The 72,089-nt window shown below is 41.1% G+C and overlaps 2 protein-coding genes across 2 annotated transcripts; both read right to left on the reverse strand.

The window, feature by feature from the left end:
- Positions 1 to 667: 667 nt before the first annotated feature.
- On the reverse strand, positions 668 to 10,172 carry LOC149300243 (transmembrane 4 L6 family member 4-like). The gene is made up of 5 exons (XM_089485449.1): positions 9,999 to 10,172; positions 8,614 to 8,703; positions 7,092 to 7,228; positions 2,948 to 3,128; positions 668 to 685 (listed from the first exon to the last, which is right to left on the reverse strand). Exons 1-5 carry the CDS (start codon positions 10,170 to 10,172, stop codon positions 668 to 670), a joined length of 600 nt encoding a protein of 199 aa, XP_089341575.1.
- Positions 10,173 to 17,275: 7,103 nt separating this feature from the next.
- LOC149300244 (transmembrane 4 L6 family member 4-like) lies at positions 17,276 to 21,263 on the reverse strand. Its single transcript, XM_089485446.1, has 5 exons — positions 21,090 to 21,263; positions 19,738 to 19,827; positions 18,918 to 19,057; positions 17,805 to 17,994; positions 17,276 to 17,293 (listed from the first exon to the last, which is right to left on the reverse strand). Exons 1-5 carry the CDS (start codon positions 21,261 to 21,263, stop codon positions 17,276 to 17,278), a joined length of 612 nt encoding a protein of 203 aa, XP_089341572.1.
- Between the last annotated feature and the right edge of the window lie 50,826 nt (positions 21,264 to 72,089).

Below are 72,089 nucleotides of genomic sequence, written 5' to 3' on the forward strand. Positions count from 1 at the left end.
TACCATTTAAAATTTAAACCCTAAACTATAAAAATTACAGAACATACAGTGATGCGTTGGATTATGTTTCTAAAGGCTTTAGCTGGAGTAGTCTGGGGCTAAATGTAATGCTGCCCAAACCAGTAGTATGAGTGCTGTGATGTCCAGCATGGCAGGGTTGACTGGTGGGCAGGATGGAAATTACATAATTGATGCAATATATTGAATCATATGGGAGTTAATGGGAAACGGGCTGTACACAAATGTGGCCACATATATCCCACTGAATGCAAAAATAAAAGAAAAACTAAAATATAAATTACCCAAACTTCACAAAAATGCTTTTCGGTTGAATTAAATAATATTTAGCGGCAATGGATTTAGTAAACATGACATATGATCATCAATAGTTAATGCATGAAAGACAAGGAAGCAATAATGCCTTCTGTCAATAATGGGCGTATATTGTGGGCATATTACAATACAGCAAAGTATTTTCAATATGAGATGTCGTATTTGCTTATGTTTGTTAGAAGCTTTAGTCAGAGCTTAAGAAGAAAAGCCCTTCATCCTCAGTCTTCTTCCTTGAGTTGGGTTGACTATATCTTAGGTACTACTGTCCAGCACAGACATCTTTTTCATACAGAAGAGCGGGGTGGATTTTTGTACCTAGTTGATCGCATAGTGGTTAGACAGGTCCATCACCCTGAGAGAAAGAGGGAAAAAAGTAATTATTAATAATGAAAAGAAAAACTGTCTGCGCTTCTTTTTTTTGGTAGCAGTATAAACTGCTTTGTGTGCCCACTATGTAGGAGGTGAGCGTAGGTTCTCACCCTATTGAGAGTGTGCCTTGACGTGGCGGGTGAGCTTAATTATGCTTTGGCCAATTCATATAACCAAAACCTCTCATTTATATTATGTTTATATATTTGTTGCCAACTTTATTAGGGTGAGAAGCGCAGACAGTTTTTGTTTTTTGTATACATTGTACAGCCAATACACTGTTTTTGCAGCATGCTTACACCTGTTTGGTAGGCCTCGTATTATACATTTGTATTATTTGAGCCTGTGACTAGCTTAGCGCACCGACATTTTTTCTTTTCCCTGTTTGCATATATTTGAGGTTGTTGGCTCCTCATTAGTCTGGTTGCAGCTTGCTGTCCAGGGGTTAATAGGGAGGAGGTTTAATTGCACCTCCCCCAACACATTAATAAGGTTTTGGTAGCAGTATAAACTGCTTTGTGTGCCCACTATGTAGGAGGTGAGCGTAGGTTCTCACCCTATTGAGAGTGTGCCTTGACGTGGCGGGTGAGCTTAATTATGCTTTGGGCAATTCATATAACCAAAACCTCTCATTTATATTATGTTTATATATTTGTTGCCAACTTTATTAGGGTAAGAAGCGCAGACAGTTTTTGTTTTTTGTTTTTTGTTTTTTGTATACATTGTTTTTTGTATACATTGTACAGCCAATACACTGTTTTTGCAGCATGCTTACACCTGTTTGGTAGGCCTCGTATTATACATTTGTATTATTTGAGCCTGTGACTAGCTTAGCGCACCGACATTTTTTCTTTTCCCTGTTTGCATATATTTGAGGTTGTTGGCTCCTCATTAGTCTGGTTGCAGCTTGCTGTCCAGGGGTTAATAGGGAGGAGGTTTAATTGCACCTCCCCCAACACATTAATAAGGTTTTGGTAGCAGTATAAACTGCTTTGTGTGCCCACTATGTAGGAGGTGAGCGTAGGTTCTCACCCTATTGAGAGTGTGCCTTGACGTGGCGGGTGAGCTTAATTATGCTTTGGGCAATTCATATAACCAAAACCTCTCATTTATATTATGTTTATATATTTGTTGCCAACTTTATTAGGGTAAGAAGCGCAGACAGTTTTTGTTTTTTGTTTTTTGTTTTTTGTTTTTTGTTTTTTGTATACATTGTTTTTTGTATACATTGTACAGCCAATACACTGTTTTTGCAGCATGCTTACACCTGTTTGGTAGGCCTCGTATTATACATTTGTATTATTTGAGCCTGTGACTAGCTTAGCGCACCGACATTTTTTCTTTTCCCTGTTTGCATATATTTGAGGTTGTTGGCTCCTCATTAGTCTGGTTGCAGCTTGCTGTCCAGGGGTTAATAGGGAGGAGGTTTAATTGCACCTCCCCCAACACATTAATAAGGTTTTGGTAGCAGTATAAACTGCTTTGTGTGCCCACTATGTAGGAGGTGAGCATAGGTTCTCACCCTATTGAGAGTGTGCCTTGACATGGCGGGTGAGCTTAATTATGCTTTGGCCAATTCATATAACCAAAACCTCTCATTTATATTATGTTTATATATTTGTTGCCAACTTTATTAGGGTAAGAAGCGCAGACAGTTTTTGTTTTTTATAATTATTAATAATGAATAACCTAGCGAGGCAGTGATACATCAAGTTGTAAATTTAAGGACAATGTATAATAAAGTTCAGATCATTATAAAATCAGTTTATTTTATTCGCCTCTCTGTTCAGCAAAAAACTTTTTTGGGCACCTAAATGTTTCCCCTTCTCCTATTTTTCCTCATTCCCCATAACTTCTCATTTGCTAGCGGTACATGTACAGTATGTGATGTACTAAAGGGAGGAGAGCTATTTTCCTCTTAATAGCTTCTTCCTGTCCCAAAATGGTGTTTTAAAACTTTTGTAAATTTTTGGCATTACACTATAAGCCAATTGGATCTTACTCTATTATCATTATTATTATTATCTTTTATTTATATAGCGCCAACAGTTTATGCAGCGCTTCATACAATACATATATTCAAGGGGTATGACAAGACAAGAATTGAGAGACTAAGACAGACCGATTCATTAGGTGGAGAGAGCCCTGCTCGCAAGCTTACAGTGAATATCAAACATACACATTATTTGTTTGTCGTGTGACATGCTCCTACCAGTAGAAGAGATTGTTCCAATTGTCAACTTACCCCGCAGCATTTGCAACCAACACACAGCATCCCAATGAGCCCATTGATGGCTTGAACAGCACAGAGAACACCTTGTACTGCACTCATTATCAGGAGCAAGGAGAAGAGCGTCAGATTCCAAGGGACCACATCAGCAGGTTCTTCGCACCTGCTCCATATACTTGGATGCCCTAGGTAATCGCTTAAAAAAATTTAAATGCATGATTATAGTCTTTGGTATTTATTTTATAATTTTGCCTAATTGTTTAGGTAAGGTTATGGCATTATTGTTTCCAAGAAGAAAAACTATATGGAAAAAAATACATCATGGAAGATAAGGGGGGGGGGGGTATTTTCCGGGTTGGATAATACAGCCATGTAATAGGTTCTTATATTTATATAGATATCTGCTGGATTTACAGGAACTACAATTTGACAGATAAGATAGACTTTTATGCTAGTAGATAACAATAGACTACCTACATACCACCAAACCTTTAATTTAAAGATACTCCAGTATTATTTAAATAACTCAAATAATGCAAAATACATAAGTAATTGTGCATGCAACCATAATCTATCTAAAACACAACACAGAATGTAAATAAACGCCATAAAGGACACTACACATGACAAGAATGCTTTCTTGGAATTACTCTTTACAACCACTGACTAATGTTTGGTCTAGAAAGGTTAACTCAGCCATTAGAGCTAATTATTAATTTTATCAAAAGCAGAAGGTACTGTGACAATAGAAGCAGTGTATAACCATACATCCAGTCACACACACACTGTGGCACACACTTCCCACTCTTTCATAGCTGAGTAGGTACAGCGAGATTTGTAGCCTCTCAAACAGATTTCATAGATTTAGGACAAAATAGGAATAAATAAAACAAATATGCCATATTAAACCATTTGAGTGCCAGGGGTAAGGCCACACTTTTTCCTTAAGAGGCTTGGCCAACTTTAGTAGTTTTGCTATAGATGCCTCTTAAGGATGCACTGAAACATCAACACCTCTCCGATGCTTGTAGAAGTCCAGTTGTGCTCCTCGTTATTTCTCTCTCTCATATTTATACGGTCCAGTTCTTATGCTCAAGTGCTAATTGTAGGTGCTTTCGGCAGTGGACACGATTCAGCCTGGGCACCCTGACTGGTCTGGGGCTACGCAGCCCCATACGCAACAAACTGCGATGCACTTTGTGTTCTGACACCTTTCTATCAGAACCAGCATTAACTTTTTTTTTAGCAATTTGAGCTACAATAGCTTGTCTGTTGGATTTGACCACATGGGCCAGCCTTCACTCCCCACGAGCATCAATGAGCCTTCGCTGCCCATGACCCTGTCGCCGGTTCAACACATTTCCTTCCTTGGACCACTTTTGATAGGTACTGACCACTGCAGACCAGAAACACACTACAAGAGCTGCAGTTTGGAGATGCTCTGACTGTCTGACTGTTGTCTAGCCATCATAATTTAGCCCTTGTCAAAGTCACTCAGATCCTTACGCTTGGCTATTTTTTCTGCTTCTAACACATCAATTTTGAGGACGAAATGTTCACTTGCTGCCTAATATATCCCACCCACTGACAGGTGACAAGATTATCAGTGTAATGTTATGAAGAAGTAATTGTTGAGATCCTCTGCTATAGTTATAGAACTAATGGAAAAATTGTGGGGGGGGGCATGATCTCCATAAAGGTGGGCACCTACGGTTAGTGAACTCGTGGAAATATGCAGGATCAAGGAGCATACTCCAACCCCTCTTGGGTATAAGATCCATGGGGTGCAAAATTCTACTTTTTAATATTTTTTAAATATGGCTAAAATTTTTGCCCCAAGCTGTACAAGCTACTTTAAAAAGCCTAGTCACTGACATAATGCTATTCGCTTCCCTTGACACTTCCTCTGTATATATAACACCCACCTTTTTGATTATATTGTATATCACTACATACTGTAATGTTTATTATCAACAGGTGTGTCATAATATGTGGTTGAATGCCAGAGAAAAAATGGTATCAATAGGGTTAAAATAATGGCTTTGATTGTTATTTTAGTGTATAAATTAGTATGTTGGAGATGTACTCTGGTTACTGTGCTGCTGTCAGACACCTGTTATTGATTTGCTCCTGTTGACTTTTATTAATATAACTGTGCCCTATTTTATTACATTCATCTAGTTTTGTGCTGTTATCTCCTTTAAATATTTACTTTTTTATTCATTTTATAGATTGTTTCTGAAGAATATTTGAAAATAATGACTTTAGTTTAATTACTTTAGTTCTCTGTCTTGCACAAAATCATAAGAACCTACTAGCTATAATTACATCACACCATTAACACACTGTTTGGGAGAGCAAGGCGGTAACAAGGTAGCCACATAGACATTTTACAGTGTTGGCTACTGTGTAATAGAATTACCTATTGCTCCTTGCCCACAAACTGCCTCTTCCCCTACCCCCAGCCCCTTAGATTGCATGAGACGGGTTTAGCTGAGCACTCCCATGTGCATGCATGAAGCGCTTTCCTGACGCTTATTGACTGCTTAACTATATGTGAATGTGCTGACACTCTAATATATATATATATATATATATATATATATATATATATATATATATAAAAACATTTAAATACAAGAACAGAAAAAAATATATTTCTTTTTTTGTTTCATTAGTGAGAGGTATATAAAACAAAAATTACAGAAAACTATTGCACTACGCTATATATTGTGTTTATTGAAACTTTCTGAGGAAATTATGTACTTAGTCTTATAGGGGGTTGGTTAATGTACGTGTGGATCAGCATGTTCACATTTCAACTTCCTGCCATTTAGGAAAGGCCATTTTGATTCAGTTCAATTTAACTCCCCATTGGCCTGACATGTTGAGTTATATTCAGTAATCAGTGGGTTTGTCATTCTACCTTCCTGACTAATGCCCAACCACAGTGAGATTCTTATCGATGATGAGCAGTGTTGGCCCCGTATAATACATGAAACGGCTTTCAAAACCCACCCTAAATATTAATTATGCATTAAGGAGAGGCATGCCATAAAATGTCCTTCATTTTAATGTTCACCACTTGTATTGTATGCAGGGCCGGACTGGGGATGAAAAGCAGGACCTGGCACTTTAAGGCCAGCAGCCATCTGATGACATAAGTGCATCTGAGGGCTTGATATGCGCAACAAGCACACTTCTTCTTTATGATTACATAAAGTACCCCCTGGGCTTATCCAGCCACTGACTGAATGGCACACCTGATCGGAAGAGTGTGTGGTCCTGTCGTCAACCAGTGTGTCAGATGGTTCTGGACCTGATTCTGAGGGAGCTCCGACTGTCTATTAACAGCCCAGTGGGGAGAAAGCATCAGCATTTAAATGCTTTAATAGAAGTTCAGGCATTTTTGTCACAGCTCACAGGGCAGGAAACATCGGCCTCACTTGGGTTTTGCTGCTGACCCTATGCTGCTGATCACATAAGGTATGATCAGCACACAGTTAGACAACGAAAAAAAGAGAGAAATAAAGTGGTTTTTAAAATTTGAAATGGGTATTTAATGCAGAACCAGTTGGTTATTTAGTCTGCCTATCCACTATCTGGTTTGCTCACTATTCTGAAGATAAAATGCATATCTTGCAAATAAGTTCTTAATTTTGTAGGATGGGCTCAACCTTCATCTGACGAAATGCTGAGCATGCTGAAAAAAAATGTGTGCATTTGTGTCCTTTGGTCAGATAAAAGGGCAATACTCGCTGTGTGTCAGTAGCCTGTGCATAGCTCTACTGCGCAGAGGTGTTGTCCACCGTAGGGTCATTCACACAGTGGCCTTGTGGACATCAGTTTAAATACTTGTTTCACTGAGTGCCTGTTTGTGAAGTTTACATCAGTTGCCTTAAGCATAACCCAAGGTGTTCTCCCCAATGTAACCTGTCACCTATAAATTTGGTAGTGAATTGGCAAGCACAATACATTGATGATATTTTTTACACTATAATATGCCACTATGCCATTTTATGATGACATGTTCATTTGAAGCTTGTCAAAAAATTATAGCTGTGCCTTAAAGCTTTTCAAATCTGTTTAAAAGTACACCTTCAATCAAAGCTATAGTAAGCAGAAACATCCACATATATACTAAAAAAAAAAATCTTACCCATCATTAAAGGCGTATGTCCAGTTTCCATTTCCCACATCGCATTTTGGTCCCTTGTGTATACCAACAATTGATATTATGAAGCTGTAACCAGCGCCAACGAATCCAATGGCAGCGAATAATATAGAAGAAAACATCTGTAAGGAATTTGAAGAATTGTAAGAAAGAGGAAAAAACTTCCTCCTGTAACAATATGAAAATTAAGATTTAAGTGTTTCAGACACATGTCTAGGACATCATAGAATTAAAGGGGAAACATGGATTTAAGGTTAACTTTTGAAGCAAACACGTCTATGTTACATTGTGGTACAATTTATTCATGCAAACCATTATTTTTTTTAATATACCAGGACACAGAGAGTCATGGCCATCTAAAATCGTATGAATTTTATGCATTATATATTATTGAAAGAATTTCCCTGGAATAACCCACATGTTTGTTTTTAACCATAAATGCTTCTTTGGAACCAAACACAAATAAACTGAATTTGAATAGATTTACTTAAGATGTGGACATTCTACTTCGAGGTTATTGGTAATGATGGAACTGGTAGGAGGTAAGCACTCTCAGTATAGCTGATATTAAATATTGATACATATTCCGCCTCTTCCAATCAGTAAACCAGAAAGAGAAAACAAGGCTGAGCAACTGATACTTCATCAATTTTCAGGCATTGAAACAAGATGGCAAAAAAAGTCTGTACTAGCAATTCCCAAGCATATAAGCAGCTGGAATATTGTAGCATGCAAGTACGAGTAAGAGAAAGGAGAAGGAAGTGAGTGAGTGAGTGAGTGTGGCAGGATGGAGGGAGACGATGAGGGAGTTGATAAGGTAGTTAGGAGAAGGAGTTAGTATGTATGCAAGCATGCATGTTTCTGAATGTGAATCAATACTATTATTTATTTATTGTTTTATATAGTGCCATCATATTCTGTAGCGCTGTACAATGGGTATTATGGACTATGCCTCCAGTCTTCTCTATAATTGAAATTACCTAAAAATCTGTCATAGATCTATCTGTTATCAATCTACCTGTTATCTATTTATGTATTATATCTGAAGTGTACAAAATGTCTATTAGAATTGGGCAACATCCTAAAAAAAATGTTTAACACAAAAATCAGGCTTTTCCGGGATGCAATGGCAACAAAAGTAGGCCTTAATAGATACTTTCCACGCATTTTTGGTGTTGAGCAATATTTGTTGCCTTAACAAACTTATGTAGGTTATAACGTGAAAAAACAAACAAAAATTACTTATTGTAGCTGACAATTTATTACCTATAAAAAGTAAAAAAAAGAGGAAATTAAATCAAATAATCAATTAATATTCAATATTGACTCACATCAACAATGTTTTCAGAACCTGTCTTTCCAGCTGATTTTGTAATTGTGATTAGGATTTTATATTTTTTTGTATACATTATTTGCTTTGAAACAATGACGCGTTATAATTCATATATTCCATAATGATATTATGGAATTGTATAGACGGGCTTCTCTCGGAATACATTTCACTTACAGCAAACCTTTTTCCACAGTTCTCATTGCCACAACATCCACAACAGTCATTGTTCTTCAGACCAAGGAAGACCAGGGCTGGAAATACCATCTGCGAGAGAACATGTACAAACATTATAATAGACGGAATCTGTTTTTACTTAACAAATATTTCTCTATTAAAAACCTCTGAGATGGTTATAAATTACATCCATGGAACAAAATATAATGAATCTCCATAAAATTGATTTTTTTTGTTGGTTTACATATAATACATTTAAAAACAAAATGCAAAAACATGTCATATGTCAAATCATAATTTACACTTTGCTATGTTTATTATCAATGCAAAAAATATGAATTAATATTTGGAAATTTTAAAGTTTCATATTTTTTTTATCCATAACAAACACAGTAAGTCACTTAATAGAAAAGTATGACATATATATATATATATATATATATATATATATATATATATATATATATATATATTCATGATTTAGCATCCCTGATGCAGTGGGAATGAATATGAATGTGTAAAATTGTGAAACTTTGTAAAGTTGTCAATTCACTTCTAAAAAAAATTCTAATATCACTTTGTGGGCTTAATACGAAAAACATTCAAGAAAATGGAAAGAAGGAACCACATTTTGAAATATAGAATTCTATTTTGTACTATACCATTGATTCCTTAGTTATTGTAGGGATCATCTTCCTTCAGTGACAGAATTTAAAAATGTATATTCACATCAATCTACACCCGCTAGTTTAGGTGTTTTCGCCAACAAGACTTTTTAGAATGGAACATTCAACTTGTTTTAGACACAATGACATGTGAGCTTTCTATGCATCCTTCTGTAATTATATTATCTGTCTATATAAAAGTACCCATGTGTCTAGGCGAACACACAAACTAATTATTCTCCCTAATAACAATAATTACAAACTTAAAAATCTAATCTGCATCATGATTTTATTTTTATAGTATCCAATTCCCTTTTCAATAACAAATGAGGAATGCATACTAATTGTTCTTCCTATAATAAAATACACAATCCTATAAAAAAAATCTAACAAATGGAATCATGATCTTTTTCAGGGGAAACCATTTAGGTAGGAAAAGATCCTGTGATCTATTACAGTTTCTACTATGATTTGGATTAATCAGTATTGGTAAGTACTCCCCTTAAAGTATGAATTATAGCTAATTTAACTTAATATTTTAATCTTAAAAAAATACTTCTCAATGCAAGTATCTGTATAAATTATAAATGATAAAAAAAATCTGTATTGTATCATTTCATAATATAATTCAAAATGTTGCAATAAAATAATGGGAGCGATATTGTGATCCCTCATTACATACAGATTTTAATGTTTCCATGACTTAAACCGTACACTTACCAGAACCCCAGAACCCAAGATTCCTCCAAAGTACCAGACTTCATCTGAAATGTGTCCATTTTCTGAAGCAACCTTCCCACCAGGGAAAAAGAGCAAGATATTGGCCAGTATGCAAAGAATAGCCAGGGGGATTAGGGCAATGCCCAAGCATTTTGAACAGCCCCCAGAACACATATTTCAAGATGAAAAATATACTGGCCCTAATGGAGAGAAGGTTATCGAACTCTAATAACCAGGAGTGTCTCGGGTGAAATAATCCAATATTAAATAGTCCCCTGTAGATGCAGTGCGTTACTGGACAAGAGGAAATGCTTCTCTGACTGTGCTTACAAAGTCACCTGCCAATTTATATGCCCACAGTTGGTGGAAGCCCCATTCTAGCATATTAGGTAAAGAGCAATCATTTTGTCATGACAACTAATAACCCCTGTTAATATTCTACTTAAATGGACAGGGCACTGTCATTGATTTGCCTTAGGCTATTCCAGTAGCAGATGATAACACCTCCCTGGTCTGTGCCCTAAAAAATTGTCAGTTATGACCTTTCTATGTTGTCCATTTACTTAATTAATAATTAACTTTTGAATTGAATATACACCTTTTTTAAATACTGTATATAACTATTAGAAATGTTAAAAAACTTTTGTTTAAGAAAATGCATTCTAGAAGATAAGATAGGATTCCTATAGGAATTCAGCACCCCATGTACTTTAAACATCTGTTTTAAATGATTTTTGTGATAAAACAAAGTTATAAACGTAGGAGGCCAAACTTTTTATAGCGATGCTTTATTTTTAGAAATGCTGGAGAGATCCTTACGAAACATATAGAGATTCACTTATTCTGAATTACAAGATAAAATAGATAAAAGGGATGAAATGGAATGGCGATGAAGGTAAAATGGGTAGGGAAGATGGCATTCCAGGGAGACAGTCAAAAACTTTATAAGGTTTCTAGAAAGAAGGCTGATTGTATCCCAAACTTGCATCAATAAGACTTGATGACATAAGCCTATATTACTATTGAATTTCATACTAGAGGTAGGCTTGGGTAGCTGAGCGACAGAACAGGGGTTCTTGGCCACATAAAGATAAATAAAGTAAAAAACTGGGAGAAGGATCTTGAGCTGGACTATTTTTGATATGTCGTTCTCTACTCTTTACTCTTGCACGACTCAAGCCAATGCTAGGCTGCCCAGCTATGTGTCATGCTTAGATTTTATCTTACTTTTAACTTTTAAGACAAAAAGCTAGTATTATATAAGTACAAAATAAGTACAAAATAACAAATCTTTATGTTAAGTTGTTCTTAAATCTTCCCTTAGTGTACGGCTTGTTCTATACCAATCAAATACAGTTATCCTGGCTGATACCTAATGTAATGTATAACTTTATGGAGTTTGGAGTTTGGAGCAGTAACTAAACTTGCTTTCTCTATTAGTAAATTTGTAAACAATTTTCATTGTTTTGGCTTGAAAGGCTTACATTAAAGTTCATTTGGTAGATTTAAAGATGTACAAAGGTAGCAGAACAACCAAAGTTTTTATCAGCGCCAACAATATTTATAATATTGTTATATATAAACTGAACCCATTTCTTTCCCAAATCATTCATTTTAAAGTTTACTATATAATATATATATATATATATATATATATATGTCCATTAAATTGTATCTATAGATTAAGTTAACCAGATAGCAAAATTCACATAAATCAGAATGGCTAGAAAGCCCATAAAAAGGAACATAAAAAGTATACAGTTATCAGTTTTGGAGTCCCCCTTAGCCAATGTCGGGATCAGGTGGGGAAACCCGGTATGCAGGACTGGGACCAACAGGCAGGGCTAGGAAGCCAAAGGTCAGGAATGGAGCGAAAAGCGTAGTCGGTAAATGTAGCCAAGGGTCAGGAATGGAGAGAGCAGCGTAGTCGCTAAATGTAGCCAAGGGTCAGAAACGGAGAGAGCAGCGTAGTCGGTAAACGGTAGCCAAGGGTCAGCAACAGGAATCATAAACAAGAAAATGCACACTACAGCTCTAAATGGCACAATAACCGAGCATTGAGTGAAACTCAGTGCTGGTTTTTAAATCCACCACCAGGGGTCGCCCCGCCCCCTGTACGTGGCGTTGTTAATGCGCGTTCCCCGCCTTCATTACTCATGGATGAACAAAGAGAGGTGGGGGCACGAGCGCGTGCTCTTAGATACAGCCGCGAAGGCGGCAGATGAGCAGGAGCATGGATGGCAGCAGCGTGGGAGCTAGTACCCGCGGTCGGCGGGTACTCGGGTGAGTGACTCCGTTGGAGTTGGAGATGTAGACCCCGACGCGGACCCTGACAGCCAATCCCTACAGCTAACTGCTGAACATTATTTCTTATATATATGAGAATTTATTGCGTCAATACTAAATATTTAAATTATTACTTTGCTGTTTGTCTAAACTTGTATGTGTGTATGTTTTTTTGTACGTAATAAAAAAATAAATAAAAAAATCCAGTTATCACACAAATCCTATATAAAGTCCTTCTCACTCTAGACACCCTCATGGCTATCTCTGGAATGTCAAGTAAAATACATACAAAGATTTCAGGTAGTAGCCAAAAATCAGAACAGCCCAGGAGGCAGTTACTCCCTTCCCCCTTTACAGCCCTCCTCCTGATTGCGGTAAAAAGGGATCCTACCAGTGACTTGTATGGGGGGAAGTGACCAGGGAGATTAGCTAGGAGATATTTACGAAGACGAACACAAAGATTCTTCATGTTGTACTTCTTCATCTTCGTGTACGTTTGTAGGGAACCCAGATATGGTCCATTCTTTTGGCTGTGGAAACCAACAGCAGTACATCAACACCTGGTAGTACAGATGAACCACCTGCTAGCAACAGGCCCCCACTGAGACTGGCTAACACAATGAAGGACAGTGCTGATCATGAAAGACACCCTCCAACTACTGGGAAATAATCTTCCTACCCATAACAGGAAAAGTCCTGATCAGGCATAGCCACCAAGCTACATGATCACATGGGCCAGTACATGAGCACAGCTCAGAAGGACATTAGGAACATCACCAGTTGCTAATATACAGAGTAGTTGCCCAAGACTCAAAGTCCAGGTAGACCAACCTGAGCACAGTCTGGATTGACTACAGGAAAGCCTACAACTCAATACCACACACATGGATCTGTGAATGCCTGGAGCAATACAAAGTCAACAGGACACTATGGACTCAAGCACTTGAAGGGAGTCTGGACAACAAGACATTGACTCACTGAGCCACCTGATGAATGTACAGTGAAGACATTGGGAAGTCATTTGGACTGGAGGAGTGTGGCTGGATTGTAGTAAAAAGAGAACAAAGGGTGGAACATAGGGCAGATAGCAGACATACAGACCAGCTACAAGTACCTTGGTATCCAACAGTCACATGATGAGGATATGTGGTCTGCACCTTCAAAACATACACTTTGCCAGTCATCAGAAACTCTGATGGCATAGTGAGTCGGCCAAAGGAGGACATGGAGGCTGCCAAAGCAAAGACCTGAATACTTCTCACAATGTATGGGGTTTCCCCAAGTTCAACACCCAGAGACTGTACACCAACTGGAAAGAAGGATGGCGAGGTCTGGTAAGTATCAGAGCCACCACCTTGGATGAAACACAGAGCAGCTGGGAGTACATCAGAGAGGTAGCACTCAAAGATGAGCTCCTGAGAGAATTCCTGAAATATGCCAGCAATATACTTGGAAGGAAGTAGAGGAAGTACCATGGCTGGACAGGGCTGGTCTCAAAGACAGCACTGAGGCACTTATAATGGCAGCACAAGAGCAGGCACCAGATCTACCACAGCAGAGAGGTCCAAAAGTGTACACAATGTTGAGAGGCTTCTGAGACAGTCCACCACAGGGTGTAAGGGGTGCAAGATTCTTGCAGGCACAACCAAGTAGCTAGTATTGTGTACAGGAACATCTTCACAAAGTATGGGCTAAATCCTCCCAAGTCCAAATGGAAAATTCCACAGAAGGTTGTGGAGAATAACACATTCTTGGAACTTATGGGACATTCAGATCCAGACAGGCAAGAAGGTATTGGTAAATCAACCAGACATTGCTGTGGTAGACAAGTGGTGCCAAGTAACAAGTGCCAACGACATCATGAAGAAGGAGTATGAGAAGCTGTAGAATTACCAGGGCCTGGAAGAAGGACTAAAGAAGAAGTGGAGTATGAAGTTAAATCCGGTCCTAGTGGTCATAGGAGCACCCAGGGCTGTGACTCCTAAGCTGAGAGAGTTGCTCCAACAGATTCCAGGAATAACATCAGAACATTCTGTCCAGAAAAGTGCAGTGCTAGGGACAAGTAAGATACTGCACATAACCTCTGGTAGATGACTCATTGTTGAGGAAGACACATACCACCCAAAGGGGGGAGAAGGGAATGGACTACACTTTGTCATGATTTATTCAACAAAAATAAAGCCATATGTGAAAAACTAAGTACACTTTAGGATTCAATAGCTTGTAGAACCACATTTAGCAGCAATAACTTGATGTAATTGTTTTCTGTATGACTTTATCAGTCTCTCACACTGTTGTGGAGGAATTTTGCCACACTCTTCTTTATAACCTTGATTTCGGCTTTTGAGCTTTGTGAGCATTTGTTTATGCACAGCTCTCTTAGGGTCTCCCAACAGCATTTCAATCAGTTTGAGGTCTGCACCTTGACTGGCCCATTTTGTTGTACATTTGTTGGTGTGCTTAAGATCATTGTCCTGTTTCATGACCCAAATTCAGCCAAGCTTTAGTTGTTGGGCAGATGGCCTCACATTTCACTCTAGAATCCTTTATTATACAGATGAGTTCATGGTCAACTCAATGACTGCAGGGTTCCCAGGTCCTGTGGCTGCAAAACAAGCCGAAATCATCACCCCTCCACCACCGTGCTTGACAGTTGATATGAGGTGTTAGTGCTGATATGCTGTGGTGCTATGCATTATGGCAAAACATCTCCACTTTGGTCCTGTCTGTCCAAAGGAAAATGTTCCAGAAGTCTTGTGGTTTGTTCAGATGCGAACCTAAGCAGCAATGCCATGTTTATTTAGAGAGAAGAGGGCCGGTCTCTCCTGGCAACCTAAACCATACTTGTTCAGTCTTTTTCCAATTGTACTGTCATGACCTTTAACATTGAACATGCTAGCTGAGGCCTTTAGGCCTTTTTTGCAATTTCTCTGAGCATTGCAATGTCTGATCTTGAGGTGAATTTGCTGAGATGTCCACTCCTAGAAAGATTGTCTTGAATCTGTCTCACTGTAGAATGATGGGCGTTAAAGTGTTTGGAAGTAGCCTTTTAACCCTTCCCAGATTGATGGGCACCAATAAGTGCTTCTCTAAGATCATTTATCTCTAAGATATATTTCCCCCTTTGCATTGTGTGAACACACACCTGAATGCTCCAGACCTGCAAACTGCTAAAACTTTGGTTTTGATAGAAGTGGTCACAATTGCTAATGATAAATTAATCAAGGGTATTTGATTAGCAGCACCTGTCTACTACTTAGCATCCTAATTCCTATGGAAGCGGTAAGGGTGTACTTATTTCTGCACACCTGGCTTCTCTAGTTTGGCCTTATTTTTGTTGAATAAATCATGCCATGGTGTAATATGTCCTATGTTGTTTATCTGAGGTTGTATTTACCTAATGTGGTATTGTCATCATGTCATGATATACATATATATATTCACCCAGAGACTCCAGTTGAAACAGAAAGCTCCTATGTATGCACATCACCTTAAAGAATCATATATTCTATTACACAGAATTCCTAGTAGTGACTTGGGTTTTATATGTTTCAGCTTGATTAGTTTATTGCGTAGTAAAATCATAATATTTAAAAGAGTGTCTGCTCATCTTGATCTCTCCCAGAATAATAAGAAACCACTAGACATATCTAATTATTTGTGCTGGGGATGCGGTAGTACTATCATTTTACCAATTTTGGGCTAACTTTTTGCTACTCCTCTACTGTGAACGTCTAGCAGTTCCAGATTATCTATTAGGCATGTGTCTAGGGTCCCCAAGTGCTGGCAATTTGTGTAAATACAATTGCGGCTAAAGTCACTGGATGGTCTTAATCCACCACTTCCCTTTGCCCATTGTCATTGACTGTTATGTGGATTTTCATTTAAAATATTACTTTGGTATAGCCCAGTGATAACATCTAGGGCTTGGTGACTTGTTGTCATAATCCTTCCTGTTAAGAGTGCAGAGATCAAAAAGAGTAAGGTGGTCAACTGGCGGAGATGAGTAAAAATCAGGTGCAGAGTTCAACCCAGAAGTGTAATAAAAATACTAAGTCAAGGTCAAGGGAGCCAAAGGTACTCAAAGTCCAGAAGTGCAAAGCACAGGATTAGTATATAGAAGAGACATCAGGAATAAATGGCAAGCAAGTTATCAGGAAACCAGCTAAGCATCATACAGACTGAGCAGCTGGCTTTTATTTTCAAATTTGGTGCCCTCCACTGATGTCATTCCTGCATAGCCGCTTCTCCCGAGAAGCCGGTATCAGCTGTGCAGGGTAACCAAGACGTGTCTCCATGGCAACAACTTCAGCTACTCACGCTGTGCATATGGAAAGGAGATCTCCCATGAGGGGTGGGCCAATTGTCTGTTGTATAGACAGAAGATACTAGGCCAGGTAGTGGGTGCCAGCCTCCCGAAACTTAGCACATGTACTACTATCTGGGAATGATGATAGGTATGAGAGAAGACCGTTCCCTTTCTAAAGAGCCCTTTCTAAACTATTTTGAACTGGTGAAACATGAACAAGTGGTCGCCCTGGCCCCATAGAGGCACAGCCCCCGTCACAGTTGCCCCTGTAGTTATGCTTCTGCTCCAGTAGGTTGCTTGTAAGCTAAGTTTTCTCAAGCAAATTACATACTTAATATAGGAAAGAGGTGTTGCTAGCAAAACTAACAAAACTCAATAAAATATGTAATCCCTAAAATACAATGTTTTTCATACATTGTCTTAGTAGCTTGCATTAAACATGAAGTTGATGATCCCTGCTCTAAAATGTAACATGGGGGTAGGGTGTATTTATTGAACAATCATAATCAATGCCAGATGGGGATAAAAACTTGTGTGTTGCTTTATTGAAGATCAACTCAGATCTTACTAAGGACAGTTCTTCATCTTTGACCTTCATTCATGAGTCTTGTTTCCTGTGCAAAACCTTTTCCATACATTTTGAAGCAATTTCAATAGGATTTGTGTTGATGTCAGGCAGAAATTAAACAGGTCCATCACCCTGGAAGCACAAAGAGACAGTTACTGCAGTTGCTTTTCATAGCGTTCAAAAGAGAGAGCTATGAATTTGCTTTTGCATTTGTCACAAGAAGAGGCCACGATAATGCAGGGGAGAGCTGAGAGAACTAGAAGGAGAAGAACAAGAAGAAGAGAAGGTGCAGAGAAGGAGATGGAGAAGCAAAGACACGGAAGCTGTTGTCAGAAAAGGTAGGGAGACATTTAGAGAGTGTGTGACAGAGCGTGAGTGATACCCAAATCTGAACCAAAAAAGCCCTCTGAATTTTGTCTGTATTGAAAGGACAGAAAACAAAAGTTGCTGTCCGATTTTTTTCCCAAAATATTTTTGGTTCATTTGCCTAATCTAGGGGCAGGATATAATCAACATGTCCATCATAACATGCATGGGGCTTGTTATGGTAGGCTATGTGGAAAAACTATTGGTTGTATTAATATGTATTGGGCTGGAAAGTGTAATATTTGCCACCTAAAAAATATATTATGACTTAACTTACCCCACAACATCCACAGCACCTACAGTCTCCACAAATTGTACCAATGAGCCCGTTGATAGCTTGAATAGCACAAAGAACAGCTTGAACCCCACTCATTATCAGTAGCAGGCAGAAGAGGGTAAGATTCCATGGGACAATATCAGTAGGTTGTTGACAGAGATTCCATAGATTTGTGTTCGACAGGTAATTTCTGTGGGAAAACAAAATATTTTATGTTTCTAACTGCATGTACATTGAATTCCTACTTACATATTTATTTCTTGATTTAGTTCTTTTAATTTAACGGTCCAGTTCTTCTAATTTAACGGTCCGGTAACTGTTTCTGGGCACTCAGACATGGGGAAAACATTGCCTGTTGACAGTGCTGTGTGTTCTGGCGGGTAATGTTTTGCCCATGTCTGGGAGCCTAGCCAGTGCCTACCCCTGTGTTTACATTCAAAATGTGGACTCTTCACAATTGTTCGGTCCTACAGTACCTACCCCGACCATGTACTCTTTGTTGTTATGCGTGTTTAACATTGCGCCAACCTGCCAGAAATGGAGCACTATGGGCAGGTTTCCCCTATGTCGGTGATTACATTCAAAATGTAAAGCCTTTTCCCAATAGCATGCTGCCACAGTACCTACCCTCCACTGTGTATCTATTGGCTGTTTTGATTAAATGTACCCTCTCCCAAACTGCTGTCCACGTTCTGATTCATTATTCTTTTGCACTTTTGTTCTATCTGATTGGTTACCATGCCCCAAGTACTCGACACCCGTTGGGCAGAGATACTAGTGGGCAATTCAATTTGCTTTCGGTGTTTGTTTCCCCAGATCACTGAAGTGAACTCATCGCACTGACTGGAAAACCACTGCATCTTGGAGTGTTGTGTAGTTCTTTGTGGACTTGTTTCTAGGAAACTTTCTTCAGAGAAACTATATTTTAGTTTGAGAAGTGGAGCAGCTACCCATCTGAAGTCAGCTCAGCTCAGGGTCAAAGGAAGAAAGCAACAACTGCCAGGGACACTCCCATCTAATTGGTTCCCGTTACAAGCTTCAGGCCCAAAATGTATTTCATCAGTTTGAACAGTTTTCTAGATACTTTATTCCTGGCAAAAATAAGTCACCTACCCATCATTGAAGGGGTATATCCAACCACTTAAAACTCCTGTATAACACTTGGGTCCTTTATTTATAGCAACTGCTGAAATGATAAAGCAGTAACCAGCTCCTACAAATCCAATAGCAGCAAATAGAATTGATGAAAACATCTAGAAAAAACACAAACAAAAAGGTTCATATCCATAATATTATTATTATTAGTATTATTAATACAATACATGTTATCTGCAATAAAAATAGATCCCTTCCTGGAAGGACTATATACCCTGCACCAGGCCAGCTGACCAAGCTCGTTGTTGAACATTTACAAACATATCAACGGAGCCTTGGGTAAAACCTTGATTTTATTGCCTTACCTCTCTATGTCTCCTCATAAAGATCCCATGTATTTGGGAATTTTCCAACTCAACAAAGCTTAGATTACTTACTCAACAAAATTAATGGTCTACCTCAACACAAAGTTCATTAGTTTAGATTACAGAGGGCAATTAAACAACTAAGTCATGGTCAATTATTGGTAGGACACAGCTGCAAAAAAATAATAAATAAATATCAATTCACCATGATATTATTTAACATATTCGCAGCTACAGAAATCAGACTCTTTGCAACACCTTAATTTATATAAATTTAAATATTTAATGACAATGTGTATTACATTAATATTTTTTTCTAGTGGTATATAACCACTTTTATTATGTGTTATTAATAAATGGTATACAATGCATGTTATCATGATTATAATATTTCTTTAGGATGTGTTTTTTTCCAGTTTGTAATAGAAAAGCTCAAGGTGAGTCCCATCTTAGAATTGAAATAGATTACTTACTGCAAATCTTTTCCCGCAGCTCTCATTACCACAACACCCACAGCAGTCATTGTTTTTCAGACCAAGAAATACAAGAGCTGGAAAAATCATCTAAAAAAAAATGCAGATAAAATATTTAAAAAAAGTAACATACAATGAAACATTACAAAATGGGGTTCAGCAATGTACAAGGGAAGTAGACCTTCCGCAAAAATGATTAGTTCAATGAGGGAAATCAAAAAATGTCGTAGAGCTATCCTGAATATAAAACAAGGCTAAGGACCAGGTCATACAGCAGGTATGATAATAATGGAGGTAAATGGAGGTAAACATTCTATCTCCATTAAAATGATAGTACCCACCAGTGCTAATAATGTTAACATGATATGGATTATTGACACCAGAATATACAGATATCTGATAAATGGCCAAAGTAGCTGGAATATTAGTGGAAGTGGACAGCCAAAATCCAGGGGTGCCATCTAAGGAAACCACACTTGCCTTAATGTAGCCATATGGGACTTAGTTTGGGGCATCACTCAATGTCTACAGATGAAATCTAGTTTACTAGGTTTGTATGCTTTAAACTTTACATAAGATGATGCTGTGGCATTAGCTGGATCATGCCGATATAAACCCTGAGATTGTCTCATCAACAACTTTCAAACTGGGTTGGGCTCACCCGCAACATAAGGAAACACAAGTAATGTCCTCTGGCGTACACTTTTTGGGGGTGACTTTGCTCTGGCTTGCATTCCGAAAATGGGGCTAAACCAGGTTTTGTGCTGAAGCCAGTGCCAGTATAAATACCCCTCCCACAAATACAGGCTGAAAACAATCTTTACATTTGATATAGTCATTAACAGCATATCATATTAGAGGGATTATAACACTTGCTTCTTACAATGTTGTATCCAACATTTACCGGAGACACCACGCTGTTATATCATTTTTCATAAGCACGAGGGAGATGTATAGTCAGAAAACTATAGCTCAGAATGGCTTAATCTTGATAAACATATCACAAAAAAAAACAGTTTGCAACACTATTGTTTTTGCAAAAAAAAAAATTGATGCATAAGGTCACTAACTCTGTCCCATTCACTTCCCCCAAGGTAGTCTGCAAAGTTGTAACTATAAACATCTCTTTATCTCTATAGGAAAGCTTATCATTAGAGTCAAGGCAATAACAAAATCACTTAAATATGTTTAAGAAGCCAATGGTATTTCTAAAATATACTTAGATTTTTTTTTTAAGAAGCAGCTTGCTCATCTAAAGTTGCATGCTGCATTCTATTGGTGCGAAGACAAAGACTTCTCTCAGAACTCATTGGCTCTATTAGGATTGTTTCAGTAAGAGGTTTTGCACTTACCAGAACCCCGGAACCCAAGATCCCTCCAAAGTACCACACTTCATCTGAAATGTCACTGTTTTGAGAAGCAACTTTTCCGCCAGGGAAAAACAACAGGATATTAGCCAGCACACACAGAATAGCTAGAGGAATTAGGGCAATACCCAAGCATTTTGCACAGCCTCCAGAACACATTTTAAAAAGAAATGCGGGCGCCAATAGAAGATATCTGCCTTAATTACGAGTGTCCCAGGTTGTACAATCCTGTGAAAATCCCTTGCGGTTGCTGTGTATTACTGAACAGGTAGTGATGCTCTTCTGGCTGTGCTTACACAGTGACCTGGCAATTTATATGCCCACAGTTGGTGGAAGCCCCATTCTATCAGGATTATATATATAGAACAATAAATTTGTCATGACAACCAATAACCCCTGTTAATATTCTACTTAAGCAGAAAAGATACTCTCATTGGTTTTCCTTTGGCTAGCAAACGATAAAGCCTTCCCAGCCCTAAATTACAACATTTACAACCTTTCTACGCTGCACCAAGCCTTCATAAATTATTAACTGATTGATGGAAAATGGGATCGTTTTCAAATAATTCTGCCCTTTGGAGAAAAAAATAATAGTTTGATTTTACATAAAATGTATATTTTATATAGATGGATGCCATCATCCCAGCATATTTAAAAATTTATATACGGTAATTTTAAATTCAAATGCTTTTTCCATCAGTTGTGTTTGACCATTTTACATGTCAGATACATTAAAATATGAGATATATCTAAATATCTACGTATGACATAATAAACTTCTTTGCCTTATAGCAGCATACAATGTGCGTGAATTTGATTTGATCTATACATTGTGTTAGCTACATGTGGCCCTTGAGCTAAAGCACCATAAGCCACCACTTTTATTATTAACATTAAAAATATATTAAAAATAACATAGTATAGGCTAAATATTTGTTATGCGATTGGCTGCCACAATGTATAGAAAAGCTAACAAACGGTTACAAATAACATATTTTTTAACACGTTAAAATGAATTCTATAACATATTAAAACGTGTTATGAGTTCAGAAAGATATAAAATAATCCATCACTTAGGAATGGGAGTCCATTTAATCTAAATAAAAAAAAACAACTATTAATCTTATCCTGCCAAATCCTTTAAAAACGTGTTAATACAACATATGGAGTATTTTTATGCTTTGCTTGTTAATGTGATGTTTTCTTATGTCACAGATCCACTTTAGGCAACACAGGAAACGGGCGTTGGACTTTGTTTTACTGAGTCAGAACACATTAGTCTTCGATGTGTATCCAGTATTGATTTTTATATCTTAGAATGTGATATCGAGGTGAGCCAGAGGTAACGTCAAGCATGAAGTATGGTGGGTTCATGGATAAGTAGAGGAGAAACGAGATGATTTACATGGAGAGGAAACATTTTGAAGACATACACAGCGCATACTGTTTTGATTTGGTAATAAAACAACATTAATGGGTACTTAATGGTAAATCAGGGGCGTGGCCAGCTGCCGGAGAAGATGGCTGCTTGAATCCTCTGCTCCGCCGCTGCTCGCCCTTTTTATTAGCCATCATACGCTACCCCGACGATGGGCCGCACGAAAAAACCCAGCTCGGACCCCTCCACCCCGGGGACCCGGTCTCAACCGGCTTCGGCTTCCCTGAGGGAATATTTTCGAACACCGGCCGACCTTACCTCACAGGCCCCAGGTGACCACGAGGCCGGCTCCTCCACTGGCTCGCCATCCCACGACGAGGATCGGCATGTTCCGCCTCTCCCTCCGCAGTCTTCTGTGCCAGAGGTGCTTCAGCTCTTCTCATCGGCGCCATGGAAATCGGACTTTTCCACCCTGATCTTGGAGTTGAAGCAGGTGGTCAGAGACGAGGTGGCCACGTTGCGTGCCGATTTCTCGGCCCTGGAGCGCAGGGTGCTATCTCTGGAGGACTCCTCCGCGGCTCATCACCACACTCTGCAGCTCACCCAGCGCACATCTGACCAGCACCTCCTCTACGTCGGTGCCCTTCGCCGCCGCCTCGAGGACGTGGAGAATAGAGGCCGCAGACAGAACGTCCGGATCAGGGGGGTACCCGAGACCGAGGCCCCCGAAGACCTGCCCGCTCTCCTGACTCGCCTGCTCTCCGACCTTATGGGCCGTCAGATTGAGGCCTCCGGGGTGATCGACAGGATGCACCGGGCCCTCCGGCCCCGAGGTACCCTGACTGGCCCGCCCCGGGACATAATCTGCCACTTCACCGACTTCCCGCTGAAGGAGGCCGTTATGGCGCGAGCGCGGGAGGTTGGCACGTGGTCCCTGCGTGACCACCCGATCTCCTTCTACAATGACTTGTCGGACCTCACCCTGCAGACCCGCAAGGCACTGCGGCCCTTGACGTCCGAGCTCCAGCGGCTGCGTATCCCGTACCGCTGGGGCTATCCATTCGCCTTGCTGATTCGCCGGGGCGCCGCCACCATCACCCTCCGCCACTACCACGAGCTCCCTGACGTCCTGACGGCCCTCGGTCTCTCTGAGCTACGTGTCCCTGATTGGACTCTAGCGGGCCTGGACCCGACTGCTGAACCCTCGCGGCCTCCGCTCTCGCGCGGTTCTCGCCGCGCTTCGCGCTCCCGCCGCCCCTCGGACCGCCCGGGCGGAGATCGTGGACTGGAACCCCCTTTCCGTGCCCGTCTGAGAGATGCCGAGGAATGACAGCTACGCCCCGGACTGCGCCGTTCCCCGTGGGATGCCTCCCCCCGCTTGCTGCATGGGCCTGGAGGTATCTCTGTATCCTCATGGACATAATGTTTTTGCTGGATCCGGGTTATCTGGTTTTTTTTTTTTTTTTTTTTTTTTTTTTTTTTTTTTTTTTTTTTTTTGGCCTCTACCTGGGGGACACCCTCCATTCTTTTGCACGCACACCTACCTATCTGTAGCTGCACAACACTCCACCCTTTTTATTTTTTTTTTTTATTTATTTTTTTTTTATTTTTCTTCTACACATGCCTCCACAAATGTATGGGCCACGCCTGGCTGTCTCTGCCTTCTACGCCCTACTGGTTGCAGCGTAAGGCTTGCCCTTGCGACGTCCAGGGCGGTCCGGGCTGCGCTTTGCCACATGTGGCTTTCTTACACCACACCACACTTATCTTCTTCATCTTCTCCTTTCTGCATGGGGGGGTGTTTGGCTGCCCATGACTCCTGCTGCCTTGTGGAAGTGCTACAATTATTATTATTATTATTATTATTTATTTATTTTTTTTTTTTTTTTCTTTTTTTTCTTCTTCCTTCGTACTAATGGAGTCATTCCATCTGCGCCTCAATCCGTCTCACCGCACCTACGCACTTGACCATACTCCCACACACGCACACTGCCCGTCCGCGCACAGTTCGCGGCCGTGGTGCTGGCCACTTCGCCGCCCTGTCGCCGCGACTCCTACTCCACATACGCACGGCCTCTATTTGCGTTTTTTTTTTTTTTTTTTTTTTTTGTCTGTCTCACCACACCTGCACAATTGACTATCGCACTCCTTGCTCTGTTGCCCTGTTGTTGGCTATAGGAGCTAATGTGTACATGTTATACGGCGATGCGCCATGCTCGCCGACGTTTCCCTCTGGGACGTAGCCTTCTACTCACTGTTTGTATAAGATACAGCTCTTACGCCATGTTATATGCTCTGTTGTGTCCCCTTTCGCAAAGTTATATGCTCTGTTGTATGCGGAGCCCTGTTCTCCACCCCAAGCTCGTTCTCTGCGCAAACGCGGTTATGTCGGTTGCTGTTTATGTGTTATACTGTGTTCTATTAAATGTGTTGCACGACCACGTGCCCCCCCCAATGCTCTACTTGGTATTGGTCCCTCCCGGGATATGGCCTTATCATCATTGTTTTTACGTGCTGCACTGTCATCTACTAGGTCCTGCACTGGTGGCAGACGCTACCGCGCACGCACGCGCTCTGCACCTCGACGCTCCCGCTCTTTTGCGCCCCCCTACCAGGGTCCTCATGGTATACGCTTCCCTCTTGCCGCGTCTTCGTCTACCATTGCGTTGCGCGCACACTGTGCTCACCGCACCTACACAGTTGCCCGACACACTCCTTGCTCTGCTACCCTGTTGTCGGCTGTAGGGGTTAATATGTACGTGTTATACTGCGATGCGCCATGCTCGCTGACGTTTCCCTGTGGGACGTCGCCTTCTACTCAATGCTCGTATATGCTGCGGCTCTTATGCCATGTTATATGCTCTGTTGTGTCCTCTTCAGCAATGTTATATGCTCTGGTGTTAGCAGGGCCCTGTCCTCCACCCCAAGCACGTTCTCTGCGCAACCGCGGTTATGTCAGTTGCTGTTTATGCGTTATACTGTGTTATATTAAATGAGTTGCACGACCACGTGCCCCCCCCCCAATGCAATGCTCTACTTGGTATTGATCCCTCCCGGGATGTGGCCTTCTCATCATTGCTTTTACGTGCTGCACTGTCGTATGCTAGGTCCTGCACTGGTGGCGGGCGCTGCACCTCAACGCTCCCGCTCTTTGGCGCCCCGCTACCGGGGTCCTCATGGCATACGCTTCCCTCTTGCCGCGTCTTCGTCTACCATTGCGTTGCGCGCACACTGTGCTCTCCCCGGTGCTGTCCCCTCTCATGAGTGTGCCCCGTCGTTGCGGGTTCGCTGCTGCTGCTCCGCGTGGGCTGCGGTGGCCAGACTAGTTGACGTATTTTTCCTTTCGTCGCCGTTCTACGTAGTTCGGCTCTGCCGCACCGTTTTTCCTTGTTGCCTGGTTACTCGTCCCCACACCGTACGTCCTTTTTGGCTCTCGAGTGGGTCTTCTGCCGGCCCCCCATACGGCAGTTTTTTCCTTTCCCGCTTCGACTGACGTACTGAGTGTTTGTTTTTTCCCCCACCGTTCCCCCCCGTCCCCCCCGTTTTTCTTTTTGCCCTTCTCCTTCTTTCCTCCACCGACTGTCCCATCCTTGTCCCCCCCCCCCTTTTTTTTTTTTTTTTTTTTTTTTTTTTTTATCCCCTTTTCCCGCCATGTCTGGTACGAGGCCGCTCACCTTTCTGACCCTTAATGCACGAGGCCTTAACATCCCTGAGAAAAGGTCCCACTTGCTCCGCGATCTCCGGAGGGAGAAAGTTGATGTTGCGTTCATCCAGGAGACGCACTTTCAGGAGGGTCGAGCTCCTAGGCTGGCCGATCGTTATTACCCGAGGGGGGCCTTTGGCAATACCACGGGTGCCAGAACAAAGGGTGTCGCCATCCTACTCTCCAGATCGGTTCCGTTTCAGGAGCTTGCCACTCAAGCGGACCCGGAGGGCCGCTTTGTTTTTCTCAAAGGGCACGTCGCCAATCAACTTTACACTTTCGCTAACTTGTACCTCCCTAATCGAGGCCAGCATGTGGCCCTGAAGACCTACCTATCGCGCTTGCGGGATTTTAGCGAGGGTGTCCTTGTGCTGGGAGGGGACTTTAACGTGGCTCTTCACCCGGCCCTTGACGTCTCCACCGGCCTCGCTCGATCTTCGTCGCATGTCCCGCGCAAAATTAATTCCCTTCTCTCCCACCATCGCCTAGTCGATTGTTGGAGGGCCCTCCACCCTAGTACGAGGGACTTTACTTTCTTCTCCACACCCCATGGCTCCTACTCCCGAATCGACTACTTCTTTCTCCCTTACCAGCACTCCGCTCTACTGCGCCGCGCCAGCATTGGCCTGACAACGTGGTCGGACCACGCCCCTGTAATCATGACCCTGGACTCTCCCCTTCTCCGCCCCTCGGAGAGGACGTGGCGCCTGAATGACTCCCTCCTCTCTGATGCTGCGATATGTGACGAACTAACATCGGCCATTTCCCTTTATTTCGCCGAAAACCTGGTAGCGGATACGCCCCACCTCACGGTCTGGGAAGCGCACAAAAGCGTGCTCCGGGGACTTTTAATTCGCCTCTGTTCCCAGCGAAAAAAGGCTGAGGGCAGGGAGCTTGCCTCACTCTGTGAGCAGATCGCGGTAGCGGAACGGGCCCACAAATCCACCGCATCTGGGGAGCTTCTACAGCGCCTTACGCTGCTTCGGGGCCAGTTGGCTGTCCTTTTAAACCGCAAACACCATAGGGCATACCAACGTTTTCGGGCCCTCTTCCATGAACATGGCGACAAACCCGGCAAATATCTGGCCAGGGCCCTTCGCCGCGCGCGCCCGCTCACTTATATCCCTAAGGTTCGGTCCGCGGATGGCCGTCTGCAATCTCTTCACTCCGACATCACTAGTTGCTTTCTTGATTATTTCACTGGCCTTTATAATCTCCCTTCTCGCAGTCGTGCGTCTCCCTCCGGGGGTACACGTCTTCGAGACTACCTCGCCCGCACAGTTCATACCAAATTGACTCCGGACGTGGCAGCCACGTTGGAAGCCCCCATCTCTCTCCCGGAATTCACTTTAGCTATCAAGTCCTCCCAATCCGGGAAGTGCCCGGGGCCGGACGGTTTCCCTCTGAGATATTACTCGCGCTTTCGTGACCTGTTGGGCCCTCGGTTCGTGGAAGCTTTTAACTCCATCTTGGGAGGGGGGCAGGTGCACCCCCATACGCTGGCGGCGACCATCTCCCTTATCCCTAAGGAAGGCAAGGATCCCGCCTGCTGCAGTAGTTACCGCCCTATTTCCCTCCTCAATGTGGACCTTAAGCTCTTTGCAAAAATTTTAGCGAACCGGCTGAAGCCCCTCCTGCCTTCCCTTGTCCACCCCGACCAGTCTGGCTTTATCCCAGGTCGCGAGGCTAGAGATGGGACCATCCGCGCTCTTAATCTGCTTCATTATGCGCGGTCCTCTGCCGCTTCGTCCATCTTCCTTTCCACCGACGCCGAGAAGGCTTTCGACAGGGTGGATTGGTCGTACATGCTGGCCACCCTCCGTCACATGGGCTTTGGGGCGGGCTTCCTGACCTGGATACAATCTCTCTACTCTGCCCCCTCTGCGCGGCTTCGCATCAACGGCATCCTTTCCGATCCCTTCCCTATCCGCAACGGGACCCGACAGGGTTGCCCCCTCTCACCGATGCTGTTTGTTTTATCATTGGAACCCCTCTTGCAGGCGATACGCCAGAACCCGGACATCTCGGGACTCCAGGTGGGGCGGTCCCACCATAAGGTCTTGGGGTATGCCGATGACCTCCTCTTCACGTTGGCCCAGCCCCGCGTCTCCCTACCCTCTGTCCTGCAAGAGCTCGCGACATACAGTGACCTTTCCAACTTCAAAGTTAACATGTCTAAATCTGAGCTCCTGGGTGTTAATGTGCCTGATGCTGTCAGTACCTCCTTGCGCGCGGCTTTCCCCTTCGGATGGTGTGATGCTAAATTGAAATACCTAGGAGTGTGGATATCCCCCGATCACTCCCGGCTGTACGCCTACAACTTCCTGCCGCTCCTTTCCGCTATACAGTCCGACTTCCGCAGATGGTCCCGGCTCACCGTCACATGGCTGGGGAGGGTCAACACTATTAAAATGAATGTGATGCCCAGACTCCTCTACTTGTTCCAGACTGTACCCATACACGTTCCCCCCTCTTTCTTCGCTTCTGTCCGCTCTGCCTTTCTCCGTTTTATATGGGGCCCCCGCTCCCCCCGCATTCGATACAACGTCCTGATCCTGCCCAAATCGAGAGGTGGCCTGGCTTTGCCGTGTCCGCGTACATACTACCGGGCATGCCATCTCTTGCGGATAGTGGAGTGGGCCTGTGGTTCTGGTGGGAAGCGGTGGCTGGAGGTGGAGAGCGGCATGCTGGGCTCGTCGATTAGTTCTTTACCCTGGCTGGAGGCACAGTGTGCCCGCCAGCGGGCGGCACCTCACCCCTTCATACGGGCGACGCTCAGTGTCTGGCATTCGGTGCTGCGGGGCACCTCAGTCTCTTCTCTCCCGTCTCCTCTTACTCCAATACGCGACAATCCCGATTTTCCTCCAGGTATGGGAGGTGATGTCTTCCCTGAGGTGGCCGCCGGGGGGACGCTGGGCATCCGTGCATACCTCTCCCCGTCGGGTTTACAGCCCTTGGAGGCTCTGGTGGGCACGGCCCTTCCCACGGCCCTCGCGCGCTTCCGCTATGCCCAGCTGGGCAATTTCTTTCGTTCCCTGGGCCGTAGACACCAGGTCCTTAGGGACCTAACCCGGTTTGAAGCGCTGTGCACCCAGTCCTCGCCCCCGCCCCATGGCATATCGCTCCTCTATGGCCTCCTCCTCTCGGCTGTTTTTCCCTCCCCCCCACCTCATGAGGGCAAATGGGAGGCTTCACTGCAGCTCACTCTCACCGAGCAGCAGTGGGAAAAGATTTGCGTGCTCACTCACCGCTGCTCCCTTAATAGCAGGGACCAGGAGATGTCCTACAAGCTGATGGCCCTGTGGTATAGGCCCCCGTCGGCCACAGCCCGGTTCTGTCCCGATAGGAGGGATGAGTGTTGGCGGTGTGGTGCGTCTCCCTGCTCTTTGCTTCATCTGTGGTGGTCCTGTCCCAGCATAGCTCCCTTTTGGTCGGCCATTCACTCTCATATTCGATCCCTCACTGACAGGGACATTCCCTTTTCGCCGGAATTCCTTCTCCTTCTCCACATGCCCTACCCGATTTCGTGGTACAAGAATTCAGTGGTCCGCTACCTTCTGACAGCTGCGAAAGCCCTTATCCCCTTGCATTGGGGTGATTCTTCCCCCCCTTCTATTCGGGAGTGGATCCAACGGGTGGAGCGGACTCGAGTCCTTGAGGAACTGATTTACTCTGCCACGGACCGGTCTGAAAAACATCACCGCATCTGGTTTCACTGGTTGCAGCTGCTCGCTAGCCCCCAACTTCGGCCATTGCTTGACGGCGTGCCCTCCTGAGCTGCGGCCTCCGAGTTGCCTTGCCTCCCTCCGGGTGGTGGAAACGTGGTCACTTTGCCCCCTCCCGACCCCCCTCTCTCCCTTTTTTTTTTTTTTTTTTCTTTCTTCCTTTCTGTTTTTCGCCTTCCCTTCTTCCCTTCCCTCTTGTATCCTTGCCCTGCCCTCCTTCCCTGCAGGTCCAGGGCTATGCCACCAAGGCTGGGTGCTGGGGGCGTCCGTGCGGGTTATCTCGCTGAGCTCACTCAAAGTTGCACAGGTAGTGTCGGCATTTTTCCCGCTTCGCCCCCCCCGTCATCCAACCCTAGCGCGTCCCCGCGCCGAGCATACATGGCATGCAGTCTCCGCGTCAGTTGTACCCGCCTGCCTGGTTTCGAAGTCTGCCTCGGCACGCATGATTGCCCCCTGCTCCCCGGCGCCAGCGCCCCTGCTCCTCCTGGCACGTAGGCACAACGCCTCGGCACCCCCCCCCTTGTGGGTAACGAATGCCGGAGTGCCGGCGCACTCCCTTTTTCACGTGCTCTGTCTTTGTGGAAAAGGTGTATTTGTAACCTTGTGCCCTATTGCTCTGGAGCGGTCTGTTCCTGCCATGCCGTTTGATCCACTTTATTTCTATGTTGTGACCATTTTCCTTTGTACTCATATTCTGTCGACGTGATATCTGTACATTGCTCAATGTTAATTGTACCTGCTCCCTCCCCCCCCCTTTGATTCTTTTGATTTTCTGTATCCTTCCCCCTTCCTTCTCCCATAAAACTGAAAAACCTTAATAAACATTGATTTACCCTTAATGGTAAATCAGATTTTCTTTGCAACCACATCCTAATTTTAACGTATGCCCTATAAATGGAATTTGGTGTAATTTAACCCCTTAATGGCAAAGCCCGTACATGTACGGGCTCAAAATGCATTGTTTTCAATGAGTTTAGGCACCGCCCATTGTCCTTAAGGGGTTAAAACTAAATGAATCAGTAATAAAATGTAAATGAACATAACACACGTGAAGCTACAGAAGATCAGAGTACTTTTAAACGTTTACAAAACAAAGGAAGAATACTGCAGATACCGGCAAATACCATTCAAAAAACATATCTAGTACATACATTTTGGGGATTCCGGCACACTATTTGGCCATATATTGCTTAGCCCGCCGCTATGTCAAAGTGCCCCAAGTTTGGGGAGTTCTATCTGATTTTTCATAGCTATATTGCTTACCAAGGAGATGAATCAGGTGGACTGCTTTGCATTTTTAACTCACTGATACCCTCTAGCAATTTAAAGTCTTCACTGGACACCATTAATGAGGCATCTGCGTGGCAGGAGGGGCTGGTCAATGCTTTACCCCTCATGCCAGATTGAAACTTGATGCACAGGAGACTTCTGTTGTAGACAGAAGAATTGCATCTACCTTTAAAAATGGAGGCTTTGTCAGAGAAACCAAGATTGCCCCTACCTGAGTAAGCAGATAGCATGCTTCACAAGTAGGAATAAAGAGGTAAGTCCCGATTCCTAGACTTATCTCTCTATGTCTCAAGTTTCAAGAAGGAAGCGGGGTTGAGCGGGGTCATGTAATGTTGCGTCGGTTGGCTTATGGAAGTAGTGTCAAATTGATAAATAAAGGCTCCAGGCACTCAAGAGTTCCAACGTCAGGCAGATTTATTGAGACATTTATTGGAAGTAGTGTGGCAGTGAGCTGCGTGGAAGGCTTGGATTTGTGTATGTGCATGTGTCTGGATATGTTTGCATGTGAGCCTGGGTATATGCATGTGTATTTCTCTTCGTTTGCTATCCCCGCCCATCCCACAGCTAACCACGCCTCTCAGAAGAGGGAGACCACCAGGTAGCCTACCCTGATTGACCAATGGGGTTTTGAAGTAATCCTGTTTTGGATAGTGGAGCATGTTTTTATTGGGAGGGGAACAAAAATAAAACAAAATAATAATAATAAAAAATATATATATATTTAAAAAAAAAAATTATATATATATATATATATACCGTATTTATCGGCGTATAACATGCACCGGCCTATAACACGCGCCCTCCTCATGACCGGAAGAGAGGGAGATGTGGCTGCAAATCCTGGCTGCATTGACGTATAACACGCAGATAGGGTTTCAGCTTTGCATTTTAGTTATAAAAGTGAGGTTATACGCCGATAAATACGGTGTATATATATATATATACATATATATATACAGAACATGCCATGAAAGCATATGTAAATAAATGTTTTTTCCTATAATTCAACTGTATATTTGCAAATCAATAAAATAATTCAACATGCTGTTTTGCATTTTACAACCATAGTACAAGGCTCTGTTATCATAACCTAAAGGGTGGGGAGAGATAACATCTTGATTAATGGACAGCACATGTTCAATTTAATTACACTGTGCTATGTTTATAAAAGCACCATCCTGGTACGAAGTGCCGAGGGTGGACTCAAGGCAACCGTACACACTGGATAAAACCTACACAACCCCTGCCATTCCACAAAAAACAATAGATACACAGGAAACTATAACACGTAACACTTTCATGTCTGGCTTTTCCCACCCTAGTTATTTGCAGTCTATTAGAGACTTGCCATTCCTTTACCGAGGATACATTTTACACTGACAGTAAAAGCTGGCCACACGTTTTAATACAGAATATCCGAGTAATCATACTTGGGAACGTCTAGGCTCCGCCTACCCGTAGCGCTCGCTCTTCAGGGGAGTGGCTTTGCTATGGGCAGCCCACATGAGGGAGGTCTAGCTGCACATATTGGCGAGGTTAGTCCCACACATCTTAAATCTGTATGGAGGTGGGAGTGGAATGGGGGGGTTGGGTGTGCCTAAATGCTGCTCCTGCTATCTGGAGATTGACTGCTGTGACCCCAAAAGTTACCAGGTATGTAAGTAATGCACTGCTTCCCTGGATTGCCAAGTCACTTCCGGGGCAGGGAGAGCTGCGTTTTCCCATACCTACTGCCCTCCCAGCTCATTCAAGGCTATCTGGGCTAGCATGCCCTTGTGTGACTAGCTATACCTCTTTGCATGGCTATCCTTGCCCATTGCATGGCAAGCCACACCTGCACACACATCACCAGAAGAGGTAGAGCTGTATGTGGCCCAACATGGAAAGTTCAGTGAAGCATCATGTTGCCTTAGCATAGGTATACTGTTAAGATTTATTTGGTACCGTTCCCGGTTACTATGTTTTATAAGTCGCTTCATTACAAAACATTTTAATATTATCTTCCCCAGACTTCTCTTTCTGATTCTGACATAGTGATGTTAGATTTTCTGACCACCTGCTCATTCACTGATTTACACATTGCAAGCCCACATACACCATATAGCCAATGCAAATTTCCATAGGAGCACCTGCAACTAAGCCAGGATTTGTGCAGTAATTAAAAGGATTGACACAATGTATGGGTCAATTGGAGAAAAGCTGCAGATTTATATCTCAACCTGTGGTTTATATCATTATCTCTTGATTTATGGGATCTGGTAGAAACCCCACTACTACAGGTAATTGTTGGATACAAGATTCATAATGTATGCATTTGTTTATAAGATCTATTTCTTTTGGTATTCAGTAAGAAGGAAAGGATAAGATATACTGATGAGGGTTTAACCGGGAGATAAATGAAAAGTGTAGCATTAAAGGGGCAGTGATCTATTTTCTGTTTGGTACAGCCAAAGCACATTTCTAACTGATACACTATGGCTTTAAATTAATTTAGTTAATAATATAATAACATAACTGTTCCTTTAACACCATTGATGATCTGTATAGTACGTTTTATGTGTAAAAGTAGCCATCTGGTCGCCCTAGTGAAAAAATAATAAGCTTGCAGCTACAGGAAATAGATACTATAGGTAGTTGCTTGTATCTGTATTTGTAGATGTCAGTATGTGTGTATTTATTTATGAGGAAATGTCACTATAGGAATGCACGTGTTTCTGCCTATTATATACCATCCTAACATTTTTGATGGCGAGATAAAAAACACCTGTGCTGGGGGATGACAGCTAGAGATGCATTGGCGCAGGGGCAGAGTAGGGAATGGCCATGGCTGGAGGCAGTAGTCATTGTGGTCAGGGACAATGTAACCTGCCCACCTTACCTGAAGAGCCACCAACACTGGACTGTCCCGTCAAAACCAGGGTGGTTGAGAGGTATGCAGTTAAGCATATCTGATGTATGGTACATTCTGCTTTTTTTGTATGTCAAGTGTAGCAACACAAAGACAAAAGCAATATCTCTGCTTCCACTGTTGAGTACCTGGTTATGTGTGACATGTTATAACTTCCACACAGCTGTTTTGGAACAATATATGCTTTGCATGATGGTGTCTCTAAATTTGGGGTGAGCTTTCCCTTAAAGTGACAGTTTAATGGTTCTGACAGCATCATTCAGAAACTGCATCTTTATGGTCAAACGGTTAATATATTAGCATGTGTGTGTATCTGTAAGTGTCTGTATGTATGTGTAAGTTTGAGTATGATAAGTATGTATGTGTAAGTCTGTGTACGTTTCAGTGTATTAGCATGAGTATACACATGTTAGTCAGTCTGTGGTATTATGAGTTCATATGTATAAGTGTGTGTGCTAGCAAATGTTTGTGTGTGTGTGTTAGCATGTGTAAATTTGTGCGTGTTAGTCTGTGTGTGTGTATCAACACAAGCGTTTTATACAGCATATGTATGTGTATGTTAACATGATTGTGTAAATGTTTGTGAGTGTATTAGCTTATCCATGTTTGTAGAATGAGTGTTTAATGTATGTGTGAGTGTGTGTAAAATGTGTGTAGGTATGTATGCTACCAAGGGAGGCTGCAATGGGCCCACTCGGCTTTGCCTCCCCCTGGGCCAAAAGGTATCCTTCCTCGGAGTTTAGAGATTATTTGATCGGAAGAACACTGTGTATGCAAAACGTGACATCTACTTCCTGCATGATGGATCAGTCTGCACACAGCATGAAGGAAGAGAGACATGCTACTTCCGTAGGTGGGTGGTGTGGGTTGCCGCTGTTTGGAGGCACTGCCAAGCTGCTTGGTGAAAAAAGATAGCACTGAAAAGCTGTTTTGGGCACCGAGAAGCTGCTTGGTGGCAAAGATGACATATGGATACTCATTGGGAGCACTGCCAAGCTTCTTGGGGGCACTGGGAAGCTTCTTGGTGGAAAAGATTCGGCAGTCAGGCTGTTTCGGGCACTGGCAAACTATTTGTGGCTTAGAAGGCACAGACAAGCTGTTTGTGGACAGAGATGGCACAAACAAGCTGTTTAGGGGCAAAGCTGGCACTGTGGGAGATGCTTGGTGAAGTTGGGGGGTCCCCAGGGAAATTTTCACAGGGGCCTGTGATTTTGTGTTATGCCCAATAGGATAATAGCAGGGTTTGGTGGTGGTAGAGCTTTACTTAGCCCGGGTGGGGATTTATCTTGTTACATTACTACTCCCTAGGGAAATCAGGTCATGCTACTGCCAGAGCCTTTAGCTTGTGTGCTTGGGGATGTGCAGTAACAGATACAAGACTGATTTGGATTTCAAGTAAGCAGTATTCTATAAAGAAATTAAACAATTGACTTAAGTGTGATGTGGTCATGTTCTATAATATATCCTTCCTAGTCTCCCATGGTCTCTTCTGTGTATTTCCAGATTCCTGCAGTTCACAGCTGCTGGTTTCACTTCCTGTAGGTTAGAGTGATGTCACCATGTAATGACATCAAAGTCCAGAGGTTATGCTGTCCGATGTTTGTAAGAGCAGATGGTAAGTAATTGTTTTTCTACGTATCAACTGCAAATTCACTTTCCATACAGAATTCATGCTGTGCACCAGTGTGGCATCTAGAATGTGCAGCTGAAAAATTAACCCTGTTTTAATACAAATTGTATGGTATTGTTCTGAAACTAATCTGACGCTGAAACTGAGGCTCAAACTATTTTCTAAGTGAGGGTAACATACAAAATTACCAGAAGTTAATTGTTACAGTAACCATATTGTATAGTTGCAGTATGTATGTCATGTCTCATGACTCAGTGTTTATTTTGTATTTTGATTTATATTCTGTTTGCTACTGACTATCATGTGATTTGTCCCTGCTGGGCTCCCTTAGTCAGGTTGTATTCAGCTAGCCCCTCCCCTTTCCTGTCTGCTGAACTTTCATTGTGTGAGTACTGGTCAATACAGACTTAGCAGTTGGTCTCAGGAACCCATCTCTCACAGCTTTGTTAGTGAGGTAGAATAATGTATGTAAACAGCGAGCATAATTTAGTGTTGCATAAAGTTGTACAGTTTATTATTGAACATACAGCATATTAGGTAAATGTTATGTTTTTTCTTTATCTTTTTATCTGTATTTCATTTCATCGAGAGAGAGGGGGATGCTCAGCTTTATTTGAAATACTGTATACACTTCCTCAGCCTCCCTTGAAGTGGGATAAAATAAAATCAGAAATGTGCCCACTGTAGAACTCGGTTTGTGTTTACTTATTTATTATTGACTCCACAGGATTTCTAGTTTTTAGGCTGTCTCACCTGGGCTACCATGGCTGCTAAGCTAGAATTCACATCACGAAGATCACCAATTGTCTGCACTGCAGGATGCGTGGCATCCAGTCAACCACTTGCAACAAACATCGGCTTAGGTATTGCTATATATATATATATATGTATATATATATATATATGTATATATAATGTTCTTCAGAAACCAATATGTCCTGATTTACTACGAAGGCTGGCTCTAACATATAGGTGACCTGGTTGCTAAGCCGGTGGGTCATGCACCTACTCAAGTGCCTGTAAGATTTTTTACCTAGGGACCTATAAACTTGGGGGCAAAATACTGATTTAGTAATTAGCACTAAATGGGGGGTGGTATAGCGGATTTAGTATTATTTAATTTCATATTTTCCCTTAATACTAAAAATGTTCAGTTGTGTTTTTATTGCTCTCTGTCCTTCTTTATGCAAAGTTATCGAATTACTAATTTGCCTCAGATATTGATGCTAATGCATTGAAAGTATGCAGTTTTATGTGTCAATATTGTGGTAGGCAATGTTATCGGTTGAATGTAACTAATTTATCAGTTACACGTACAAAGCTTAAGTTACTTGTCACGTGTCATCTGGTCATGTCATGGCATTAAATAAGCTTAGAAACTCATCAAAGGTCGCTTTATCCACTTAAAAGGTGTTGCTGTAATGCCTCAATGTCGAGGCATTCAGTAACACCAAAATATGCTCAAGGGACCAGGGAAAGGCTGGCAGCCTAAGGCCTGGGGGCAAGTCTAATCAAGTGGCCCATTGCTCCACCGAATCAGGCCACCATCCATGACCATCTTTCCCTGATTTTCTAACGTATATTTATATAATGTGATGGGATTGAGAGTACATCAGTACACAAAAAAAAAAAAGTCATCATACACGGAACGCCTGAAGCCACAACTTAGTGCCACTAATCTTTTTTAATAAGATATGCAGATAGAAACAGGGTAAAAAAAAACAAAACCTTTACTTTTCCTCTCACTGATTTCTGGGCCTAGAAAGTTTTGTCCTCTAAAGTGACTAGAAATTCAGGAGGGTGTTTTATCTCTGGATAAAAAAAAAAATGTTCATTATATTTCTACAGTAAGTAAAGTGCCAGAAAACAGATGACTAAATACACACCAGGACAGGCTCTGCCACACTGACACCCAAACATACACACCAGGACAGACTCTGTCACATTGACACCCACATCTGGATGGACTAAACTATAACAATAAAAAAAGTATTTTCCACACTGCTTTGACATTGACCCCCCCTTTGCATCTTTGCCCCCTTCTGTATTGCCCTCAACCAGCACTATGTGTATGTATGCCCCCAGCCTGCCCCTTGCTTTCTTATTGATTTATGTGATGCTCCCAGCCAGCATCCCATTGGGAATGAATGCCCTCCCTTTAGTATCATGTCAGCCCTGGCACCCTGATTGCATCCACAGGATCTGCCCAACACCCAGATTGGACGTGCCACCTTTGCCCCCAAAAAGCCTGCCTGTGGCATCCTAGCCCCAAACAGCCTGCCTGTGGCATCCTAGCCCCAAACAGCCTGCCTGTGGCATCCTAGCCTCAAACAGCCTGCCTGTGGCATCCTAGCCTCAAACAGCCTGCCTGTGGCATCCTAGCCTCAAACAGCCTGCCTGTGGCATCCTAGCCTCAAACAGCCTGCCTGTGGCATCCTAGCCCCAAACAGCCTGCCTGTGGCATCCTAGCCTCAAACAGCCTGCCTGTGGCATCCTAGCCTCAAACAGCCTGCCTGTGGCATCCTAGCCTCAAACAGCCTGCCTGTGGCATCCTAGCCTCAAACAGCCTGCCTGTGGCATCCTAGCCTCAAACAGCCTCCCTGTGGCATCCTAGCCTCAAACAGCCTCCCTGTGGCATCCTAGCCTCAAACAACCTCCCTGTGGCATCCCAGCCTCAAACAGCCTCCCTGTGCCATGCTTAAAATGGCAAAACTGAAAAATGCACACCTCCCAAGTGTGGCCTTTTAGCGCCCTAACTACCCAACAAACTCATGCATGGGTGGTATTACTATACTCAGGAGATGAATGTGCAAGTCTAGTGCGCATTCTCCCCTCTCACTCTCCAAACCAAGTAATATTAAAGAATTACATTGAATCATTACAAATGTTCATTATGGAGAAAGTGAAACAAGGTAACTGATACTTCTCGAAATTAAGAAAGCATGCAGGTACTTTTTCGCATGATAAAAAAGGTAATGTGTGTGTGTGTGTAGCTATATATATATATATATATATATATATATATATATATATATAAAATAATTGTAATCTCACCCTGCATTATTGATCGTCTGTTTCATCATTGTTGGTATTTCACAGAGTAGTTTCTGTTTATATAAGAGCAGTCACTTAGGTCAACACTAAAATGCACTTCATAGAACCATTTGAAAGGGCACTTTCGTGGACATGGTAGATTTTTCCTAAGTGTTTATAGATTCCTATGTGTGGGAATAACGTGGCTGTTCTTCTATGCTGAATAAAAAAGGGATGGGGCAGGATACCAAGACGTGTATAATTAATGTTGATGTGCCACTGTTTTTTTTTTTTTTTTAATCAAATGGCAACTTATTATGTGTAATATTACAATATAAAATTTGATGAGGAACAGCCAAACTGACTAACAAGGTGAGGTTGCTGCAGCATTGGCAGAAAATAGTAGGTTCCTGGTATACCCATCTACTTTCCGGAGAACTCTGGTCAGAAGTGGTCTTCATGAAAGACCTGCATCGAAAAAGCCATACTTCTGATGTGGAAACAAGGCTAAGCAACTCAACTACTCATGGACACAGGAAATGGGGTGAAATATTTGGCTGTGGCAGAAGGAATTTTGTCTGCCGAAGGGCTAGAGAGCAGTACAAGAATGAGGGTGTCACATGTGCCCCTCAGGTCCTGGGCACCCGCAAACATCCATCCCTTACCTCTGCCCTGCATGCGGAGGATCCCTAGGCTACGCTGCCAGGGTAGGCTCTCTCTGCGTGGCTCTGGCTTCAGACAGCAGACACTTCCTTTAATGATTTCCAGGGGGCGTGTTCCAATTACGTGATTGGCGGGGAAGTCTCAATTAGGCACTGGATTTAAAAACCCAGAATGATACCACTGATACCCTGGTGTGGTGTATCTGGTGATTGGTTTGGTATTTTTCGCTGTTCGTGAATCGTGCCCTAAACCAAAATTCTCTACTACAGTGTATTTCCTGATCTGCCTGCCTACTCCAGGACTACTATCTATATTAACCTTCTCCGGGCCTCCTCACTGATGGTATTTACCAAGCCCCGTTTTCTGCCTTGGGGTATCTACCCCTTGCTGCAGCTTTACTGGGCAAAGATATTCTGCGGTGAGTGCTCTGGTGTCATTAGCGTGGAAATAGACCAAAAAAGATTTGTACAATTTTTTTCCTTTCTTTTATCTACAATGAATTTTGTTTCCTGCCATTCGTTTTGGACTAAACATTGGGGGATTTTCTACACTTGGAAATAAAATGTGTTGTTCTGGAAGCTTCGCCAAATTCACTGTGATATCAGAGGCCAGAATACTGAAGACAGAACCACTGAGAAAGAGAAGCTTTTATGCACCTCTCTTTCTGCAAATCTATCTACGTAATTCTGGCCTCTGTGTGCACTTCTGCAAAACTTTCGCCACTTTGGGGAGAGGGTGTGCCCAGAGAATCAGCCATTTTCTAGAAGTTCACCAGGAGGCCATGTCCACAAAGAAGTGGACATAGAAAGAAGACACAAGGAGCAACAGACGTAGAAAAAAGAAGATGCAAGTTAAGACGCTGTGTGGCCAGAAGACAGGGACACACAAAAGGTCTTTGGATAAGATAGGGAAACATTCACAGACAGTGTGAGAGTAGTGTGAAGGAATGTGAGCGAGAGTGAAAGAACCAACGACATTGAAATGTAAATTCACAGCTCTTTTCTGTGCTTTCTTAGTTTTGTTAGGGTTCCATTTTTTTGGAGATTTGTATGAATTGTCGAAATTGGCAAATTTTGTTAAAATTGAAATTTGTACGAATCTATTAAAGAGAAAAATGCATAATCTGTTTGTTAAACAACGTGTCTGTCACACAAGTCAAATTTAAATTACAAAAGAGAAAATAAAAATATTATTCATGTTTAATGGCTTTACTAGGAGAATATCTTGTGTTCTTTTCCTTTTTCCAGATATTCTAAAGAAAGGTGGTAATGCTGCAGATGCAGCGGTGGCTGTGGCTGCAGCGCTGAATCTCACAGAACCTTGTAGCACTGGGATTGGTGGGGACTGCTTCTGTCTCTATTACAAAGCTGAAACCAAACAGGTCTATGGACTTAATGGAAGGTATGATTCAAAAATGAAATGTACCTTTTTTTTGTTTCATGTAGAAAACAATGCTTTCAAAAGAGATTTTGATTCATAAACTGTAATAGAAATAGTTTCTTTTTAAGCTGTTATTTAACTATATCTCCTCTCCTAGAACCAAAAATCTGACTGTTACCGATCTACAAATCTATCTGCAACCACCTTAAAGATGGCAGCTGTATTGTAGCAATGGCTGGCTGCTACCTTTATCTTATAATGCATAACTAATAATATATTAGTTTTAATAATAAAAAATGTAAAAGTATGAATATGAGTGAGTATTTTAAGTTGTGTGCTACAAGTCTTTCTCTGTTATCTCTGTACAGTGGCAGGAGTCCAAGGGCACTGAATATTGATCTGCTAAAAGGGCAAGGTTTTGATGAAGAAAACCCTCTCCCTCCTACCCATGCTCACAATGTCACAGTGCCGGGTGCGGCAGCTGCCTGGGTTGACACTGTTTCTCTGTTTGGAAGTAGAAAGGTACAGTCATATGTGACATAGTAAACTGCTTAGTTACAAAAATAGATATCTTCTCCTAATCCCTCTGCAGCATGTAGTCTTATCTGATTTTAGCTGAAACCACTTACCTAAAAATACATAAAAACAAAATCAATATACGATTAGATTGTGTTTTTTCAAGATCATTGGTACATAATGGAGGAACAGTGTCTTTTTTTTTTAGGAATTCACAAAAGTTACAATATATAGGCAGTTACAAGATATATCACTGAACATGGTTGCTCAATCATATTTTCAAATAAAGTTCAGAAGTTTCTTTCCTGTGTTATTTTCAAAACGTCCATCAAATCTAAACTAAAAAAAATACAGTTCATACTTCAATGATCATGTCTAAGGCTCACTTGTCTTTCAAACTGTATCATTTTGTTATAAATTTGATTGTTACATCTAATGCTGCCCAGTAGAACTATATAAGTAAATTTGAAAATGAAGCCCTAGTACAGGGGCGTCCAACATGCGGCCTGCGGGCCAAATGCGGCCCGTGAGACCTTGAGGTGCAGCCCGCGTAAGATCGGCAGCCAGGGCAACTGATCTTACACAGGCCGCACCTCGAGCCCTGCTACAACAAAAGCCCTGCTACTTACCTGTGGGAGGGTCTTTTGTACTGCATAGAGGAAGCGGAACCCAGCAGAGTTCACGTGACATCACATGACTCTGCTCCAGTCCTGCTTCTTCTGTGCAGTACGAGAGAACGCAGAGAGAGAGGCCGCGCCCCCTGTTGAAGTGTGTGAGCGGCATCGAGGAGCTGCAGTGCAGGTAAGGGGGTGGGGAGGGTGTTTGAATGAGTATGCGTGATTGAGGGAATGAATCTGTGAATGAATGAGTATATGAATGAATGAGTGTGTGTGTGTGTTAGCATGGATGTGTAAGTGCTGGAACCTAGGCATGATGGGACTGTGATTGCTGTTAGCAATCACACTCCTATTATGCCAAGTCAGCCAGTACATGCCGAAACCTGGCTAGCTGCCCCCCTTGTGTATTGATGCTGCCAGCAGTATGGGGTCTGCACATCACTTACAGCCACCCTGTACCAGCATGTACTGGCTGACTTGGCATGATAGGAGTGTGATTGCTAACAGCAATCACAGTCCCATCATGCCTAGGTTCCAGCATTTACTGTTTGGATGTGTAAGTGCTGGAACCTAGGCATGATGGGACTGTGATTGCTGTTAGCAATCACACTCCTATCATGCCGAGTCAGCCAGTACATGCTGAAACCTAGCTAGCTGCCCCCTTTGTGTATTGATGCTGCTAGCAATATGGGGTCTGTACATCACTTACAGCCACCCTGTACCAGCATGTACTGGCTGACTTGGCATGATAGGAGTGTGATTGGTCACAGCAAGCACAGTCCCATCATGCCTAGGTACCAGCATTTACTGATTGCCTGGGTATGTTAGCAATCACACTCCTATCATGCCAAGTCATCTTGCTCATTTTTTTTGTCCAATTGTGGTGTGTTACCTACTTTTATTAAAAATGTGAGTTTTTATTATTATTTTTAAATGTGGGGGGGTCATTTTCGGTTTTGGTTAAGTGAACCGTGAATGTTTTGGTCCAGAATTTTCATTTTGGTGTATCCCTAGAATTATTCCATTTTTAATTATCCTGATTTTGTAGTCACACAACTTTCTAGGCCCAGAAATCAGTGAGAGGAAAAGTAAAGGTTTTGTGTCATTTACTTTATTTTAATCTGCATATTTTATTAAAGGCCATATTTTCTCACAGTGAAAAATGAGTGCGGCCCGCGGACGTATACAATTCTGATGAAGTGGCCCACTGCAGAAAAAACTTGGACACCCCTGCCCTAGTATATAGACTAATGTAGCAAACCAGCCAAGATTTGCAACCTACCAAGTTGACAACAGTTGCCATATATTTCAGGCAGCTATTAGCAAAGTTTATAATCCATGAAATACCACGTGACATTTGGGGGGCCAGTTTCTGATTTAGTGGATCTCTTTAACTTAGGTTTAGATCTGCACTTGAATTTCATAAAAAACACATTATTGATTGTAAATTTTGGATTATTTATAGCTCAGCCTTGGAGACATTTTACAACCCGCCATAGAATTAGCTGAAAATGGCTTCCCGGTGTATGAAATAACGGCGTACTCATGGCAATCCCAAGCCTCCTTGCTTCAGGCTCCACATAACAAGCATGGGGCAGAGCTGCTTATCAATGGACAGGCCCCAAAACATGGGCAGATTTTTAAAAACCCCTATCTGGCAAACACATTTAAGGTATGTACTTGAACTGAGCTAGGAACAGTTGCATGGGTTTGTACTGTTCTGTGAAATTTATGTATACTGATTTTTGTACGTTTCATGGTATGATGAAGTTCAGATGTTTACAGGTTGCTGACCTTTTTACATTTCAATGCTTTAAATGTATAGTTGTATGCAAAATGTACACCACAATTCTGACTTAATGGTTATATGGGAACTCTCTGAGTCAACCATTGAGCTGCATTAAAATACAGACTAGGGATAGGATGTTCATTTTATCCAATCTGTCTTCAGATAACGCACCTTCTAGGCCTGTCTATTATGGAGCGATGGTCTGCTAGGCTATAATAATATGTAGTCGGAGTGCTTTATTTATTTAATTTCATTTTTGTGTATTTAGTGAAGGCCTCTGAGGCACAAGGAACCTTTTATTTATTTTGCTTTTTAGTTAACAAGGGACTTAATGGTTCTTGCAAAATAGGAAGGGAGGGATAGATGTGACCGTTCTTGCTGAATAATGAGGAAGGAGGTAGGTTATCGAATGCGGGATATGGAGGCAGGTCTATAAAGAAAAAAACAAAAACATGTGACTAGTGTGGAAAATAGGGGTGGTGGTGATTGATTTGGGTGGGTACGTGCAGTAAGTGGGGATGTCTGGGGTTAGGTATTAGTCAGCATATGACACTTAGGTGAAGCTTAATGGATATAATTTCCAGTCTCGCCCACTTGGTCCCATTGCCTAGACAGGCATCTAGTTTAGAATGTGAGAAATCCATCTCTGGACGAGCTCCCAATTAAGTTCTGATTTTAAAGAATCCCAAAACAATTTGAACAAGTGTGATGACAAATCATGAATAAACAAAGAGCTTTTAAATGTTTTATTCCTATTTATAAGGAATCCAAAATAGATACGATTTGAAGTCAAGCATTAGCAGGTCCTCTGCTATACACCGGGTGGTGTTACCTGCTTTCATATATAAAGTGTTTCTGTAGACTTATGTGTGTGCATGTAAACGTTTAATGTAATAATTCTCATATATATATTTATATATATCATTAGTGACTTCTATTTTGTACAATCAAACATTTCATTGAAAAGTATTTGAGTACATAAGTTATCTAAAAAGCAGGAATGTGATCCTATATTTGCTTAGAGATAAGTGGTGCTCATCTGTCTCTGCATGTTCCAGAATTATGTTAAGAATTCCCCGCTTGGTTGTTTAATCAGAGGTATTTTTGTAGAATGGTTAAATCACTGAGATGAAAGAAATGTTCTCATATTAAAGGGAAATGCACAGCTTCCCTTTAATAAATTAAAACTACATATAGCCTCTGCTTTTTGGTTGTCAAGCTGGGCAGTTTTCAGGATATTTAGTTGAAAATGCTAACCTAATCCAAGATTATCTAATCAGTTTTGTGAAATGTTCTCACTTCTCTTTACCACACCCTTGCAAAGGTTGTATGAACCAATTAACATCAACCTGATAACAGGGTAGGGATAACTTAATGGGGTGGAAAAATATGTATGTAGATCTCAAACGTCAGATGCTTCTTCTCAAGTTGTTAAATTTTTTTCTTAATTAGGGATTTTTTAGTTGAAGGTCACTTGGCGTCCCTGCCCTCAGAAGTCTCAATACATCTATATTCATTTTTAATATAATACATACAGTTACATGGGTTTTAGTTAGTTGAAATATACCGGTATGTCAAATATAGAATCTGGAAAATGTGAGAGATATGGCATTTTTGCACTAAAAGTTGGCTTCGGTTGTCCCTTTGTGATAAGAAAAATAAAATGTGCAAAAGTGACCAACACCAAAGACTGATTGAGGTTTTTGTCTACATTAGGAAAAATGGACAGAATTGATGGCCCAATGTGAAATACAAAAAGATAAAACGGGTCAATAAACTGGCTGAATTATTCTTTGGAATGAGTATGTTATCCTCAAAACAGAGTGCGTTCTGTATCATAATGATTGTGGTGAATTACCTAGAATTACAACTATAAATTACAAGTTATAATTAAATATACTCATTCTAAAAGATCAACTCATAGCATATATTTCATACATGTATCTTTATGTTAGCATATTAACATATGCTAGCGATGATTCTTTGTCACAAGATTGACAGGAGTATATACTAAACATATATTTCGCTATGTTACATCATCTCTGCAGTGTAAAGAAACATTTTGATATACTAAAATATATATCTTTCATGTCCTATCAACTATTAAACATATTCTGCTGTGCTGGTGCCTTTTCGTCCTTTTTTAATAAAAGTGGTTCTCCCCTTATAGGGCGGAGAGTGGGGAGAAGTTAAGTCAGGTCAGGCCACTGAGTCAGTCCTGTTGACTTAAAATAGCCCCCTTACGTGAAACTAAACTGCATGAGTAGACAGCAGCCACGGGTAGAGAGAGCGAGCAGTATGTGACCACAACAAGGGCACTCGTGATTCTAAAACCTGAGAAGGCCCACTTCAGTTCTTAAGAAGGTTAAATTCTCTCTTGTATTGTTCACTACCTTGGCACTCAATGAATTAATACGCTGTGGACCTGACACAAATTTACCATCAGAATGTTAAATACTCCATGTGTGAATTTATGAGGTTGACTGCGTTGTCTATTAAATACATTACAATCCTTATGCATTATGAATAAATGCATTGCTTAACATTACTAACGCTTTTGTCAGCAGAATGTATTTTTGATGCATACTTCTGTTCTTTAACCCCTTAGTTCCCCTATAGACGTACCGAAAAACGCCAAAAAACGTCCAAAAAACGCCCACAAAGAAACCCCTATGGACGTCCCGGTACGTCCAGCCCTTCGTGCAGCGTCAGGGACTCCCCCCTAGCAGCAGAAGCCGGCATCGCCGGCTTTCTGCTGCCCGATCTCCCGTAACAGCTTCCGGCATGAAAGCCGGTAAGCTGTTACGGTTGAAAGTGCCCGATCTCGCGATCGCGCAGTTGCAAACGCGCGATCGGGCATTCCCTGCGGGGATATCCTGCCCTCCGATGAGGCACAGAGACGCTGCGATCTCTATGCAGGTCTGTGAGGACCTGCATAGAGATCACAGTGTGATCGGTGCAGGGGGATCGCGGGGAGGGGAGTGAGAAACCATCTCTCTCACCCCCCCTCCCGGCCTGTAACAGAAAAGCTGGAAAGAAAACAAAAACGGTTAGTCATTTAAAAATAATATTAAATAAATCATTAAAATATTAATATAAATAATACAAAAAAATTATAATGTGAGCTGTGATGTCATTGTGACATCACTGGCATGTTCAGGAGGTCCCTAGGAGGACCTCTAACCATTTCTGTGTAAAAATAATATATAAAAAATAAAAAAAAATATAAAAAAATTAAAATAAATTATTTTTTTTTAAATATATAAAAAAAGCTAATAAAAAAATTATTAAAAAACCTTACTTCCCATTGCCCTAGCATAACATCTAGCCAGTATAACCCTCCTGCCCCCGTTCACAACCCCCAAACCCGTTAAGCCATAGGCATAAAAATTATACAAAATTGTACACCTAATAGTATGCTCCCTGGTGCTGGGAAAGTCTGGAAAATCTATATAAATTAGGTATTTCTGAAATCAGGACACCTGAATTGATAAACTTGGAGGGGATTTTCCATCACTTTACCTAATTTTGTGAGGATTCAGAGGGAAAATGTAAAAAAAAATTTAGTTTAATTTTCTAATCTTCGCTAGTTTTTACTAAATTTCTCATTCTAAATTTTCAGCTAATCATCCAACTATGGTATCAAACGAAAGCTCTATCTCTCCTTGAAAAAATAATATATAGTTTATATGGGTACACTATTTACAGGAAAAGAGAATCATCGCTAAACCGACATACCCCAAAAATGGCAAAATTGCTCTGGGCTTTGAGGTACCAAAAACCCCTGGGATTGAAGGGGTTAAGTAGCATTTAATGAGATATACTGCGTACATTAATCCTGGCCATCCCTAGTCACCAAAAATATTTAATTCAAGGGATAATCCATTGACCCATAGTACTTTGTAAATGCTTTAATATAGATTATAAGAAAGAAAGAAATGACCTGGGTTGGCTGCTAGAAACAGGCAATCGCAAAATGGAGTCTCTAGTTGAAGTTGGTATCCTTTATTGGGCCGGCATATAAAAAGATGTAAAGCTACTTAAGCTTTCTGGACCTTAAATATTTGAGGTCCTGAATACCTATGTAACTTAACATATTTTCCTAGGTTGGCTCTGGGAAAGATATCAACTGAGACCACATTGAAATTAATGAGTGCTTTCTGCACATGTACTCGGGAAGTGTCTTATTAGACCCCCTGGAACTCTCGTGTGAGCCGGTGTTACAGCCTTATCATTTATGTTAATTAACCAGATCATAGCCAAAGATCTAAGTTTCACGTACAAACAACAAACTGTTTTGTCGGAAAAGTAGTTTCACAGTTATTCCTGATAATATATGAAGGCAGCAATTTGTGACACCAATAAAAATAATCTGGTAGGCATGTCACGTGCTCCTCACTTTTCCTTTATCAGGAAACTCTTTTTAATGAGTATATAAGTCAAGGACTATTCTCTTTGTTCATGGATGGAAAATGTGCATGCTGACTGTGACTAGCTTTCAGTAAAGAATAGTAGTGCCTGTATTCTATTTTTAGGCATAATCTTACCATTATCTATTTAAAGCACAGAGTTAAATGGTATAATTACTGCATAGACACACCTGTGACATCACTCTTTCTACACCAAAATAATGATCACTTAATTCTCTTATGTCATCAATGCCCCAATAAAAATCCTTCACTGATGATATCAGATATACAACAGTATATTAATAAAGGTAGATTAAGTGATGATCATTATAGCCACAAAAATGGGTAATATATTCTTTAAAAAGACAACATTTTAACCCGTTAAAACCTTCATGACGTTCCATGCCGTTATAAAAAAAAAAGTAGCCTCAGTAAAGTTAAAAGAAAACTGGTTGCTATAAGTGATAAGTGTCCAAATGCTCTGGCTTGTCCACTCTCCAAAATATATACTTGTGTGATGGTATTTTGAGCTAGTTGGCTGCTAACAGTACCAAATGAAACATAGGTGTCGCAAAATACAATTTGAAAATTTCAAATTGGGAAAAGTGAGAGGGCATGTTCCATTTTGTGCCCCATAACTTCCAAAAAACATTAAAAAAAACCTATGCGTGTTGGGTTTTTCATTTATATATTTTGTGGTATTTTGCTCAAATGAACTTTTTTAGGGACCATTTTAATAGTAAAATATAAAAAAAACATATTTTTTAAAATGTTCATTATTTGAATGTATTATTCATACCACAGTCTGTACATCTAAAAATCAAAAGAAAGCTCTATCTGTGAAAACAATATATCATTTGTGTGGGTGCATGAAAAATTAAAAACAGGAATCATTGTTAAGTTTTACTGGTTGTGTGTGATATAACTGTGACGTGTTCGATATATAGACTGTTTCAGCTGCTACTGCTCCGTCTTTCTTCTTGACCACTTGATTTTTTGTATATTGGCTACTGTTCCTATTTTCTGGGATACCTAAGAAAGACAAACCTTACCGGTGTTTTTTTGATGGTGAACATAAGTATATTTATAGAGCCATGCCACAATGTCAGCAATAAGAATGATATTCAATCCATGAAACACATTAAATATATGCTTCTTTTGAAGGGCTGTGTGTGGCTAGATCAACTGCAAGCTTTAATTTAACTTGTGTGTATTTCAAACTGCCTGATGCTGATTTTACGAAAAGGAACACGTTATCTAATTTCCCAAATTTGCAGAATAAACAAGATCTATATAAAATCAGATTTAACAGAACTTAGAACGCAATCTTGACTGTAGAAATACAAATACAGATTTGTCCATTAATATCACATTAAAATACTAAATACAGTTCGGTTTTATTTAAGGGCTGACGAAGAGCAGGTAACTGTGTTCTCGCTTCATAATGTTGCAGGTCTTGTCTAAATTCGGTAAGGAAGGATTCTATAAGGGTCGGATTGCAGAAGCCATTGTACAAGTTGTGAAGGACAATGGTGGGGTTATGGAATTAGAAGACTTGACCAGCCATGTGACTGAGGAAGTGCATCCTATATGCACCACCTACAGGACGGTAACACAATATTCATATAGTGTTTCTCTTACTTTCTTCATTCTGTATATTTCAGAGACCAAAAATGCTCGGAGTATATGATTTTTCTAAACAATAGTATTAGTTTAGCATAGCCAAGATATGTAGCAAGAAATGCATTTTTCATTGGTGTTGCCTGGAATATAGATTTAAATTATAGAATAAAGTTGTTGTTTTTTTATACATCATTGTGTACTTTTTATAAGGGGCAGACATCCAGATAAAGAAATAAAGAAGCGGAAAATCACCAAACATTGCTACAAAAGCTTAGATGCTGTAAGTGTCTTGTGCACCTTGGCATCACTAGCAGGTAGCAAGACTGTCTATGTAGATGAAGTGAAGGGAGGGTTAGGTGTCCTATACCACTACCAAGGGGAGTTTATGAGGATCTGGGATTGAGCAGATGCTAACTGATTTAAAATGTATTTGACCACATAAATAAGAAAGAAGCACACTACTGCCAAGTTTTTTACAGGCATCGATGAGGCAAACTGCAGTAGGTGATGAACCCTCATCGCTTTCTTTCTTGACAGTTCCAGGAGTCTGGGGTGAGAGGCAAGACATTGGGAATGTATGTGACCAGTAGCAGAGTTGCATGTACCCCAATAATTAATGTATGTTTCTATTATCTATCGACTCCTTTAACAACAGACGTTGAAGAACCCCCAAGGTTTTCATGTGAAAATAACTATACTACAAAATATATCTATCTGTAGAAAAATAGCTTTGTACATAGTCATGTGTACCTTCCAGCATGTTCTGTCTTTGTCATACTGTTCACTAATGCTTTTCGATATGACCTGCTCTCCACCCTGTCTCAAGCAGCACACCTTCTTTGTTATGCCGATACAAGCCAAGTTTGACATTTACTTTCTGCTAGTCTGAACATGGAGTTGGCTCTTCGGAATCTTATGATTTACTAGGATTTTATTTTTAACAGTTCTATTTGAATGCACCAAAACTTTCCATACCAGACATTTCCATCTTTATTTACAGGATGTTCACGTTTGAGTGTAGAATTGTCTTGTGTACTTTTTAAAACCTTTATGTAAGCTGAAATCACACCCTTCTCCTGTTCTGCTGCCAAAATTATTTATTCCACACTCCTTAAACCACACCTAATGCCTGCATCTGTTCCACGCAAGCCTCTCCACCGACAGGGCGGTCAAGCAGCCATTGAGCAACATCAAATGGGAATGTAGCAAAGATATTGTGGTCATAATGAATTCACTGGAAACTCTTTCCATACCACAGCTTACCGTGAATAAAAAACACATGATCAAGGTATTGATTTACGTACAGATGACGTGAGTCAGAGTATCACATCTAGATCTAAAATTGTAATGTCAGAACCAAGGTAATAATTTGGGAGACACGCCTATATTATTAAGTCTCTTAGTTTCACATTAAAACAATTTACCAGGGAACAAGTTTTCACCAGTAGTATAAAAAGAGAACAGGGCACTAGAAAAACGAAAAATATCTAAGATTATTATAACCCAAGCAGTATTTATGGCAGTATCCCATGGATCATTCTTGCATCATTAAGTACAAGGTCTTAGCCCTAAAATTATATTTCCACGTTGCAGTGTTGGGTATAAATAGACACCCCAAAAAAAAGGATGTATCCAACAGCCAAAAATACCGCATTGGCTCGAATATAGGCCGCACCCGATTACAGGGCGCACCCTTAAACATTTTAAAGAAAAAATACATATTAGTGGAATGGTTAAACGGTATTTTATCTAATGAACAGGAATACATGTATTTTAACATTTTGGTATCTTTCAGTTTGTCAGCATATGTTATATACAAACAGAAAATCAATAGCCATTTTAAGGTCCCCCCTAATATGCTTTATAACCCCTTCTATGCTTTATGCCCCCAGATATGCCACTCTGACTCCCCAGATATGTTTTATGCCCCCTAGTAATGCCCACATGCCACTAGAAATGCCCACCTGCCCCAGATATGCTTTATGCCCCTAGAAGTGCCACTCTACCCCCTGATATCCCACTTTGCTTCCTAGAAGTGCCACCCCTCCCCCCGACTTACCAATGCACCCCCAGACTCCCTGGTGTCTAGCAGGGACGGCCGGTGGACTTCTGTTCAATGCGCGGGAACAACCTCTGCTACCAGCACTTCTATAACGGGGAAGCACTGGCGGAAGTGCCAGATGTCCACGGCTGCTGGAGAGTAGCGCTGCAGGGGATCTGCATTCTAACCCTGCAGCTTACCCGCAGCAGGGCTAAGTGAAAAAGAAAAAAAAAACACGCGCCCGGATCTGCATGTCGGGCCAATGCGGTACTTATGCATGTCACTGCATGCCTGAACAGGCTGGCAGTGCATGGTATCAATGACCTTTTACAACAGATCTAATTACTGAGCGTTATCAGCAGGGCCGGCCTTAGGTGTTCAGGTGCCCTGTGCGGACTACTTCTCTGGTGTGCCCCTCTAAAAAAGAAAGAGATTAGAGATTGCATGTGCAAACAAGTACAATTATATATAACTGGAAACATTGGTAACAATAATGTACCTTAAATACATTAAATATATGAAAAAACAGATAACAGTGCAATCTTTGTAACACAAAAATTTTTCCTTTAAATATTGAAAAAAATGGACCCTAGGCAATTATTTCCTTTGCAAACACTCAATCCGCTCCCACACCAAAAAAAATATTTGCCACACTGATTGCAGATTAGGGGAAGACTGTGAGAGTGAGTGCAGTCTTCCCTCCTTCTGACCCTACTGTGTACTCCCTTTGTCCCCTCATTCACTAAGCCACACCTCTTTTCCTTCCTCCCTGTAGTTCAGGTAAAGATCAAATAAACACTATCTACATCCTTTCCCAACTACTCACTATCTACCCCCTCTCCTCGCCCTACTCGCGCTCCCACCACCGCACTCAGGGCAGCAGTAGGGAGCAGAGGAGACAAAGAGGGCCGAGCGGTTGCTAAAAACTTTTTCATGTGCAACCACTCGGCGCCCTTCTCTCTCCTCCTCTCCCTGCCGCCTGCCCATATCATTTGTCACCAGTGACTTTCATCAGCCTTGTGTTCTTGCTTGGACTATAGAGACATCACAAGATATCAGCCATAACACTATGACCACTGACAGGTGAAGTGAATAACAGTGATAATCTTGTTATCAGGGCACCTGTGAGTGGGTGAAATATATTAGGCAGCAGGTGAACATTTCGTCCTCAAAGTTGATGTCTTAGAAGCAGGAAAAATGAGCGACTTTGAAAAAACTGCCCAACTTATGGGGTGTTCCCGGTCTGCAGTGGTCAGTACCAGTATTCTAAGGAAGGAAAAACAATGAACCGGCAACAGGGTCAAGGACGGCCAAGGCTCATTGATGCACATTGGGGGTGAAGGGTGGCCAGTGTTGTCAAATCCAACAGACAGAGTGCCCATGCTGACCCCTGTACACTGCTGAAAGTACCTACAGTGAGCATGTGAGTATAACATTTGGACCACGGAGCAATGCAAGAAGGTGGCCTGGTCTGATGAATCACGCTTTCTTTTACATTAGGTGGATAGCCAGGCGCATGTGTGTCACTTACCTGGGGAACATATGGCACCGGGATGCACTATGGGAAGAAGGCAAGCCGGCGGAGGCAGTGTTACGCAATGTTCTGCTGGGAAACCCTGGGTCCGGCCATTCGTGTAGATGTTGCTTGTTGTTATTTAAGGAACACAACAACAAGTTCAAGGTGTTGACTTGGCATCCAAATTCCTCAGATCTCAATCCAAACAAGCATCTGTGGGATCTGCTGGACAAACAAGTCCGATTCATGGAGGCCCCACCTAGCAACGTACAGGACAAGGATCTGCTGCTAACATCTTGGTGCCAGATACCACAGCACACCTTCAGAAGTCTAGTGGAGTCCATGCCTCGACTGGGGGGGGGGCGTTTTGGTGACAAAAGGAAGACCTACACAATATTAGGCAGGTGGTCATAATGTGATGGCTGATCGGTCTATGGTAACAATCCCCCAAAGCTCTGGGATCTGTTGGATAATGAACCCTTAGTAATGAAGTTAATATGAAAGTATTGTAATGGTTGAGAGTCCTCTGTCTCAAATGTCCCTACCCCGTTTATTAGTAACCCTACAGATAAATGTCACCTATTTTGAAGCTGTGTGTATTAGGCAGATGTCTTAATATATATTCTAATATAATGCTTTATTCATGTTAACCAGCTAGATATCCCCAGTAGGTTATTGTTGTTATTGAATAAAAATTCACTTTAATTGTCTTGCCTCATTTCTGCTAGTGAAGATTTAGAGGTGCAGGAATATCATGAGGGTGCTAAGAAGAAATATAATAGGTTTTCATGTGATCATAATTAGATTTTCTAATGCATGACATGAGTTAATTATATAGCCACAGATTGTTGTAAAATGTCAGATGTCATTGTCCTGGAGTTGTGCAATGGAATACTGCTGAATGTCTACCAACAACCGACCTCTAGATGTTGTAACAAGCTGTAATCACATAATTGACATTTTATTCTGATTCTGTTCGCTGTAGTACTAAATACAGGTAAAATATCACCAAATATTGCATTACAGCATAGATGGTGATCATGTCAAATTACACAGTATATTGCTGTCTTTTTTTTCTCTCCCCAGGATATAAATGTTTGGGAACTGCCACCAAATGGTCAAGGCATTATTGTTCTGATGACACTGAATATCCTTGAAAACTTTCATATAAAAGGTATCAAAGCTATACATATTTGTAGATCATTTTGGATTTAAGATTCAAATTGATCCATTAGGAACAATAATGTGGAAAAATTGAGAAAATCAAGCTTTCCATAGTTCAGTTCCGTAATGTTGACAAAATGATCCTATCTGAATCTAATTAGGCATATTTGGTTTGGAAACAGTAAACTAATGTGTGATTTCATTTTTTATAAACTTTATAAAAATGAGTAATTTAATATTGAGACAAATGACTTCTAGAGTTATTCACGTATGTATGGTATAAACTAAAAATAAATGACCAAAGAAAAAAACTACTTGAAACATGGTTAACAGTAAACACATTTGTATAGTGTTTCAGACTCATGGCCTTATGTCCCAATATGTTCCTTTAGCTCACCTTTCCTACAATACTTATACTAGTGTGGTGGGGCCATCCTTAACAATGGCATTATGTCCTCTCCTATATTACACCTTAACTCCCTCTTCATTGTAAGCTCATTTAAACAGAGCTCTCCTCACCTGTTATTTCTGTATGTCATCTTGTTATGTTATATACTAATTGTTATGTCCTTTCTACGCTTTGTACACTGCTGTGTGATCTCATGGCGCTTTATAAAACAATAAATAATAATATTCATGGAAATGAAAGTTATACATTTCAGATCAAAGGTTAGTATTAAAGGACCAGCCCATGAGTGTTTATTTTGCAAAAAGGGCTGAGAGGTATCTGACAACTATAACTGAGTTTTTTCGGTGCCACCTTCTTGCAGAAGAGGCCGAGGAGGGCTGACTCTTCAGAATGGGTGCTGACACCAGTATCTCACCAGTAGACCCCTAATTTTGCGAACACTCCTTCAAGGCTCAAGAGAGCAATACAAATATGCAAACAGATGGTATGGCACAGAATAAGACAAATAGGGGCAGAAGATGGTTGCGGACACACATAAATGAAAAACATTATTTTTTATGTTTAACGAGAGTCATGGTAGGCAATTAATTTCAATATTGTATTTAACTCCTTATTTTGGTTTCATTGACATGGAGTTAGATGTGATGCATATGAGAGATAGTCAAATGTGTGCTTCACCACCAAGTATCACTCAAGGTTTCTGTTTACTGGAAAATAATTACTCCAGTTTATAATGTGTAGATAAACACTTACATACATATGTCATACATCTATCATGCTTCATGGTGCTTTCACTTTCCTTGTGGCACTCGACAATATTACTAGTGTTTTACATTGTAGACTAGTCAGAACAATTCTGCTAAATTAGCCATTATTCTTAAGTAGAAGTAGTAAAGTATTTTTCCACATTTAGTCCATGAAAAACAAAAGAATGGGTTCTCTCTCGCCTTTCTCGTTTACAGACATGGGTCACAACACTTCCGACTACATCCATCTGTTAGTGGAGGCTCTGAAATTATGTATCTCTGATTGTCAGTGGTTCTGCACAGACCCTTGTTTTTCTCCCGTACCAACGGCTGAATTACTCAACAAGGCTTACTCTAAAAAACAAGCCCATCTCATTGACCTACAAAGGTAAAATACGTTTTTCAATATTTTAATGGTGATTAATTTCTGTTTTTTTTATTGTGTTTTCCGCCAAGGTAATGGTTTAAAGGACACTTTAGCCATCATGTGCACTTTACTTTTCATGATGTGCCCCTTGAAAACCCTTGTCTAAAATTGGGTCCTGTACATCTCCCACCTGTCAACTGCAGTAAATAAAACTATAAATACATTACTGTTCTCTCAGAGTGGCTTGATTTCAGTGTTGTATTCGAGAAAGAAGCAGCACTGCTGCTCTGACATGTGGATACAGCTTCCATTGAGGCCTCTTGCCAAGATTTCTTTTCCTAACACAGCAGAAAGCATGTGAATGTTTTGGAAGAGAGAGGTTCGGGACGTACTCTGGGAGGAACCCAAGCAGCCCAGGGGCATTCACACAGTTTATAGAGCTTGTGTTCATTTTTTGACGAGGATTGGAGAAGCTTTTGTCTATATAGTGTATATGGAAGAATATGTATCTCTATACATATAAAAGGGTTTGTCGTCAGTCATGCAGGGCAGGGCCTAGTCAGTCATAGTGCAGCTGGCCGACTATTTTGTCTATATATATATATATATATATATATATATATATATATATATATTTTTTTTTTTTTTTGTTAACTAAAAGCTAAAACAATGTTGCAATATTTTTGTCTTTTTTATTTACTGTGTTATTCTGCATGATAAGAAAAACACAGGGCCCTACAAATGATCTTGCACCTGGCCCCATAAATCCTGGTCCGCCTTGTCATAAAGCCATATTTTGCAAAAAGCTTTTTATCCGATTCAGCGTACATTGTACTTGCACATGGCTTGCAAAGTAAATGATTATTTTGACTTTCAGCTGGTTTGACCTGGTTGCTATGTTTATGGGAACTGCCCTCCCACGTTAAATCTGCTGGTGAGATCCTTTGTGTAGCAGGTTACCAACTCGAAACAAACATACCTCATTGAATTATTTCACATTGCTAAAATAAGCACCATTTATTTTCGGTATTATTTTTTTTTTAACAAATGACTGGTCAGTGTCACGGAGTATAAGCACGCAAGAGCAGGGACCTCTTCTCCTTCTGTACCGATATGTTTTAATGAGTGTTAATGTTACTCTCGGTTTAAATTGTCTGCAGTAACAGCGCTATAGAATCTGCTGGAACTATATAAATAAATGTAATGTGTTAAAATATACTGTTCCAGAGACAAGCTCGTATTTGTAATTATTCTCGCGTAGTTCTGTATTAAGTCTTGATCTCAGTCGGAATTACTATGATTAGTGTGATTCAATCCTAAAATGTAAACCCAAAGCACGTGATATTTGTGCTAAATCCTGCCCTTTAGAGCTTCATTTTTATGGATGAAGGATGACTTCAAGACCACAGCAGGGTGTCCCGGTACCAGTGTGTGTTAGACTGCTTTGTGTATTTTAGATAACAGTGTTTATTTAACTTAGCTGGCTGGGCTGCACATTACCCAAGCTTTTCACTAAGGTGTACCATGGAAATTATCTGGCTATAAGTGGACTACAGACTTTGGAACCAGTTCTGCCTGCTGTCAGCCTTTACTCATCCTTTATTTAAGAATAATACTGTGCCAAACAGTATTAGAGCTAAACACCAGTGCCCCCTAGTAGCCCACCGCAGCCTCTGGATGTTACTGGCTTGTTTAAATGGCATTCGTTGCACAAATGGTGTAATAGGGTCGAGTGGCATCTGACATGTAAAAAAATAAATAAAAAAGACATGGCATGTGGGCCAACAAAGGGTTTCATGTGATTTAATAAGCCTGAACGAATTACATACTAGTTGATAGGCATACGGTAGATAATGTTCAATAAGTCACTCAATAATAAACGGCCACGTTTCTGTTTTACATTTTTTGTGTTTCTAAATACAAACATCACAACAATAAAGTATTACAGATAATGGAGAAATATGTAATCTTTTTCATTGTCATACATTTCTGTTTAAATCAGGGCATCTGGTAACAGCAGTCACGGGAACCCCTTCGAAACTGGGAAAGATACTGTTTATTTCACCGTGGCGGATTCCCAGGGAAATGCCTGCTCCTTTATAAACAGTAATTACATGGGTTTTGGTACAGGACTAGTGCCAAAAAACTGTGGATTTACTTTGCAGGTAATGTTTTCCCGTTTCTTGTTATTTATTACTTCATGTACTTAACCCCTTTGTGACCGCACTGTGTTTTTAAATTTGTACCCTTCGTGACAATGGGCGTTTGAACATTTCTGTGTTGTTCGTCTGTACACATATATATATATATATATATATATATCTTTTTAGGACAATAATGGCTTTCTTTAGATACCTTTATTTTGATTATATTATTTAATGTATTATAAAAAATATCCTGAGTTTAGAAACACAAGGTTTGTTTTTTTTGCAAGTACCGTATTTCTATTTTATAAGGGTGGAAAATTGGGGGCAAGAAAGGGTTTTTTTAAAAATATATATTTCTAGAGGGAGGGGCACTGGGTGTTTGGGCACCCTTTTATTTTTACATTTCTTTGAGATTTTCTTGGAACTGGATGGCTCTCTTTATGATGTCATGGTGACATCACTAGAATCTTTACACATTTAAAATTTTTATAAAATGTTTATGTATTTTTTAACTATTTATATATTCTTATATTTACAGGGATCCATTGCCCTGCATTGCTGATCACAGTTTCTGTGATCAGCCTGTAGGGGGAGTTCAGAGGTCTCAGGAGACCTTGGAACTTTTTTACTGTCATTGGTTCCTGCCAACAGAAGGGCGCCGCTATCTTGGGGAAGGCCTTCCAATATGGCGCTTTTTATGCTCTGGAGAGTGATCACACACAAGTTTTTTTTGTGTTGCTAAATGCCTTAATATTGAGATTTCAGCAACACTGGCTGAGCAAAGAAAGAGTTTGTTGACTGCTTTCTAAGCTCCTTTATCCCCTTAACTTCCAAGACATTCAAAATAGTTTTCCAGTCTACTGACCTTGGGGTTGCACTCACCGCTCTCACTGTTAGCTCCCCTGAATAGTATTCCTCCGTTGGTAATTTGCGGTGTTCAGTGTAGCACTGGGATCAAAGTATTTCGGTGCTAAATATGTATATCTGTACAGTGACCTTGAGATATACCAACCATGTGCCTTTTTCAGCAGTAGGTATATTGATACAGTTTGCAATGTTAAACATGATAACGAACAATATCAGTTGTTAGCTTATGTGCACTTTCTAGTCTCTGATGTCACTCCCTATCACCACGTGCACAAACTCTCTGAGCTAACCTAGTCGATCTAGAACTGCAGGATCTGCATGAATATCCCTTCACAATAAGTTGCTCATTGTTGTTGGTTCAGTCAGGTGCCGTGATAGACGGAGGCATGCTCCAGGAGTAGGGGCTTACCTGTTTATCTCCCAGACTTCCACATTGCAGGGCAAGCTGCACAGAGTGAGGCTTTGCAGGCAGTGGCGTCGCCAGGGGGGGGGGGCAAAGGGGGCCATGGCCCCCCCTACATTATGCTGTGCCCCCCAGTGTGCCCCCCCAATTGAAACGCTATACCGATGCGGCTGGCAGTTTCAAAGCGGCTGTAAAACCGCCTCCGCTGGCTGCTTAATGGATTGCCGGCATGCCAATCACTGACTGAGGCTCTTCATCCCGCCCCTTTGAAGGGGGCGGGCTCTTACGTAACAGTTGCTTGTCACTGCCTGACAGGGAGAAGAGCATGAGGGAGAAGAGCAGTCTGCTGTGTTACAGTGGAAGAATGAAGGCCAGCAAAAAAAGTATTTTATTTTAAATAAATAGTGGAGGTGACAGAAGGAGGGACATTAACAAGGGGGGGCTGCATTGGGAAAATTAAATAATACAAAAAGATGGTGGCTGGGGACATAATTACACATCAGGGTGGTTAGAAGGATGTCACATATATCAATACACAAACGGGGGGGGGGGTTAATACACATGGGTCATTATATTAACCAGTACAAGGGGTTGGTGCATCAATACACAAGGGAGGGTGGCTGGCTGGGGGCATCAAATAAATTAATACACAAGGGAGGGGGCTGGCTGGGGGCATCAAATAAATCAATACACAAGGGAGGGGGGGCTGGCTGAGGGCATCAAATAAATCAATACACAAGGGAGGGGGGGCTGCCTTTTCCCCTACAACCGAAGAAGAGATAGCCACTCTTCTTTCTTCCTCTCACCCAACAACCTGTCCCCTTGACCCCATCCCTTCACACCTTACAAAGTCTCTATATCCATCCCTTGGTCCATCACTTACCCACCTATTTAATCTTTCTCTATCATCTGGAACTGTACCATCTGCCTTCAAGCATGCGCTAATCACACCAATTCTAAAGAATCCTTCCTCAGATCCCGTCTGTTTGTCTAACTACCGCCCTATCTCTCTGCTTCCTTTTACCTCTAAGCTGCTTGAACGGATTGTGTACAACCGCCTCATTAACTTCCTCTCCTCTAATTCCCTCCTTGACCCTCTACAGTCTGGTTTCAAACCCCTTCACTCTACTGAAACAGCTCTAACAAAAGTCTCCAATGACTTGCTCTCTGCCAAAGCAAAAGGTCACTACTCTATTCTAATTCTACTGGATCTCTCTGCTGCTTTCGATACTGTTGATCACCACCTTCTTCTAGACTCACTTGCTTCTATAGGCATTCGAGATACAGCTCTCTCCTGGATCTCCTCATATCTGTCTAACCGTTCCTTCTCTGTCAACTTCTCTGGCAAGACATCATCGCCCCTTCCACTTTCGGTTGGTGTCCCCCAAGGTTCAGTCCTTGGCCCTCTGCTGTTCTCTCTTTATACTTCATCTCTTGGCAAACTAATCAACTCATTTGGCCTCCAGTATCACCTATATGCAGATGATACCCAAATCTACCTGTCTTCTCCTGATCTCTCTCCATCTCTCCTGTCCCGTATTACCAATTGCTTGTCTGTTATTTCTTCATGGATGTCACAACACTACCTGAAACTTAATCTTTCTAAAACTGAACTCATTATCTTCCCTCCCTCCATCTCCACTCCACTACCTGAATTCTCTATCACCATTAACAACACGACTATCTCTCCTACTAACCAGGCCCGATGCCTTGGGGTCATCCTTGACTCAAACCTCTCCTTCATCCCTCACATTCAGTCCCTCGCCAGATCCTGCCGCTTGCACCTAAAAAACATCTCTCGTATCCGCCCATTCCTCACCCAAGAATCCACAAAAACCCTGGTTCATTCCCTTATCATTTCCCGTCTTGACTACTGCAACACTCTTCTGGTTGGCACTCCACTGTCTCGACTCTCTCCTCTACAGTCTATCCTTAATGCGGCTGCTAGGCTCATCTTCCTTGCACGTCGCTCCTCTTCTGCTTCCCCCCTCTGTGAAACCCTCCACTGGCTCCCAATTACCTTTAGAATTAAATTTAAGATCCTGGTACTGACATATAAGGCCATCCATAATACTGCTCCTCCGTACATTTCTGACCTCATTAGCAAATACTCTCCTACTCGATCCCTACGTTCCTCCCATGGGCTAAGGCTCTCCTCCTCACTCATCACCTCTTCCTTTTCCCGTCTACAAGATTTCACTCGAGCTGCCCCATATCTCTGGAATCTTCTCCCAAGGAACCTTCAGCATTCTCCCTCCCTCCCAACATTCAAGAAACATCTAAAAACCCACTTCTTCAGAGAAGCATACCATCTTAGCTGCTAGAACTTCCTTGTCATCGATACAACCCCCACAATACCTCTCACCCTTTCTCTATGCCTTATGTTTGTCACCCCATTTCCCTCTAGATTGTAAGCTTGCGAGCAGGGCTCTCTCCACCAAATGTATCGGTTTGTCTTAGTCTGTCAATTCTTGTCTTGTCATATCCCTTGAATTTATGTATTGTATTAAGCGCTGCGTAAACTGTTGGCGCTATATAAATAAAGGATAATAATAATAATAATAATAATAATAATAATAATCAAATAAATCAATACACAAGGTTGTATTGCAAAAATGCACAAAGGGGGGTGGCACAAATACACAAGGGTCAATACACACAAACAGCAAAGCAATGTGGAAGGCATTTTATATGGTTATCCCATCCTGATGTGGGGGTCCATGTGGCAGCAGAGCCTGTCCTGGTGTATGTGTTTGGGTGTCAGTGTGGCAGAGCCTGTCCTGATATGAGTTTGGTCATCTGTTTCCTGGCACTTTACTTGCTGTAGAGGGTTAAATAGAACTTTGTAATTTTTATTTATCCAGATTTTGTGGTCACTTCAGAGGACAAAACTTTCTAGGCCTAGAAATCAGAGGAAAAGTAAAGGTTTTGTGTTATTTCAATCTGAATATATTATTAAAAGTTAGATGTTGGTTCAGAGTTTGTGAAACTCAATTCTTGATTACAGTATACAGGACGCTATTCCCCTTTGGTTTCACAGGCCTTCACAGACCAAGTGGTACTCAGCTTAGTTATATGCAGCTGTATGCATTGTGTTATCTGTGATGAGGTGTTCATTTGGTGACGCAGCGCTAAAATGGTTGTGATGCATTAATGGCTAAAAGTTTTGTTGAAGTTTCCATTATGTCTAATCTCCTTAATTTATTTGGGCCTTTTAACTTTTTTGATTTCTGGGATTTTAATAATGTGATAAAAAAGAATGATTTATAGTTGTTTGGATGTCAAATAGTGTGTCAAATTCTGTTGATCTGTATCTGCTATGTTTCCATACATTATTTATGTATACCTGCAAATACAGGTTTATTTTTTTATCTCATTCAGTTGCGTGTGCTGTTTCCATGTGTTGTTTATTTGATCTATACCTGAACTACAGGGTGTAAGTAAAAGAGCGGTATGGTTTAGTGAATGAGGGGACAAAGGGACTCTGGGGATGATTACAGGGGAGAGGACCTCTCAATGTCACGGTGCAGTCAGAAGGAGGGAACACTGCACTGACTCTCACTGTCTTCCCCTGATCTGCAGTCAGTGTGGCAAATATATTGGCAGCAGGGTCTAATATTAATATATATTGGCTGCAGGGGCTAATATTAATATATATCGGAAGCTGGGACTAATATTTATATATATCGGCAGCAGGGGCTAATATTAATATATATTGGCTGCAGGGCCTATTATCAATAAATATTGGCTGCAGGGGCTAATATTTATATATATTGGCTGCAGGGACTAATAATATATATCGGCAGTAGGGGCTAATATTAATATATGTTGGCAGCAGGGTATAATATAAGTATGTATCCGCAGCAGGGGCTAATATTAATATATATCCGCAGCAGGGGTTAATATTAATATATATCGGAAGCAGGGTGTAATATTTCTATATATCTGCAGCAGGGTCTAATATTTATATATATTGTCAGCAGGGGCTAATATTAAAGAATGAAAAATAACTGTCACTTTAGCTGTTATTTTGAAATCATATTTTAATCACAGTCTTTACTTCAAAGAGATAAGTGCATATTATGTAGTTAAAAATGCATATATATATATGTACCGTTTTATAATTGGCCCCCCTACTTTGGTCCCTGGCCCCCCATGTGCCCCCCCCTAAATATGAAAGCTGGAGACGCCACTGTTTGCAGGGTATGCAAGCTACATGTGTGTTAGTGTCTGTCTGGTAACTTATGTTAGTGTGTGCCTTAGTATGTTACCGTGTCTCTGCCTGGGTATGTATGTGTGTTTGGGTATATCTGTGTGTGTCTGCCTGTGTATTGTAGTGTGTGTCTGGGTATATGTGTTAGTGTCTGTTTGGGTATGTATATTAGTAAATCCATGCGTGTATGTATATGTGTCTGGGTATGTTAGTGGAGGTCTGCCTGGGTATATTAGTGTATGTATGTTAGTGCCTGCCTGAGAATGCATGTTAGTGTGTGCCTGCCCGGGCATGTATGCGTGTCTGCGTATGCATGTGTGTCTGCCTGTGTATTTTAGTGCATGTATGTGTGTTAGTTTGTTTCTAGATATGTATGCTATGTCTGTGTGGGGATGTATGTTTGTGTATGCATGTGTGTCTGCCTGTATGTTTGTCTAATTAGGTATGTTAGAATGGGTGATCGGGTATGTTAATATGTGAACATGTGTCTTTGGGTATGTTAGAATGGGTGTATGGCTATGTTAGCATGTATATCTGTGTATGTTAGTGTGTAAACATGTGTCTGGATATGTTAGTGAAAGTGTGTCTGTGGATGTTAGTGAAAGTGTGTCGGGGTACGATAGTGTGTGTGTGTCTGGTTATTTTGGTGTGTGAACATGTATCTTGGGGTATGTTAGCATGTGTGTTTGGTTATGTTAGTGTGTAAACATGTGTCTTTGTCTTGGTATGTTAGTGCGTGTGTATGTTGGTATTTTAGTGTGTGAGTCTGGGTAGTTTAGTTTGCGAGTCTGGGTATTTTAGTGTTTGAACATGTATTATATTCACATACTACCACAACATTTTAGGCATCCAAATCAGGACTCCTAAATCAGGAATCAAATTGAGGGGGAGGCTAAAGGGAAGAGGGTGAGTCTGAAGGTAGGGTGAAGCCATACATGTTTAAATGTCCTCAGTCTACTGACTTCCCCCTTTGAAATATACCCTCCTCTTTTTCCCCTGATAAATTTTATTAGGGAAACATACTTGGGGCAGATTTTACAATGTAATCAAGACACTTTTTAATCACAGATGCATCAAGATAAAGTGAAGCCTGGGGGAAAACTGTTAAAAGAGCCTTGTAATATGTCATAGAAAAAAAGAGAAGAACCATTTGCCCCATCTAGTCTGTCCATTTTTCCCACTGTAAGATCTTACGTTTTAATCAGTGCTTGACCTTGTCTTAGATTCAGGATCGCTTTATGCCTATACCATGCATGTTTAAATTCCTTCACTGTATTAGCCTTTACCACCTCTGATGGGAGGCTGCTTTATTTATCTACCATTCTCTCAATAAAGTAAATCTTCCATACATTACAAAACCTCTGCCCCTCTAGTTGAAGATTATGACCTCTTGTTCTAACATGAAAGTTGCAAGTGCTAATTGTCGTTACTGTGCAAACATTATCAAGTGCCCGTCAGACAAGACAGTATGAAAATAAATCTTTGCATACAGTACGTCATGGTCTTTGAATCGGATCTATTGCTTCTTTCCTTCTATATATAATATGACACATAAAGGTATAATGCATGTATGTGCATATGTATACACAAACATACCCACATAACTATGTACACATAAGTAGACACACTGACTTTTATACCAATGGATGAAAGCTCCTACCTGGGATCCTGGCACAGTAACTCCAAGGGCCAAGCAGAGGGCCGTGCACCTTCTGACTTCAGCATGTGACTGTAATAAGAGCTTCTTATTGGCTGTTACTGTCACTGGGATTGAGAAGCTCTCTCCACCATCACTTTTGTTTTACAAGAAATGGTTAGAGGAGTGATGAGTGATAAGTGTGGGGAGTGAGGTCCCTTTAAATTAGAAGACCTAAAGCTAATGCGGCTCCTGTAATGGCAGAGATGGGCAGGCTGAGCAGTGAAGACAGACACGATTAAGATGTCCCGGTGACATGTTTTCAACAATAAAATACAGCAAAACGATATGTTATTTGAAAAAGGAATACGTTTATTTAAGATGCATAGCATAGGCGTACATAATAATATAAAAATTTAGGAAAGTAGAGAAAAAAGTTGTGGAACAACAAGTTTAAGGCCAGCTGCAATTAATGACATGCGTGCCTCTTCTAACGCAGGCCTCCAGGAACTGACACACTTAGGAAACTAAGCTTCGTTGTATCAGTACCGTTATTAGAATATCTTCTTTACTTGGGCTCCATTTCATTTGCTTGCTACAGAACAGAGGAGGAAACTTTTCCCTGTCTCCTGGGCACCCAAACTGTTTGGCTCCAGGAAAACGTCCCTTTCATACCATCATTCCTGCTCTGGTTACAACTGCAGATACCCAGGACCTCCTGTGCTCTTTTGGAGTAATGGGGGGTTTCATGCAACCGCAAGGACATGTCCAGGTAAAGCTGTAAGAGTAATTGTGTCTCTTTTCATATTTGTGGTTTTAAATCGTAAAAATACATATAAACACTAAATGCTAGCTGTCTTGCACACTGTGTAATAGTGCTTGACACATGCTAGCCTGGACACAAAAATCAGTCTATATGTGCATCCCATAAGAAAAAGCCACGCAGAATTAAAAGAAACTAAAGGGCAGTTCCTATAAATCACAGGCACAGTCACCCATAAAACACAATTCTCAGTTTAAAAAACCCTATTTTTCAATTATTTATCTTATTAACTGAATGGTATGACAATAGTTTAAATGGTCAGAGAAAATACCAAGTTTCTCTGGTAGTCAGCTGCAGGAAACTACTGCTGACTCATAGAAACATGCCCACCAAGCCAAAGATGTCTATTATACCATAAACCCATGGCTTCTACCAGGCCCAGACTGGCCATCTGGTACACCGGGCAGATACCCACTGGACTAGTGGTTGATAAGGCTGCATTCCCATGGTAGATCAGGTCCTGGAGAGTACAACCACCAACTAGATCCGTACAGCTGCACTCTGTGTGACCATAAAAGCCAACTGTCATATTTACGTAATTTGGCGGCTGCTGGCCTTAAAGTGCCAGAGCGGTTAGTTATCCATAGTCCGGCCCTGGTGTCCAACTGGCATACACAGTAACTTTGAGAACATTGATTAGAAAGCAGAAATATGGAAAAGTTGTGAAAGACAAATGAAAACAGACACAAAGCTGTAAATAAAATAATAGTTAATAGGAAATAATAAATAAACAGGAATAATCTATTTATATAAAATAAATCAAGTGAAATTAATAAAATAAGTAACTATTAGTAAATCTAAGTAAACATCAGTAATAGCAGCAAAGAAAGATAACTTCTTCAAATGTTGCTTTAACTTCTACAAATGTACAAAAATGCTGCTGGGAAATAGTATAAATGACAATGCATAACATAGTAGGTTCTTGTCTGTAATACAAAACAATTGTGTTTTACACATTCATCATGACTATACTTCTTTGTATTGTGTCATATTCTGTTTTCTAAGTGATACTGCTGTCCTCATTTCACAGGTTCTCTTGAACATGGCGGAATTTGGGATGAATCCTCAGCAAGCTGTTGATGCCGCTCGATTTTATGTGAAACATTCCAAAAACGGTAGAATAGCTCCATCAATGTTTGTATAAAACTGAGTCTCAAATGAGTGAAAACGTCTTCCCTTTGAGCTTTTAGATGTACATATTGGTATTGCTTCCTCAGAAGCAGCTGCTTACGTCTCCCATTCTTCTCAAAGACCCACGTGATAATGTTAATGTAAAATCTATACGAATGTGACACAGTTTTATATTGTATTTTAACCAAAAACAGTTAAAGCTATGAAATTGCTTGGAAGACATAATATAGATGTAGCGATGCAGGGCCAAAAAAACCTGCTTAGATTGGTCCTTCATAATGCATACCTAGTTTATGCTTATAGCAATTCTATAATTCTGTATACAAGGCATTTCGCCTAGGAAAACTGCCACTAATTCTGCCACACACTGACAAATCAGCCAACAAGCATTAAACAGAGCAGAGTAGTATCTACAGCACTGGATTTGGTGAGATTGATGATAAACACCGTGGTAACAAATAAACTGCTTGGGTGAGTGAGGGTGGCGCTTTTTTCACAATGGGCTAATACGTTAACAAGTCAAAGTACTGTTAATGATTGTGATTCAGTGAGAAATGCATATACATTTGTACAAACGTAGTCAAATATTAAACCGTAAAAAAATATAAAATATAGATTAGTAAGAATGACTGGGTTTTCTCAGCCATATGATGAATAAGTGTAGATATATCGACTCAACAGGCCTTTGTTCTATTTGCATCACTAGATAGGCTTTTCTGTGTTGAACGGTAGTTAACAGGAGTGACGAGCGTTAGTGGTATGGTTTGATGTAGCATAATACCAGGTCTCTGGAGGATTTTTTCTGGAGGGTAAAAGAAACACAAATAGCATTAAAGATTCCCTACTGTAATGATGTTAACAAGGAAAAAAACCAAAATTTCCAATCATTAGACCTATTTCTAAATTGACAATTCCCACTGCTTTGGATATATGTCTCCAGGGCCAGCCTTAGGGGTGTGCGACCTGTGCGGCTGCACAGGGCACCGTGGCAGCAGGGGTGCCTGCCCAGGAGTCGGGAATAGAAACATTGTCTTTTTTTTTAATGCGGAGGAGAAACAGGGGTGCCTAGAGGTCGCTCATTAAGTTTTCAGCAACCGCTCGGTGCCCCTCACTCTCATACGTGAGGCATCGATCTTGCAGTGCCGCCGTTTCCTGCTGAGCACCGGAATATGACGTCATATTTCGGCACTCAGCTGTGAAGAGCGCATCGCGGTAGAGCGTGAAGACGGACAGGGGGTACAGTTTGCCGACAAAGATGTCTTACACTGGGCTGTTAGGGGACAAAGTTGGCTCAAGCTGGGCTGTAATGTGTGTGTAATCTCGGTGCTGATCAGGTTCTATGTGGGCAATGTGGACACCAGGGCTGTCTTTGGGGTGTGCAACCTGTGATCTATGCTTGTAATTTAGGGGGTTATCTCTACCTTTAATGCTGAGTTCATATGTGAATTCCAATTGATTTATAGCTGCAAAGCTGGGTGTGTGTTATACTGTGTCGCTCTGTATCTGGTACGCTCTGTTTCCATACATTATTATTGTATACCTACAAATAGAGGGTTTGTATGTCTGATTCTGTTTATTTGATGTATACCGTCAATGCTGAGTTAACATGTGATTTTCAGTCTTCCCCTAATCTGCAGTCAGTGTGGCAATTTTTTTGGTGTTGTAGCAGAGGGAGTGATTGCATGCTAGGGAGCGTGCAGCAGGGCCCAAGGAAATGCTTTCTGGGGTCCAATTTTTTCAATATTTAAAAAAATGTTTTTGTTACAGCACATTAGCTGTTTTGTTTAATGAAAGCTATTTGTTTGTTACAAGATTTTTTTCCTTTCTTTTTTGGGGGATGGGGGGGCGCCAGAGGAGTAGTCCGCACAGGGCGCCAGAACACCTAAGGTCGGCTCTGTATGTCTCCTATGGGTGGCATCTATTTTTCATGAAGCACGATTCTCTAAGAACCTTAATTAGACAGCCTGTACAGAATGGGACTACATTTTATTCTAGGGAAGACACAGACCTTTAAAGTCAAATTCATTCTTCCAGGGTTTGAACTGTGCATTTATGGACTAAAAATATTGCATTGGTAAAACAAAAAAACTAGGGTGTTATATGTGCTGGACATTTTAGATGACAAATGTGGTATCCTGCATCTCCTCCTTAATCTGTATATAAATGCATTTTTTGTTTGTTTCATTATTGTGCATTTTTTATAGATTGTTTCTGTAAAACATCTTTGTTTTTTGTGTAGTAGACACTGGTTACATCTGGCGAAGAGGTTACATCTAAGTACCAGAGACATTATGTAACTTTACATCTTTTTCTATGTTGGCTTACTAAAAAGTATCAGGCTCGACTTAAAGCTCCATTTCTTTTTGGCTGATACAGATATACCCATCTTTCTTGTAGACCAAAAATGGCACCTGTATCTTGAGGATGGAATTCCGCGTGAAGTAGCAGAAAACTTGAAACTGAGAGGTCATGATGTCCACTGGCCAGTTTCAGGCTATGAGAGAATGTTGTTTGGACGTGGCCAGGTGATCACTAAAGGAGACTGGTGGAGACAAGGACAGCATGCAATTAATGACAGAAAGGTGTGGTGGGCAGGATCAGATCCAAGAGCAGACGGCTGTGCATTGGGATATTGCAAGTCACCTAGGGCAGGGGAAAAAAGTTCTCCTTTTATGTAAACCGTGACAGGTTTGTAAATGGCAAGGAGTCAAGAACTGGAATTATAGACGTTAAAGTAGTTATCTGTCAAAAAAAGCTATTCAAGAATGCTATATTTGAAAAGCTAATAAGTACAAAGTCTAAATTTGCCTTATACTGTATAATCACATGTACCAAGTTTTATCAGAAGATAATCAAACAAAATAAAGATTTGCTTAAATAAAATAAGAATTATGTCAACTATTATTCTTATTACTAAACGGATGTGGTGTTTGATTTAAATTGGATTTTGCTGTTATAGTTTTGAAGTAACACTATGTCACCAGCATCTCTCCACCATCAGAACTGGATACATTCATCAATAAATCATTATAAAACGAATCTGATCTCCAATGTAATACGATACCTATAAAAATGATTTATTAACCTCCTCATTAGAGAAATGGCAGGGTGAATGCGAGATCTTTCCCTATGGAGAGTTGGTCGAGCGTATGGTCGCAGGTCAGGAAGGCAGTCCACTCAGTCAACCTACACAAAATGCTTTTTAAGTTGCTTCATCGATGGTATCTGGTCCCTTCCCGTTTGAGCAGGTTTTCCAACTCAGGATCAAATGTTTGTTGGAGATGTCGACGGGCGGAGGGGACCCAGTACCGTATATGGTGGACATGTTGTAAACTGGCTAACGTCAAACTGGAAACTATTAAGGTCCTTTCCTGTATATTTAGATCCAGTGTCCCTCTTCGTTCTCAAACTTGGCTATTTCATTTGGATTTACCTGCTTCAAGCAATTTACGCAAGCTTTTGGCAGTTAACATTTTGCTTACTATAAAAATCTGTCTGGCCAGATGCTGGCGCAGGGAGGGTGGACCCATTTGGACTGAGATTATGAATCAAATCTTGTACCAATCAAATATGGAATGTTACTTTTACTCTTTGAATCACAGGCTCCCTAGGTATAAAGACATATGGTCTCCTTGACCATATGTCTCTAATCTAATGAATCTAATGACCCCAGTTTTTTTTTTATCCTAGACATTTAGGGTCTTTTACAGCATACCCACACTGGGACTAACGCTCGGTTATCCTGCCCCCGCAATTTACTAAAGATATTAAGGTCACACCCCAATGGGATTAGTGTCCCAGAGAACTGAGAATTGGCTTTTGTCCCCCGCCCCCCCCCCCCCCCCGCCGATTGCCTGCGTCTTGGATGTATGATTATTTGTGTCCTGGATGTATGGATGTGACGATGTATGATTGTTTAACATAAGCCCAAACAATATCTGGGCCAAAAAAGTCTTAATTTGGTACATGTATTTGTATCTGACCCCTGTATATTGTCTGGGCTTTTATTATACTAACTGTGTTAATGTATCTCTGCATATGAAGAATAAACTAAAAAAAAACCCACTTATTTAGAAATATCCATTGACTTAAAAAGTATATTAACTTTCTGTTTCTGAAAATAAAAATAAAAGTTAAATTATAAATGTGTAAATAAAAGTCTGACCTCCCATAGGAACATAAAAAAACTTTACATAATCCATTTTCTGCCCACTAGTTATATAAAAAGGAGTATTGTGAAATGGGAGCTCTTGGGCAATAGTAAGCAATGCATGTAGGGTATCACTGTATGTGAGGGACGTTCCTGAACCTAAATTGAGTTTTTAGTCAACAGTGGCAGTCATTCTCTGGAATAAGTTCTAAGCAAAAGTGTGTGAAAAACATGTTTTAGCTTTTTTTTTTTTTTTACATTTTCACACTTTTATATAGGTCTAATAAATATTTTGTTGTATATATGAATATGGTTTCAAAAGAAAGTTCTACTTGATAGATATATATTTTAGACTTAACAAGAAAAAAAGGGAATTATAGTGGCTTGGAATACAAACTATTTTTAATATTTTTTTGTTATATATGTACTCTAGCAGAGTATCGATAATCACAACAAGTAATTAAGATTAAGATACTTAACAACATAATCCATCCCTGCAAAAGTACCAGCATTTACTTCCGTGCATCAAAATAACATTTGGTTTCAGCTTTCAAACTTGATTACATCCAGCATATTAATTTAACAAGGTACGTTGCAGTTCTGAAAATAATGATGACAGCTATTAGCTGGTTGAACAGCAACTCATAGAAGATTGAGGAAAGTCTGTCATTAAGTGATGACGTAAACCTTTCGTGAATTAGAACTGAT

This window comes from Sceloporus occidentalis, unplaced genomic scaffold (genome assembly GCF_023333645.1).
Source record: "Sceloporus occidentalis isolate IW3139 unplaced genomic scaffold, rSceOcc1.0.p SCAF_25, whole genome shotgun sequence".
Classification (NCBI taxonomy): Eukaryota; Metazoa; Chordata; class Lepidosauria; order Squamata; family Phrynosomatidae; genus Sceloporus; species Sceloporus occidentalis.

What these genes read in the sequence shown, in the direction of transcription:
- LOC149300243 (XM_089485449.1), bottom strand. Translation starts at nt 10,172, where the DNA reads ATGTGTTCTGGGGGCTGTTCAAAATGCTTGGGCATTGCCCTAATCCCC. An exon ending in TCTTGGGTTCTGGGGTTCTG is followed by an intron (nt 8,704 to 9,998) that starts GTAAGTGTACGG and finishes GTTCTCTCGCAG; the next exon opens with ATGGTATTTCCAGCCCTGGT. An exon ending in ACTGTGGAAAAAGGTTTGCT is followed by an intron (nt 7,229 to 8,613) that starts GTAAGTGAAATG and finishes AATTCCTTACAG; the next exon opens with ATGTTTTCTTCTATATTATT.
- LOC149300244 (XM_089485446.1), bottom strand. Translation starts at nt 21,263, where the DNA reads ATGTGTTCTGGAGGCTGTGCAAAATGCTTGGGTATTGCCCTAATTCCT. An exon ending in TCTTGGGTTCCGGGGTTCTG is followed by an intron (nt 19,828 to 21,089) that starts GTAAGTGCAAAA and finishes ATTTTTTTTTAG; the next exon opens with ATGATTTTTCCAGCTCTTGT. An exon ending in GCTGCGGGAAAAGATTTGCA is followed by an intron (nt 19,058 to 19,737) that starts GTAAGTAATCTA and finishes TGTTTTTTCTAG; the next exon opens with ATGTTTTCATCAATTCTATT.